The 72,089-nt window shown below is 45.1% G+C and overlaps 3 protein-coding genes across 6 annotated transcripts; all 3 read right to left on the bottom strand.

The window, feature by feature from the left end:
* Window positions 1-18,430: 18,430 nt before the first annotated feature.
* LOC123048992 (uncharacterized) lies at window positions 18,431-19,219 on the bottom strand. Its single transcript, XM_044472004.1, has one exon. The coding sequence runs from the start codon at window positions 19,181-19,183 to the stop codon at window positions 18,557-18,559; it is 627 nt and encodes a 208-aa protein (XP_044327939.1). The 5' UTR covers window positions 19,184-19,219; the 3' UTR covers window positions 18,431-18,556.
* Window positions 19,220-19,957: 738 nt separating this feature from the next.
* LOC123052026 (UDP-glycosyltransferase 85A2) lies at window positions 19,958-29,876 on the bottom strand. Of its 2 annotated transcripts, none has more exons than XM_044475066.1 (2): window positions 29,248-29,876; window positions 19,958-21,065 (listed from the first exon to the last, which is right to left on the bottom strand). In XM_044475066.1, exons 1-2 carry the CDS (start codon window positions 29,771-29,773, stop codon window positions 20,113-20,115), a joined length of 1,479 nt encoding a protein of 492 aa, XP_044331001.1. In that variant the 5' UTR covers window positions 29,774-29,876; the 3' UTR covers window positions 19,958-20,112. The 2 variants fall into 2 exon arrangements, with proteins under 2 accessions (XP_044331001.1, XP_044331000.1); XM_044475065.1 differs by lacking the exon at window positions 29,248-29,876 and adding an exon at window positions 26,499-27,427.
* Window positions 29,877-31,836: 1,960 nt separating this feature from the next.
* LOC123048991 (uncharacterized) lies at window positions 31,837-36,786 on the bottom strand. 3 transcript variants are annotated; one of them, XR_006423419.1, is made up of 7 exons: window positions 36,347-36,786; window positions 36,015-36,210; window positions 35,764-35,881; window positions 34,922-35,062; window positions 34,022-34,127; window positions 33,610-33,731; window positions 31,837-32,568 (listed from the first exon to the last, which is right to left on the bottom strand). XR_006423419.1 is itself a non-coding variant. In XM_044472003.1 (3 exons), the coding sequence occupies exons 1-3, from the start codon at window positions 36,707-36,709 to the stop codon at window positions 35,744-35,746; spliced, it is 612 nt and encodes a 203-aa protein (XP_044327938.1). In that variant the 5' UTR covers window positions 36,710-36,786; the 3' UTR covers window positions 35,675-35,743. The 3 variants fall into 3 exon arrangements, 1 of the variants encoding a protein (XP_044327938.1); XR_006423418.1 differs by having other exon boundaries at window positions 36,015-36,125; XM_044472003.1 differs by lacking the exons at window positions 31,837-32,568; window positions 33,610-33,731; window positions 34,022-34,127; window positions 34,922-35,062 and having other exon boundaries at window positions 35,675-35,881; window positions 36,015-36,125.
* Window positions 36,787-72,089: the final 35,303 nt, after the last annotated feature.

Below are 72,089 nucleotides of genomic sequence, written 5' to 3'. Positions count from 1 at the left end.
CCAGTAGAGCTCGAGGGAGAGTTTCGTCAACACGACGGCGCGGTGACGATGTTGATGAAGCTACCATCGCAGGGCTTCGCCTAAGCACCGCTACGATATGACCGAGGTGGATTATGGTGGAGGGGGGCACCACACACGTCTGGAAGAGATCAATGATCAACTTGTGTGTTCTATGGTGCCCCCTGCCCCCGTATATAAAGGAGCAAGGGGGGAGGCCGGCCGACCCTCTAGGGCGTGCCGGGAGGAGGAGTCCTCCTCCTAGTAGGAGTAGGACTCCCCTCTTTCCTACTCCTACTAGGAGGGGGAAAGGAAGGGGGAGAAGGAGAAGGAAAGGGGGGCCCCCCTCCTAGTCCAATTCAGACCAGAGGGGGAGGGGGCGCGCGGCCTGCCCTGGCCGGCCCCTCTCTCTCTCTCCACTAGGGCCCAACAAGGCCCATTAACCCCTGGGGGGTTCCGGTAACCCCTCCTGCACTCCGGTAAAATCCCGATTTCACCCGGAACTCTTCTGATGTCCAAATGTAGGCTTCCAATATATCAATCTTTATGTCTCGACCATTTCTAGACTCCTCGTCATGTCTGTGATCATATCCGGGACTCCGAACTACCTTCGGTACATCAAAACATATAAACTCATAATACCGATCGTCATAGAACTTTAAGCGTGCGGACCCTACGGGTTCGAGAACTATGTAGACATGACCGAGACACGTTACCGGTCAATAACCAACAACGGAACCTGGATGCTCATATTGGTTCCTACATATTCTACGAAGATCTTTATCGTTCAAACCGCATAACAACATACGTTGTTACCTTTGTCATCGGTGTGTTACTTGCCTGAGATTCGATCGTCGGTATCTCAATACCTAGCTCAATCTCGTTACCGGCAAGTCTCTTTACTCGTTCCGTAATGCATCATCTCGCAACTAACTTATTAGTCACATTGCTTGCAAGGCTTATTGTGATGTGCATTACCGAGAGGGCCTAGAGATACCTCTCCGACAATCGGAGTGACAAATCCTAATCTCGATCTATGCCAACTCAACATGTACCATCAGAGACACCTGTAGAGCACCTTTATAATCACCCAGTTCCATTGTGGCGTTTGGTAGCACACAAAGTGTTCCTTCGGTAATCGGGAGTTGCATAATCTCATAGTCATAGGAACATGTATAAGTCATGAAGAAACTAATAGCAGTAAACTAAACGATCAAGTGCTAAGCTAACGGAATGGGTCAAGTCAATCACATCATTCTCCTAATGATGTGATCCCGTTAATCAAATGACAACTCATGTCTATGGCTAGGAAACTCAACCATCTTTGATTAACGAGCTAGTCAAGTAGAGGCATACTAGTGACACTATGTTTGTCTATGTATTCACACATGTATTATGTTTCCGGTTAATACAATTCTAGCATGAACAATAAACATTTATCATGATATGAGGAAATAAATAATAACTTTATTATTTCCTCTAGGGCATATTTCCTTCAGTAGCATGGGGCAACACGTGCTACTGATACATGTTAGCTGTAGCACCGTATCAGTAGCGCGGGACCCCGCGCTACTGATACACCAAATACCCGCGCTACTGCTAGGCTTTTCCTTAGTAGTGATGCTTCCGTAGGGCCGTGAAATAGTGGGATTCTAGGAGTCAAATCATGACTCTGACTACCATCCAGAGTGATCAGCTCGGAAGCTATGACGTGAATAAAAGATGCAACTTTCAAACGAATCAGAAGGTCCAACCAAGGATTACTCGGAGGCTCTGAAGGGGACACTTTAGTAGGAGGCAACAGAAGGCTTACCAAGAGCATCATTGTTTTGGAATGAAAAGATTGACAACTCCAAATGGAAAGGTGCTTTGCAATGGCTATATCTGGTGTACTGCTCGGCGGTTCCGTCTGGAAAAGTTTGGCAACTCCGAAGTATGAAAGTTGGATAGATATGGTGGAGGAACTTTGAAGGATTTTGAGGGCTTTGGAGTTTAATCTTTATAAGTACATGGATAAAGAAACTAATCACAACATCCTCATCCCATTTTGATAGTATCAACATGCCTATGGACTCATTGTGACCTTGTATCACTAAAATGAAAATGGAGAATCCTTTTGCTTGATCATTGTGATCTTGTATCACTAAAATGAAAATGGAGAATCCTTTGGCTTGACAACGTTTGTCTTCATGTAATTTTGTGGGCGTAACCTTCCATTCATTTGTCGCACCCATAAGGATCTTTCCTAAAATAAACTTGCAGTATGCATTAGTTCCTTGAGATATATTGACATTAATTGCCAACATCCACCAAATGGATTAGATGCACTTTCAACCTATAAAGACAAGACCGAATAAGAATGAAGACTAGATTCAAATAGTTCCACCGAAGACCAACGCCGACTGAATCTTGCGAGATTTGACGGAGACACATCTCCACATGCCCTCTGATGATATAATTTTTTATGACATGCATTAACATTTAGAAGGCACTAAAGGATTTTTTTTAAATCCTAGAAACTTGTACTACCTTTTATGTATAGGTGTAGAACATGTATATATGCATTCCCTATACTCATGCATGGTGACCAACTCACATACTACTACTACCTCCATCTTGGTGTATTGGTCCTCTTCGTATTTTGTGCCAAAATTTAACCATTGATTTAACTGACAAAATGTTAATGCATGTCATAAAAAATTATATCATTGTATTAGTATTTAAACATAGTTTCCAATGATACTATTTTTTTTGTGATACTCCCTCCATCCATATATATAGGGCCTAATGTGTTTTGAAGACATCCTTTGACTATTGATAACATTAGTAATATATGAGATGTATAATGTGAAAATCATGTCACTGGAAGCTCCTTCCACGTATGGATTTGATGGTATGCTTTGTGTAATTTGCATGTCATATATTATTGCTCTAGCATGTGGTCAAAGTTAGCCACGAAAAATGCATTAGGCCCTATATATATGGATGGAGGGAGTATGCATTAACATTTTTTTAATTAAATTCATGATCAAAATTTGGCACAAAATACTAAGGGGACCAATAAACCAGGACGGAGGTAGTAGAGAAGCAATTATCTGTTGCAGATTAATGTATCATTAATATTTCATTGAGGCAGGGTGGTGAGGACTTTCCTTGGTGACCGTGTCCAGGCATCACTGGTCCACTTATTGCGGAGGCTCCTGCTCTTCGGAAGGTGTGGTTTTTGCTAAGCTACGAGGCTTTGCACGAGTGGAGATGGAAATTGACCAATTCGATCAAAATTGGACCAGGGAGGTTTGTATCGTGAGAGGTCAATTCAACCGAAATGGAGCTACGGAGGTTTATATTGCGTAGGGCTGCGCTTGTGAGAGCAACTTCGCTCTTGTATTGGACCCATCTTAGCATAGATGATTCGGTGCGCATCCAAACTGCCAAATTGGTACCTAGCGAATCCCAAATCTAATTCGGGCCACCAGAATCACTGGCAATACTATGCCTAGGTGTCACTCCTTGCCCCGATGGGAAAAATTGTATACTGTTTTGCCTTCGGCGCTGTCACTTGGGTGATATGGTTATCGCGTAATCGTGCGACCTTTGAGAAAAAGTTGATTAAAACTTCGTTTGAGATTGTGTTTACGGCTTGTTCTCTTCTTCTTCTATATTGGGCAGGTCTGCAAAAAGAAGACGATGTTGAAGAAACTTCACGCGCGGAGCAGAGATGACCCGCGTCGGAACAATGGCATTGATGAGGATCTGTGATGCGTTTTCGAAGATTGGATGACAGTAAGAAGCTGCGTTACTGTGCTGTGGCGTAGCGCGTAGAGTTTCTTTTGGTCACCCTAGCCTGACCTTGGTGCCGGCCTGCCTTGCGTTGACTTGTTTCGGGGTCTTCAAACTTTGGCTGATTTCAGTCTGTAATAAGGGGTAGTTTATTTTGGTGCTGCTAGGTTTTCATCCCATAGCATTCGTTTCGGCGAATGCAGTGGGTCTTCCAGCAGTGTGTTGAACTCGCTTTCCCTCCTTTTCCCGTTTCCTGAATTCTCTATAAGACTGTTGTATTTTCGTTCTATGCAATGGAAAGGGGGTTAGCCTGGTTCATATAAAAAAATACGGGCCGCCAATATAGCTAATTTTTTTTTAATAATACATTTTTTTATTAAATTACAGAAATATTACGCTGAAAAAATAATTTTCAAAAATAATACACCGTCGGCCCGCTGCAGGCCGACTGAGCCTAGTCAGCCCACAGCAGGCCGACTGGTGGCCCATCTGCTTGCTGCTGGCCGATTGGGCTGTCGGCCACTAGATCAAGCCCAGTCGGCCTGTAGTTGGCCGACAGGGTCCAGTCGGCCTGCAGTTGGCCGATAGGCCTGCAGTGGGCCGACAAGGACTAATTGGCCTGCTGTGGGCCGACTGGTGCATGCCACCATTTTTTTTCCGAACGATCCCTGGTTTTTTTTAAACTATGACGTATTCCGCACAACCCTTTCCCGCCATATGTTCGCGCCAACTATTTCCCACCACCCGTTTCCCGCCATCCGTTTCCCGCCACCCGTTTCCCACCAACCCTTTCCCGCCATACCGCAGTCGTTCTTTCCCGCCATTTTCTCCTCTCTACCTATAAAACCCCCTTCAGACGGAGGTGGATAAGCATTCAAGTGTAGTTTAGTTGAGATGTCCCATTATCCTTTCGATCGTAGTTTTCACCCTGGGATGAGCAGGACTCTTCTAAGGCTAGCTACCGATTTTAGGATGGATAATAGGATAGTTCCATGGGACGAACTCACCGGTAGTGACACCATAATGAATGAGTTGGCTCACCAATTATGTAAGTCTGGGTGGCCTGAAAGGACCTATGAGGAGGTCGTAAAGAACTTCTTAGGTTGCATGACAGGTGGAAGAAGGTAGTGGTGCCGAAGAGTGAAACTTTCAGAAGGATTGCAGCAAATAATCCATGTTTATGGACTGAGGAGAGCGAGGACGAAGATGATATCTTCATGCCGCCGCTTCCGGGTTCTGCATCGTCGAAGGGCAAGAGTTCTTCATCATCGAAGGGCAAGGTTTCTGCATCGTCGAAGGGCAAGAGTTCTTCATCGTCGAAGGGCAAGAGTTCTGCATCGATCGAGGATGACGATGATGACTTCATGTAGTTTTTATGCTGTATGTTGTGAGTTCAGTTACGTACCATTTAATTTAGATGTAGTTCTATCTAGTTGTTTGTAATGTCTCGTTGTATGAGTATTATGTTCTATCTAAATATGATCTTGTAGTTCGGATAACAGAGTACTAAAATAGAGTAGGCATATGTCTCATACATAGTACATAGTCATTTGTCTCATACATAGAATAGACATAAGTCTCACACAGAAATAGATGGTAATGTCTCTACTGATAGATAGAAGCGTCAGTGACGACGTCTGGCCTGGCGGGGAGGCGGATCTGGAAGCGGCGACCATCCCAACCTGTCGGGTGCCCTAATGTGACGAGTAGGAATCTCAGACTCTCCCTGGTCATGTTGTGTATCCTGTGTGGGGCCTGGTGGAGGAGTCGAAAACATGTTCATCCACTGGGTGTGCTGCGACATCTGAGCCTGTATGTTCTCCTCGGGATGTTGATCACTCCCCCACGTATCATGTGATGCCGACATAGACGCCTGATATCCGTAGGCTCCTACGCGATGGAACGTTTCATCATCAAGAATGAGGTCGCGTCAATTAATATTGAAAACAATAAATATGAAGACACATACCTGCTGGCTGTGACGGCTGCTCTGGCTCAAACACGAAACTGGACGAGGGACCGTGCTGCTGTGGCTGTGGAGAAAACACGAAGCTCGACGTGGGACCATAGTGCTGCGGGTGCCACGTAGAACTGCCAGGTTGGTCAGGACGGGGTGGCCTGGTTGTCGGCTGATGTGCTAGACGTGGACGTGGTTGATGTCGGTGCATGGAGTGACGCGGCTGCTCCTGCTGGTGCTGAACAACATCGGTTCTCCGGGTGCACGTGATAGCCTCGTACACAGTCGTTATCTTATTCTGAATTCTTTCGAAGAAGGGATGTAGCACTGGACGATGCTGAAGAAGAGGTCTAGACGATAGTGATCGTCCAAAGGTGGTCACGTCGTCGTAGAGTTCGCGTGTCAAGGTAGCCTGCAAATTTCCATGACGATTAATAATGTCTGTCTCTTGCACGTCAAAGTATGTGACAACATTACGTAAAGAAAATATATCTTACCGCGTACTGCCTAGAGCCCGAAGTATCATAGCTCGGGTACATATCCGACGGAGTAGGATCCGGTATCTCCTCTGGGTGGGAGTACTCAACGATGCATAACCGTGTTCCGGTCATGTAGCGTCGCAAATAGAGATTGAATTCATCGAGATCAAAATTGTGATTCTCGTGCCATAGATTTGTGTTTGCTGTCTCCCATTCTATAACATACGACTCTAGTCTAACTAGCCAGTCAGCAGTTGTCCTGGTCATGCCCTTCCTTGACGTCCTAAAATTGTGGTGTGTGTTCAACAATTACCTAAAGCTTCGAATGGAGTACTATGAAAGATAATGCAACATTGAAAAATTGGTTAATACCTGTGGATGTGTGCTGGCACCGGGTTCTCTATAGGGGGAGGTAGCTCCAACTGCAGAAGACCAAATTGCCTCATAACCCTCTGTTGTGCCATCTCCTCGACGAAGACATCAAAGATGATCTTAGATTTTGTCATCCAGTAATCTCGGTCCCTTGTGCATAGCACAGACATACCACCAGGGTATCTCGCTTGTATGGCTGCTTCCGTGTAGGGCTGCCAGATGACCCCGGTGTACGCATCGGACTGCTTGTTCAATGCTGTGTATGCCTTCCTGGTCTGATCACTAGCAAAGCGTCTCTGCAGAGAAGAAAAGTTAGTAGGCACTAGCATCGAACTATCTCTTGTGCAGAAAAAAGTTGCATTAAACTACAACACGGTGCATACCTCGCGACGTGTCCAACACAGACCGAAAGTAGGCATGTCGATGCCGTCAACATCAAACCTGGCGTCTATAGGCTCATGAACACGTACATCTGGTCGCCCTATAGAGAACCTCTCCCACGACCACAGCTGTAGGAATAGAGGGCATCCAAGAAGGGCTGGCTTTCTCGATGTAAGCTGGCAACCGTTGCACATACCTCGGTATGTAGCCGCTAAGACCGCCGAACCCCAACTCCTCTGTCTGATCTGATCCGCCGTCTGAGCGCTCGCTATCTCGAGTGCCATAGGGATGTAGAGCGCGCTAATAGTGGTGACATGGTTCTCCGTGAACATCACCTTGCCGAAAAGCCACATTAAGTATGCCTCCAGGCTCCGAGTGATCTGTTCCGCAGTCAACGGCGCCCGGAAGTTCTGGATATGCATTAAGCGAAGAGAAAGTTTTTGTAAGCCGCAATTATTTTCTGTAAAACTGTATGCATGATAACTTGAAGATAATAGGTAGGGGAAATTACCCGGAAATTTAGCAACCACTCATACTTAGGTCCGTGATGCTCCCATACCGTATCCGGAGCATCCGGAAAAACACCATGAAAACGTTGTGTAAGAGCTCGCTCCCAACCAGCCGGTGCGTCCAACGGTCCTACGGCATGACCTGCCAACGGTAGTCCGAGCAAAAGTGACATCCTCCAGAGTAGGAGCCATCTCTCCCCATCTGAAGTGAAACGTGTGGGTCTCTGGCCTCCAACGGTCCACTAAGCAGCTCAGCAAGGACCCATCGATGGCGAGGCGTTTCTCACCCGGGATAGACTCAACCAGACGCGCGAAAGGTAAAAGGCCGGCCCATTTCAACCTTCATCAGAGAACATTTCAGTTAGTGTCTCCCATTAATATGCATGTCAGTGTGCAAATTAATAAAGCACGTACCGCTGAAGCCATCCTGAGTGTATCATCCAGTTTTCCTTAGGAGTGCGAGTGACCAGAGGCTCAAGCTTGCGCTCATACCATATCGCAGCACGATGACCCCTATCAATGTCCCCATTCAGCAACCACAATCCCGACATTCCTGCACATACAAAATTCAGAACATAGTGCCACACTTAATACAAATCTCCTCTCAAGCGCCGCATGCATACAAATTCAGAACATAGTGTCACACTTAATAAAAATTCAGAACATAGTGCCACACTTAATACAAATTCAAAACATAGTGCCACACTTAATAAAAATTCAGAACATAGTGCCACACTTAATAAAAATTCAGAACATAGTGCCACACTTAATACAAATTCAGAACATAGTGCCACACCACACTTAATACAAATTTAGAACATACTACTGCTAGCTTAGCTTCTTCCTCTCACCCTTACTCCTCTACTGCCTCTACCTCCTCTTCTTCCCCGGGTGCCTCGTCCACGCCCAGTGACGAAAGTGGGACAATTAGTGTCCCTATGGCCAAATTCATTGCATAGAATGCATTGCCTAGTCGGACCTCTTGCTTCAGATTCATCCATATCATTCCAGATCCGCTGACACTGCCGTCTGCCTCTACTTGTACGCATATGCTCTGGGTTTGGAATGTAACGCCTTTCGGCGGGGTTGATGCTGTTGAAATTACCCATTGATCGAAAACCCATCAGCTCACCTGTCCAGGTATTGACGACAGACTCTTTCAGAAAAAATGGAGACACAAACGATATTGCGTCCATTCCAAGCTGCCCGCAAGCAGCAAGTACATGTGAGCAAGGTAGGTGAAGCAATTTCGGTTTATTGCATGTGCACTCACACGTTGGCCAGGCTTCATTGCCAATTTTCACCTCATGCGTCCTCAACTCATTTGCACATCCGAATTTGTTGTTGGCTAAGCGGACCTCAAACCTTCTTTCTTGATTACCGATGGCGACTACAGTGTGTGACCTAGCTTTTTGCATCTTGTTGTCCATGTACTTCGTGACTCTTTCACAGTACCGTGTATTTGGGTTGTTCAAGATATGCTGCTCTGCTTTTTGACGTCTATCTCTGAAATACTTGACGGTGCCATAGAAAATACCCTCAACGATGGCTGTAAGTGGCAATGCCCGGTTTCCTCTAAGGACAAAGTTGTATGTTTCCGCGAGGTTCGTTGTCATGACACCGTACCTTGCTCCATGTGTGTCATGTAGCAAAGACCACCTCTCCAGAGGCTCATGCTCTATCCACTGCTCGAAGGTTTTAATCGACCTCCCGAGCCTTCTCCTAGTACCAGGTGGGTCAAAGCCTGGCAGATCACATAGCCCAACAGGCTCATCCTCCACGGCCGCTGTTCCTGTTGCCAACTGTGCAGCTACTGCTTCAACATGTGCCCTCACCGCTGCATCTCTTGCAGCTTTCCTGTCCCTCACGTGTCTCTGCGTGCACACATTAAGTCTGTCGCGTATCAAATTGTACTTCCATAACTGGTTCTGCTTGCAGAGTTTTTTGAACAGATTCATCAGGTTCTTATTTCTAAACTGCGAGAAGAAATTAGCCCCCATATGGCGCATGCACCAACGGCTCTGCAAGTTCTGCCATGGAACTTGTTCCTCAGGGCCTGGGTTTGTCAGTGTCCTTATCGCACTGAGTATACCTACATGCCTGTCATGAAGGATGCACACATTGGGCTTCTCCTTCACAACTGATATTTTCAACTGCCTGAAGAACCATGTCCAACTTTCAATGTTCTCACACTCCACAAAAGCAAATGCCAGCGGGACGACTTGATTTTGGCCGTCTTGACCTATGGCTATCAGGATCTGACCCTTGTACTTGCCTGTGAGAAAAGTACCGTCAACACATATCACCGGTCGGCAATGCTTGAAAGCTTCGATGCATACACCGAAAGAGAAGAAGAGACGATGCAACACCCTCACAGTTGGGAACTCTGGCATGAACATGTCTTGGATATCGATATAGGTGCCTGGATTCCGCTGTTGCAGGGTGTGTAGGAGGCGGACAACAGAGTCATATGCATCAAAATAAGAACCAAATCTCCTCTCAAGCGCCGCATGCTTAGCCCTCCAAGCCTTGCCATAAGAAATTCTGTACTTGAACCTGGCGAAGACTTTTGTTTGGATTGCCTTCACTTCCATAGCTTTGCACTGCACTATCTCATCGTAAAACAATCGAGCAATAAGCGTGGATGAAAGGTTGGCATGATCTTGAGGGATGCACGGAATAAGACAAGTGTGATTAACTAAGTCACTTATCACCCAACTTGTGCCATACTTAGGGAGAAAGCCGTGCACCCTGGCGGGACAATCTGCGTTCTTGCATACCATTGTCAAGAATTTCTGACTGGACACCTGAGCTGTGAAAACCCTTTGCGTGGACATTGCCCAATTAATTATTGCATCCTTCAGGGCTTGCTTGTTCGGATACATAGCACCCGTCGCAATATTGTTCTGGTGATATTGCCAGGCTGAATCATGTCCATCATTCACGGTCATTGCAGATGTGAAGTCATGATTCCACCATGCAGGATTCGGGACCTCCTCTGCATTTTCTTCTTCATCTGACTCGTCAGAATCATCGGCATGACCCCTTTCAACATCGGTGTCTTCTTCTTCCATCTGGTTCTGCATGTGCCCATCTACCTCGTCAGCGTCCACCTCACCATTGTAATCACCATCGGCATTTCCTCCTTCTACCTGACTACTCTGCCCTGGTTCATAACCATAAGCATTTCCTCCTTCTACCTGACTGCTTTGTCCTTGTTCATAACCATAAGCATTTCCTCCTTCTACCTGACTGCTCTGTCCTTCGTAGCCACCCTCGCCTTCATGTGCAGTGACCTCCTTCACGACGGGAAGCACTAAAGCAACAGGATTGCATCCCCTTCGTTCACAACCTTGTAACCACCGCACCCAATCGGAGTCTCCCTCTATTGGCCTCAAATAAAAGTAAATTATTGAACTTGACCGTGTCCACAATGCATGAACACCGACGGTGTGTGTTTCAGTATCAAGACCTAAACTTGCCGCAATCCATTCTTTCAACTGACTGACGGACCATGTTTGTGGTGCGCTCATTGGCACCTCTATGTGACTAAATTCACTCAGATCTGCTCCCATCTCGGTTGTTTGGACAGTACCAGGACCGTAGTAAAATCTGAACTTCACTACATCAGACATCTCGACTCACCTTTTTTTTTCAACAACGAAATACAAGTATTAAGCAACAACTTAATATCCCCACTAACAAATATTAGACATGTCTATATATTACCTAGCTATATATTACAGAATATTAACGGAGCAACTAATACAATTCACACACCTACAAGTATATTACGAATATTTGCCGTAGCAACTACAAATATTGATAGATTAATATATTTGACTGGACTGCCTATATTACGGACCTTTTTTCCGAACTACTACAAATACTGACACTCCTAAATACTTGACATCCACATATAGTACGGAATATTACCGGAGCAACTACACATTTTTACACAACTAATTAGTTGACATCTAAATATATTTACGTATACTACCGGGGCAAATAACAATAATCGCACACCTAATTTATTTCACATCGAAACATATTAACTAATACTACCGGAGCACCTACGAAAAATAAAATGTTTGCTGAAATATATATACCCTTGAAGCGTGCGTGCGAACGAAGAACGACGAACGGCGGCCACCGAACTGCCGGTGCTCCGCCTCCAACGAAGAACGACGAACAACAGCTTCACCTCCACCACACTGCCCCAACTTCACCACCACCACACTGCCCCAACTTCACCACCACTACCTCCACCAAAATGCTCACCACGACCACCACGAGCTACCCCATCAGTAGATCGAGACCTCTTTTGGCTGCCCTAACTGAGTTGAATCCATTCACGGTGCCAAAATCGCGAAAAACTTGCTCATTTAGGTGTATAAATTGGTGGCATTTTTGTGTAGAGAGAGGAGAAGGTAAGAACAGAAAAGAACAGAAGAAGAAGGGAGGAAGGGGAGAAGAAGAAGGGAGGAAGGGGAGGATAAGGACGCATGGAGTAGCCGGCCAGCCGCGCGCGAGGTGGCAGCACCCTGTCGGCCAGCAGCTGGCCGATCGGCCCGCGGTAGGCCGACAGCTCCCTCCCTCCCCCTCGCGACGTGGCCAGCCCAATCAAAGGCCGACGCGTGCCAGGCGGGCCAGCAGTCGGCCAGCAGCAAGCCGATCGGCCTGCTGTGGGCCGATTAGGTCCAGTCGGCCTGCAGCGGGCCGACGGTGTATTATTTTTGAAAATTATTTTTTCGGCGTAATATTTGTGTAATTTAATAAAAAATGTATTATTTAAAAAAATTAGCCCGATCGGAATCGGTGCGGGGAGATGAGCGAACGGAGCAAGAGAGGAGAGTGAGTGAGCTAGGGTTTCGAGGCATCCATAGGGTCGGTTGTGGGCCAGCCTTGTCAGGCGGAGGCGCCCGAACATGCCCGGACCACTACATATCCGTCCTATATTTGAGCTACATATAAAAAATGCCGGTCAGCCCGAACGTTTGAGGTCTGAGTCGAAAAAACGTGACCGAGCGGCCGGCCCAAACATTTGAGCAAGGTTTGAGTCGCCCGGCCGTAGATGCTCTGACTCCGTTCATGCAAACCGACCGAGTTTTCGTAATCTGGAGTGGAAAAAGACCCGCCAGTAGTCTGAAGTGCAATGAACTCAATGGAAATTCGGCACCATGCATGAGTGAAACGTCATTTTCCTCACTTTTGCATGTCAGGAAAAGAAAAGCTGCGGGTGTTCCTGAGGTGTCAGGCTTAGCCATATCTCCACTCTTAACTTGCCACTGGAGCATAGTATAATAAAAATGAATTAGGCTGTCATTATTATTATACAAGCGATCGATTATTCTGCAGGTAAACCGGGCCCGAATAGGAATCGACCAACTTCCATGTCAACAGGTGGATACATGCATGTAGCTTTAACTTTACGTAGACGCATCCTTGTGGTCGTATAGTACTTAATTACATGATGCATCAACGTCGCTGTCCGGGAGAAAATTTCCTCTTAACGTTCATTAAGGTTGGTAGATCAGGGCCTGATTAACTCCCTTTACTTTGTTCCTTTCTGAGGGGACACTGGTCGATACATGCATCTTCCATACCATCCATCATCCATCCACGTATCTTTCCTTTGCCGCCCGTGCATATGAATGCATGCATGGTGCGTTGCCGCCATTGGTGCTCAACAACAGACAGCAACAACGTAGTACGGGGTGCAACTGAATGATCATTATAATTTCGTGAACAAGTACACTAATGACGTGCATATTCAAAGTTATCTTAATTTCTCTTCATGCATGCATGTGGAGTAGGTAAAAGGTTGGCATGCCGTACATCGCAAGTGCGCATTCATGGTTATCTAGACATTTCAGAAGAGATCAAGTGCAAATTGATTGTCCTCAACTCAATTGTTCCTTGAGTGGGTAGAACCGTACGACGCATGGATTTTACACCAAGTACGTACCAACAAACACCCTTGGATTTCAACATGGGCATGTGCACGCCCGCCTCATTACTAGCCTTCCTCGTAATGATTGCAAACTAGAATTGTTCTCGGTCACCAGTACAACATGTCTCGTCGTGCAAGGTTTAACCAAGGTCGCCATTGTTTGCCGTTGTATGTGTCTCTGATTCGATCATGTCCATGCATGCGGCAACAGAAGGAAAACCAACCCTTACATAACACCCTGCCTGTCATGAGTAGCATATGAATGGGTCGGTCGTGAAAAGATAACCAACCAGCTGATACTGGCTCCGGTGATCGACACGCAGGCAGACCTTAACGTACCGACTAAACATGGAAAGATCCGCATGCATGCATGGCCATGTTTTGGCGCCCACTTTCGCGCAAAGCCTCCTCCTTCTTCCTTGGCGTTCAAGCAGGATCGTGGCTTTGCTTGGATCCCCTGCAATGTCAGTGCACACACACCTCACACACACGCGCTGGACCGCAGAAGGACCTCTTCGTAAATAAGCCACGAGTAGCAGAAGGCTCTAGAAGAGGGTATTGTTGAGAATAAAAGAAAAGAACGGGGGGCTAAGTGAACAGAACGGTGCCCTCCTTTTGGGGTGGCGCTGCACGTGCCCACCGAGCTTTTTATTTGCTTTCGAGCCCACCTGGGAGACGGGGAAAAGGTCAAGATGGAGTTTAATGGGATGGACGGCCCGGATCGACGGAGCAGCGGCCTGTGGCGCGCACATGGGGGCTCGGGACTTTGGATGCGGTGAGCTGGTCTGAGCGGCCGGCCAGCCTGCCCGCATGCGGCAGCGAGCCAGGTCGGTTTGAAGGACTTTGGACTCGGGCCTGACCTGTCTGGTCCGGGCTTTATGTGCTACACGTACCTGTAAGTCTGTTACCTGTCACACATGATGATTTTTTTTTCTGCTGCTAGTAAATTATGGCTGGGATGATGTCTTGGGATGCTTTGTCGGCGAGCATATCGACTTATCTAGTTCCGGATCGATGAGTAGAGCTGTAGAGGATAATTGGTTCCAGCTTTTTTAGTTTTGTACTAGGATATAAGTGGTTCCAGCTTGAGGGCACTGCAAATCCGGGAAATGGCAGGAAATCGCGAACGCGCCTACAGCCTACTCAGGTTGTAAACTCAGGTGCTTATTTTCTAGACAAGTGTCACGTTGCATGACAAAATCGTGAGCCCCCTCGGGCTGGCCGGCTGGCCCATCGATCGCCTAGTGTTTCTTCACTCTTCCCCCCAATCAGGGCCACTTACGTAAACAGGCTGCGGCAACAATGTGGGCTAACTGGGTTAGTAATATGCGGCATATATGGGCTGCTAATGATGAAGTGATAATGTCAAACAATTGTCTCCCATTTTTGGCTTACAAACAACTTTTTCTGTCCCCTCAAAAAAAGACAACCTTTTGTGTGCGGCTATCCTCCTATTTGCGGAATCCCATTACCCCTAAAAAAATATCGAGAGCAACTAGTTGAATAGCGCTCCTTAGGGGGCCTTCCAACAATCATTTGGGGTGGGCTGAGAGTGCGCCACTTGACGCCCTATCAGCCGCCGCCGCCACGTGTCAACCTCTGGACGCTTTCTCTGAATTTTTTCGCACGCGTTTTCGGCTTTTAAATTTTTTTTTTTGCTTTTTGTTTTTTCATCGGTCTTTCAGCTTTGAAAAATTACAAAAAAAATTGCGCGAAAAAACACGTTTTTTTGCTTCCGTGAAAGGCATGATTTTGCTTCTACGCGAGCTTGTAAACGAAAAAATTGCATTTTGTTTTTCCTTTTTTTCTTTCATGAGAGGCATGGTTTTCATTCCATGAAAGGCACGGTTTTGCATCCATGAGAGGCACGGCCGTGCTTCTCAAAAACAAAAAAAACACGTTTTCTATTTTTTTCCTTCCGTGAGAGGCAAAATTTTGCATTCGTGAGAGGCACGGCCGTGTCTCTTGAAAACGGAAAAAATACATGTTTCCTTTTTTTTCCTTCCGTGAGAGGCACTCTTTTTACTTCCGTGAGAGGCACGGCCATGCGTCTCGGAAACTGCTATTGGAAAGGAAAAAACATGCTCCCCGGTTCAGTTTTTTCATTTGTTTTTTTCGTGAAATAAAGTCCATCAAAATTTATCAATATGTGATCTAGTTTGGATCTCGATGCGAGAAATCCAACGGTGAAAACGATTCGAGATTTAGACACACGGTTTAAGAGATAAAACGTTTTTAATAAATGGATCTACGAAAAAAAGGGAAAACTCCCACGTTGCGACAAGTATGGCACATGCAGTGCGCCACTTGTCACAACCTGGGAAAGTGGGACTGATCTTTGCAAAGGGTACTCCGTAATTAGTGATATCGCTGAGAATCCTATTTGATACTTTTTGCGCCAAATACAGGCAATCCCAAAACACTGGCGCGCACATCATAGTGAATGAGCCGGCCCATGTAAGCTGTCATTGTATGAGCGCCGTCTCCGGATTTGGGAATCTTTCAGAAGCTTCCGCCCCTTTTTCAGTGTTTTCTTCTTCTTCTTTTTATTATTTATTTTCCATTTTTTCCTTTTTCTTTTTAATTCATGTATTTTTTTTACTTTCATGAAGGTTTTCACAATAACAATCATTTTTCAAATTCAAGATTTTTTTTGAATTCGGGAACATTTTTAATGCACATTTGTTTGCAAAGTCGTTTTTGAATTTCTTCATATTCTTGAATTTTTTATGTGAGATTTGTTCAATTCGTAAACTTTTTTGTATTGGAAAAAGGTATTCTTGAAGTTTTTTCAATTCACTAATATTTTTTTAATTTTGGCAAGATAAATTCAATATTTTGATTTTTTTTCCAATTCTTTGAATATTTTAAAAAAAATTAAACCGAACGATCAGGTCAACTGGGTGAACCGGCCAACGGGTAACCACGTCAACCACCTGAACTGAAGAAACAAAAAACCATGTAGGAGGAGTGTGTGAGTGCTGGCTTGATGGGCCGGCCCATGCGTGACGAGGGTGCGAGTGCCAGCTCACTAACCGGTGCTCGAATGCACCAAATAGACGCTCTCATCCTATTTCCCACCCATTGTGAAAAATAATTCGCAAATGGCACGATCCGAACACCCTCACTGGTGTTCTTTTTCGTAATAATAATGGGCTGGCATCTATTCTGTGCATTGTTTCTCGCTTTGGGAAACTTCCACCCAACACTAGGAGGATTCCAAAAGGTTCTGCACCTTTCTTCTCTTTTTTTGTACCTTTACTTTATTGTTTTTAGTTATTATTATTTTTTTGTTTTCATTGTTCTCATCATTTTTCTTTGCTTTTTTACCTTTCGTGAATATTTTTAAAATTTGGAAAATATATAAATATTTTGTAACCATTTTATCAAATTTGTGAAAAAAATTATATGTACTTTTTAAATTCATGCACAGTTTTCGAAATTCAGAAATATTTCTTAAATTCACCAAAAAATAAATATCAGAATCTTTCCAAATTTGCAAATATTTTTAAAATCTTTCAGAACATCTTTACAAATTTCATGAACATTTTTTAGTTCATGGACATGTTTTTAGAATTGATGGAAATATAAGTAAATTCTCAAAAAATAAATAAATTCATGAACATTTTATTAAAGTAGGAAACATTTTTCATATTCATGAGTATTTTTAAATTCTACTAACATGGTTTTAAATCCATGAGCTTTTTTGAATTCATGAACGTTTATTCTTAATTCGTGATCGTTTTTACTTAAAAACATTAAAGAATTGTGAAAATAAAAAATAAATTATTGATATAATACACCAGAGAAATGTATAAAATCCAATTCAAAATCAGATGATAAAAAAATAAAAATAAAAATGATGTAAATCAAACAGAACACAAGTTCGACCTCTACAACTTAAGACATCAGCCATCTATAGTTGATGTATATGGGCTGCTAATGATGAAATGATAATGGTAAGCAATGATCTCACATTTTTTGTTCAAAAAAGTTCCCACCAAACAATGTAAGGCATGCTGAAATTCAAAAGTTCCTACCAAATGGTGCAATCTACTCCCTCCATTCCAAAATATAAGAACGTTTTTATACTATGCTAGTGTCAAAAACGTTCTTATATTTTGGGATGGGGGGAGTATCTATCTATCTATAAATACACTATGCTCCCTGTTTGAAGGCTTTACAGTAAATTGAGGTCTTCAATATAAAATTGAATCACCCGATTTTGACCGAGTCAACAATTTCTAAAACACCTAGGAAAAATCCAAAAAATAGAAAGAATTGGATCTCATTTTCTTAGCAATAGTGTTTTTGGTGGGAGGGATGACAATTAAGAACATTTTGATGGCAACTTTACCTGTCGTGAGGATGCAATTTTAATTTGCAAGCATGGTGATTCTGGCTAAAAACAGAACTACAACGGAGTTGCATGCTCACTAACTAAAATTGCCATGCTCGGCCAACAAAAATCGCCATCAAATCATTCGCAAATGTCAACCCTCCCAGCAAACGTTCGTTGGATATTGGGGTCCTTTTTGCTAGGTTTTTGGTTCAGTAAATAGATAAATTCTTCAAGGCAATCACAAAATGGACACCACAAACATTTAATGATGCTACTTTTTTTAAGAACTATAGCATTGATGTTATTATGCATACATACCAAAGTATGTATGATCACAAAAAGTTGATAGCATAAATTTGTTTTGCAATAAAGTATGGATTTTTTTTCGTTCATGCTTAATTTGTATGTAAAGCTTGATATAACAAGGTTTTCCTAGCACTGCCGCCACCGCTTCACGGTGATGGCCTGCTGAATGTTGCAGGTATGTCCTCCATCCCTCCGGTTGGTTCTTCACCCCCATATTTTAAGTGTAGTTTTTTGTTGTAGAAACTTGTGAAATTTCTTATAACTTGATCAGGAATTTGGGAACGGGCATCTCTAGCTTGCTTACGCAATGTAAAAACTTGTGATTGTGGACTATATGCGTGTGCATTGTAGATGTTCGATAAATTGCGTGAAACAAATACTATACATTATGGGGTATTACGTCATTTCCCTGAAGGTATCTTGAAGAAAATATGATAGGGATAAACTTCTGGAATTTTAGGATTACTCCCGAACACCGAACTACTCGCCCGCGTCATCTGCGATGCCGCACGCAGCCACTCCGTACACATCGTCGCTCCCGCCGGCGCTCCACTCGCACCCACAAGTCTCCCGCTGCGAGTCCACGTTCCGGCGGACGGGCGCAGTCGTCTCCAACACGCGCACGCTCATCCTCACCGACATCACCGGCGCGGGATCGTTCCGGGCTGCCCCGCCTTTGCTCCGGCCGGACACGGCAAGCGCGACTCGCCGCTCCACCGCCGGGACACCGACGTCCCTCCATGCAACCTCGGCGCGGCCAAGCAGCTCCGACGACCCGGCGCGCCCCATGATCTTCTTCTGCCTCCTCCGCACCTCGAACACCACGCTCCTCGTGTCCGCGAGCTCCCGCACGCACGCCGGCGAGCCGTCGCACGCCAGCGACGCCACGTCGCGCCACGAGACCACGTCGGTCGATGTGGATCGGTCGCCGGCGCGGCGCTCGGCCTCGGCGCTTTGGCTGTCGATCTGGATCGTCCTGCCGCCGCCCGCGGGGACGTGGCACCGGAGGAAGAGCGCACCGGTGCAGCCGAGTCCCGTGACCTCGACGGAGCTGATCTCGCACTGGAGATGGCAAACGACGCCACCGACACCCCAGCTGCTTTCCATGGTAGTTGCACTCACACTTACTAGTACATGGTAGGAGGACACTAATTTGGGTGCATGCATATATATACACGCATGCGGGTAACTTTAACGAGTGCACGCATGATCCATCCGTAGCCGGCTAGCTAATGGAATGCGTGTGTGTAAATGGTGTTTGGTGCAGTAAACTTTAGCTCTTGGAAACAGCAGGGGCCAGATGGCCTTGCATATGCTTCTTGGTCGCTCGGCCCAACTTGGCCTATCAGCTGACCAAAGGTGAACGTCAACACTGAAGCTTGAAAATGGGAGCATGCATGATCTTCGAAAAGTTTTCCACCATCGTCTTGAGGTGCAGTGTGACTCAAGATGGATAGTGAATGATTGGTTTTAGATAAGTTTTGGTTGAGGGGGAATGTATCAGACTTCAAACTTCAGCTGCACTTCCATATTGAACCAGGTCAACAGAGAAATGGACCTCACAAGGCGAAAGTCTCTTTCTACACGCGAGCTCAAATGAGCTCGGGATGAACAGTATCTCGAAACACATTCTCAAAATGTTCAAAAAAATCTGAATTTTTTTTATCGGTTGACAAATGTTCTAAGAGTTTGCAAAATTTCATCACAAAATCACATTTGTGGAAGTCATGAAAAAAAAAAATCAGTGCTCCAAAATACTTTTGAAAGTAGCATTCTCAGAGTATTGATTTTATTTGCCACGACTTCCACAAACGTGATTTCATGAAACTTTGCAAGCTCGTCCTAAAATAGACTAACATCGAAGAACCTGAACCAACTTTCTATGCCGAACAAAACTTATATATTGCCCCAAGTTCAATGTGAATCCAAAAGTTTATTTGCAGTTTACAAGACAAGTTGAAACAATATCTTCACATAAACCATTCACCAAAGGTCAAATCGAAGCAAGAACACACCAGATGCATGACATGAGTCCTCTAGCCCTTGACGTGCGCAATTTCGTCGACGAACCTTTCAAGGTCCCGTTGCGAGGACCCACCCGCCGCGACCGCCCTCACGGCCTTCTCCTTCCACTCCGCTGCCTTCCTCCTCATTGCCACCGCCTTATCCCCATCGCCCATTAGCTCCCTCACGGCAGCCTCAACCTTTCCCCGCCCGGCCTCGCGCGGCATCTGGACGCCCACACCCCACTCCTCGCACGCGTACCGGCAGTTGGTCACCTGCTCTGAGAAGAAGGGCCAACACAACATCGGCACGCCAGCGCACAGGCTCTCCAACGTCGAGTTCCAACCGCAGTGGCTCAGGAAACCCCCGGTCGCGCGGTGGCCCAGCACCGCCTCCTGGTCGCACCACCCCACCATCAGCCCTCGTCCCGCGACCTCCTCCGCGAACCCATCCGGCACCGGCACCTTGCCATCATCATCGCCGCCGTCGCGCACCATGTCGGGCCGGACAACCCACAGGAACGGGCTGCCGGCGTCGGCCAGCCCCCGAGCGAACTCCACCATCTGGTCCCTCGTCATGACCGTGATGCTCCCGAAGTTGACGTACATCACGGAGCCGTCCGCCGCCTGCGCGTCTAGCCACGCGATGCACCGGCCGTCCTCCTTCCACAAGCTCGAGGTGAGGAAGGGGAGGTACGATGGCGGCGAGACCTCTGGGCCGAGGGGCCCGACGACGAAGGTGTTGGGCAGGCGCTCGCGGATGGCGTCCAGCGCGGCGCGCTCGAGGTCGTCGTAGGTGTTGAGGAGGATACCGTCAGCGGCGGGGGCGTCGAGCTCGCATTGCTTGATGTTGATGGTCAGCATCACATCGTCAGCGTCAGTGGTGCGGATGAACGTCGGGAAGTCACGTAGGCGGAGGTTACTGATCATGCCAGTGATCCAGTCCACGGGGGTGTCCAGGTACCCATTGGTGAAGCAGCTCTCATCTGTGCGAATGTATGTTAATTAGAAGAAAGTTCCAATGTATATCCCCTGAAATCAATATTCCAGTGTACATAATTCTTTTTCAGTTTAAGATGGATGACACTATTGCCTTAACTTCGGCGACATTTTGAACGAAATTATGAATATAATTCCTTTTTTCTGTTACAAAATACCCCGTTGGGGATGAAAATATAATTTTGCAGTCCAAACTCACAATATTTCACTCACTTAAGTAAGCTAATCCCTAGATTGTGTGTGTGTGTGTGTGTGTGTGTGTGCGCGCGCGCGCGTGTGCGTGTGCGTGTGCGTGTGCGTGTGTGGAATATCCTCTTTAGAAATGACATAACAAATTTATGTGCAAGTAAACTTCTAGAACAATATATGTGTAATTAGGTTCAAACCCTAAAGGATGGTACTCTCGAGCGGGTCACTTTGCAATTCATAAATCAACCCACCCATGGTTCAATAAGCGATCAAAATGTCAACAAGAGTGAATTGCTCCTCACATGATCACACCTCTCTAAGCGAGACATCCCCCAATATTGCACGTATGCACTATACTCCATAAACTAGAACCACGGTTTGATATTTACCCCACATGCACCATTATTGTCGCCAAAATTTTGCCGTTTCTATTTGCACTGTCGGGCTCTTTGTGATGAGATCTTTGTATGTTTGAAGACATTTTGGTTTCCAGTTCTGATAGTTACCAGATCTTACCATGTCGGTTCCATTATTATAGATGTATAGCTGAAGTTCTATCCGATACAATAAAAGGACAAATACTAATCATCTTTCAATTTTCTCTTGATGTTTCTAATGGCTGACCATCTACCACTTATTTGCTAAATTATCTAGTTGCCTAACTTTATTTTCATTACGTTCGTGTCTACTTATCAATATCCTAGCTCAATGCAAGGATCAATAGATAGTTTGAATATCTTTACTAATAAAGGGGATGATAATAATGGTGTTATGTTGAGTCACTCAACGACTATAGAATATTCCATCACGACCGGAGCAACAAAGGGAGTAAATGAAATCCGACTGTGTAAGCTCTAATAGTAGCTCGTTCTTTGTAAAAGCAAGTGGGTTGCAGGGAAGAGACAGCAACGAAATTGTTTGAAATTTTATTCTCTACCACTTGGCAGTCAAGTATGAATATTGACCATCTCTATCCCTAACTATTTTATATCGGTATTAAGATTTATCGGGTTATCAATTTGAAATTTTGGAACTTTTGGCGGCGCAAGGTGAAAGTGCATCTAGTGCCACTAGTGTACACATGACAAATGATAAAGGGACTAATGGCTTACTAAGTGTACACATGTTCATACTACAAAAGTTTATTGGTTTAACCAATGATTGTGGGCCCTTAAAAATTTAAGGATCGAAAAAAGCTTAGAGCTAGAAGACTAGTGGTGTTTTCCTAGTAGTTATAGTGGTATATAGAAGCACACCGAATATAGGACAAACCACATTATGGAGAGGGATAAGATACTTTCGATGGTGGACGAATCTTGTAGTTGTTCTATTAAAGAACTAAGAAATTAGTGATCATTGGTGATATACATCTTTCAAGCAAGTGGTATCGGGAATAGACTATGCGTCAAAGTATAACGGAACCGTATTTGTATTCGTGCTCCAGCCAGTTCATCCAAAAGTACGATTTGATGTGAGATGCGGTCAACATATTTCAACATTCCCGCTCACGTCTAGCCTTTTTTAGACCTTAGACATGGGATCAATGTAGTGGTATGGTCTTGAACGCGAGACCTCTTGGCTTTGTACAATACCGAATTCATGGGTCTACGAGCTCTTCCAAAAGTCTGAATTGATGGAGAGAGGTGTGAAACATATATCAGCAAACTGTGTCATTGAGGGCATGCCCTAGGGTGTCACACCTCTGAAGCCGGTGCTTCTAGGATCCTCTATTGTTGTTGGCCAAGTCATGTGTCTTTGTTCTCGATCCTACTGTCTTTTTTGTGGTCATCGGTATTTTATTCTGGACTTGTGCACTCTTTGAGTGTGCGAGTTGCAGGTTTGATTCTGATGTGTCTAGTTTGAGACTCTATTAGACTGGGTGAATTATACTTTGAATTCTTTGTTGTGTCGAGTCTTAGGTTAACATTACTAGGATATGGTTTTGTAAATGGTTGTGTTCTTTTTCGGTAAAAAAATGGCTTGTGATGTGTGCATATAAGAGCCTCAGATGTCATTACTAAGATTTGAATCTCAGTTATTCTAGTTTTAATCACGCTGTTTCAGTAATCTTGAAGCATAACGATTCATTTTTTGTTGTGTGGTAGCTATAAATAGGACCCAACCACTTTGGTCTTTGGGGCGTGTTAATAAAACTCCCACTGTTTTATTAACTCTGCATATTAGCTTTGTTTTTGGTCAACCTGAATAAAGTTTGAGCAAGTTTATAATAAAACAATATAAACATCTAGTCATTTACAATAACAAATATATGTGAATATTTTCAATTATGAATCTAATGGTATTAATATGATTTTTAGAAATATAACTTGATCAAAGTTTTGACTCAATATGTGAACTGAATAAAAATGGAGGGATTGTTGGTCTCGTCGAGTAACCAATCAGCTACCTAGGACGTTCAAACGAGTTACCTTTCGGCCCACTTAAGGTTATTTTACACATGAGTACATGACTAGATTCGGTGCGAAATATAAAAAGCTATAGCCTTATATTTATACATTATCTTTTTGAAGTAGCTGACCACAGAGTTTGATTCTCCTGTTGTTGTCACTATCGTATAGGTGACTGAAACGTCGGAAGTCTGTGACGAAATACATTAATTAGCTAGGTACCAATGAAAGCCGAGTAAAATGGTTCGTCTTTGAAACATGACCTTTCCTTTGTCTTTTTGCTCGATGACCACCGGCGAAGATTGAACTGAGCACGGATGAAAAACCATATCTGATCTAGGAGTAGCCAGTAGGCTTTTCAGTTTCTTATATGTCCTTTAATTTCTTATGTCCTTTGTAATTAAGTACTCCTTCCGTCTCATAATATAAGAGTATTTTTAATACTAATAGATGTGATAGCTAGGCTTAGAACAGGTGATTTACTATAGGGCAACGATCTGCGCCGGTGCGCCGGCCCAACTGCTGCCGATCGCACCGCAACCATTGGATCCGCGCGCGTGGGCCGTTAGATCCTGCCGAAGAAAATGGTTCCCCCTTACCTTCTTCTTCCCCGCGTCGCGCCGCGCCTCCTGCCGCGCCCACCGCTCCAAGCGTTGCGCCGCCCCCCCCCCCCCCTCCTCCCCTCCCCCTCCCCGTCGTGCTTGTCAACGCCCTCCGCGCAAGTCGCTGCCGTCGTGGATCGAGCCCCACCACGCCGCCTCCGCCTCCGCACCCAATTGAAGCTTTTTCATGGCTGGTCGAAGCAAAACGGAGACATGCTTGTAGCAAAAAACATTGTGGCCGATAGCTGCCGGTTGTAGCTCACCGTGCAGGTCCCAAAAACACGGCTACCGTCATGGGAACAATTTTCAATTTTGGTCGTAGCAAAACGTGGTCACGATTGTAGCAAAAAACTTCATGGCCGCTGCTATGCTCGCATCCAGTTGAAGCTTTTTTCCATGCTGATTGAAGCTTTTATTCACGCCGACTGAAGCTTTTTTCCACCCGTGGGCGCTCGTGCACGGGTTGTACGAACGACGACGACTGCCAATGAACGCCATCTAAACGGATGTAGCAAAAATTCTCGCAGGTTGTAGCAAAAAACAGGTACGGTTGGAGCAAAAACGTCGCTCGCACAACGACCACCGGCGTAGCATGCAGCACGCGACGAAGCCGGTTGTAGCTGAGCGGTGTGCCGGTGGTAGCAAAATGTGACACCGGTTGTAGCATGCAACAAAAAACACGACATTTACAATGTTCTTTCAGGACAGCGCCGCCATCCTCGCAGCTCGCGGTCACCTTGCTCACCGTCCGTGGATGACAAATGAAAAGCTGCAACCGGTGGTTACGAAAGCTACAACCGGCATTGAAAAAAGCTTCGAACTTCTTGTCTAGTTGCGACCTCCGCGCCGATGATGATGCAGTTTTGCTGCAACCATAGTCGATGTTTGCTACAACCGGTGATGGAATTTTCTACATCCATTTCATAGCTGGTGCTACTGCTCCGCTGAGCTCCGACGCCCGCCCATGGCCATCACCGTTGTGGCGCCGTTCCGAGAGGTGCCTGACGACGCAGTGGCCGAGATACCTGCGCAATGCCCATCCTCGCTCGTGCGCGCCGCCATGGCCTGCGCCTCCTCGTATCCTCCCCGCGATTCCTCCGCGGCCATCAGTCGACGGCGCGGCCATGGCGATGAGCGCAGCCATGGAAACGGCACAGCAGCGTTGTCCCCGGAGGGGCGCACGAACAACACAGGAGGCAGGAGCTGATGGCCGGCCTGGATCCATGGAGTTTCCTGCCTAGGCGATTGCGAGGAAGAAGGGAGAGCGGTTTTTCCTAGCTGGGGCTACACGGTACCCATTATCACAGCCATCCACTGGTACCCATGTTTCAAGTGGATGTGTGCACACTGCTGTTGGCGCTAGCCGCTTAAGCTTAATTATCTGTCGCGAAGCCTACCAAATTCGGCTACTGTGGGTGACATGATGTGACATGCATGTGTCCTGACTTCTTAGACCAGACATGGTGGAGGATTTTGTCCACAAACTCTCTCACATGTTCTCTCTTTGACAAAACACGTTATTTTCTCTCTCTCATTCTCCTCTCTCAGTCTCTCTCCTACTAAGATTTTCCCCGTTCGTTATCTCTCATGATACACCGTAGCTGGTTTTTCTCCAATGGAAGACAGTAGTTCTTTTCTCTCTTTTATCTCCCAACCTCTTTCACAAATGAGAATAATCTTCTCTCTCGTCCTCAAATTTCTTTTCTTCTCTCTGTGCCTTTTCTCTTCTCTCTTCTTACACATGCTCACAAAAAGAAATACTCTATCTCTCTCCTCACCTTTCCCCTCTCTCACCCACGTGCGTGAAGAAACAAGAGAGGAGACAGCATGCGGTCCATGTCACATGGCTACAGTGACAGAACCAGCAAACAATGACAGGATCGACAGGTGCAGGACCTACAAGGGAATCTTGTTACTGTTCATGTAGCTATGCCTTTTCAGCCAAATCACTGTGGCTACAGGGAATACTGCTGCTGATAGTAGTTGTAGCATAGATCTCCACGGCGTGCCCAACGTTACGGATAATGGGTACCGTGTAGGCTGAGCTAGGAAAGAACTTTGCGGGAATGAGTGGACGGGGCGTTGGGGAGAGAATAAGGTACACGTGTTGCCTTCTTGGTGGCTAGCGCCAGTGAGGCGAAAGTGACCGGCCCGAGCGTTCCGCCGGCGCACCGCGCGTAAACACTTCCCTTTACTATATGATTTTAACACAGTTTATTACCTTTGAATGGCACGTATCCCCGCTTGACAAGCTGATCGAAGTTGAGGTAGCACAAGAAGCCGCAGGCGCTGGGGGTGAAGAAGAGGTATGCCGGCAGCCCCATCTCCTTGGCCGCGTGCACCGCGAATCCCATGGCGCCGTCGGTGACGACGCAGGTGACCGGCGGGACTCCCTCCGTCCTCCCGAGCCTCTCAACGAGCTCCCTGAGGTGGCCAGGACACGCCCGGCGCGTGGCCTCACAGAGCGCCCAGATGTCCTGCGTGGCGTCGTGGTCGGAGCGGGGGAGCCCGTCGGGGATCGTCTCAAACCGGAAGCCGTCGGCGGCGCCCGTGACGGCGCCGAGACCGCGAGAGCGGAGGAGGCGGCCGTGGTTGTGCTCCGTGTGGACGAAGGTGACGTGGAGCCCCCGCGCGTGCAGGGCCTTGGCCAGACGAAGAAACGGGTTGACGTGGCCCTGCGCCGGGTAGGGGAGCAGCAGGATGTGCGGCGTCGTCTTGGCCGGCTTCGAGGACGGCGCCATCGCCATGCTCAGCTGGCTCTTGTATGTTTGAGTACGTTGGAAACATACAGTATGAGAAGGAGAATAGATCCGATTGCTTCGGTCAGGTGTACTATAGTGTATGTGTGGGTCGATGGCGTTGCTACCCTGCCGATAAGACTGGCTATGAGCTTCTGAATGGTGAGTTGCGACTTATTTTTTTAGGGCGTGGCGAGATCTCACTCGACTGAGATTTAATCAAGTCTCAGTCAAACGATAGACATAGAAAAGAAAGAAGAAAATATCCAAATTTGTTTCTTGCACGAATCTTCATGTAGCATCAACCGAGTCTTCACTAAGTCGTCTTAGACTTAACCAAGTCTCAGTCGATGCTACATTCGTGAGATCTTACATGAAGATTTGAAATTCTTTTTAATCTTCTTTTTTATATGTTGTGCCACTTAATTGAGACTTGTTTAAGTCTCAATCGACTGAGATATGATCACACCCTTTAACTTTTAGTCCAAACTAGCAAAGTGGTCCAGGCTTCATCTTAGTAGCGGGCGGCCGTGGGGCGGGGCGCGCGGCTCCTCTGGCTACTGCGCGGGGCGGGAGGCGGCGGGGAACGGCGGATCCGGCGGCGAGGACTGCGGCGCAGCTACAGCGGCCTCGCGCGTTGAGGGGAGGCGGGGGGCGGCCGGCGGCTCGGGTGGGCGCGGGCGGGAGGTTGGGGACGGGGAAAACTCCCTCCCGCGCTCAGCCGGAACACGGGTGCGGGTTGGGGTAGTTTTCGCTCCCCAACCCTCACTTCTACAGGTTAGGAGGGGGTTGAGGGTTGGACCCTTAATTTTTTTTAGGGTTTGAGGGTTTGAGGGTTAAGGGATTCTAGTCTACGCGTTTTTTCGCTCGCAAACTGTAAAAAAGCAGTTATTTATAAGGGTTTGAGGGTACTACTAGTGATGCTCTAATAGTAGCCCGTTCTTTGTAAAAGCAAGTGGGTTCCACGGAAGAGACAACAACGGAATTGTATGAAATTTTATTCTCTACCACTTGGCATTCAAGTATGAATATTGGCCATCTCTACCGCTAACTATTTTTTATATATGTATTAAGATTTATTGTGTTATCAATTTGAAATATTGGAACTTTTGGTGGCGCAAGGTGAAAGTGCATGTACTGCCACCAGTGTACACATGACAAATGATAAAGGGACTAATGGCTTGCTAAGTGTACATTTTTCATACTACAAAAGTTTATTGATTTAACCAGTGATTGTGGACCCTTAAAATTTAAGGATAAAAAAAAGCTTAGAGCTAGAAGACTAGTGGTGTTTTCCTAGTAGTTATAGTGGCGATAATTCAACCCAGAGCCCGGGTTCAGATGAGCCCGGTGAACAGTATCTCAATTTGAAATTAAAAAAAAAGTTCAAAAAAAATCTTTTTTTTGGTGGTGCAAGATGCTCCTGTGCGTGAACTCTGTGCAAATTTTGTGAAGTTTAGACATTCAAGGAGCTCGTGGAAAAAATGACAAAATCAGGCGTAAATAGTGCAATTTTTAAAAGTTTCTCAGACATCCGAAGTTTTAGATATAAATAAAAAATAGCATATAACTTGATCGAAGTTTTGACTCATATGTGAACTGAATAGAAATGGAGGGATTGTTGGTCTCCTCGAGTAACCAATCAGCTATAGCGTTACCTTTCGGCCCACTTAAGGTTATTTTACACATAACTTGATTCGGTGTGAAATATAAAAGGCTATAGCGTTATATTTATACATTATCTTTCTGAAGTAGCTGACCAAAGAGTTTCATTCTCCTGTTGTTGTCACTATCGTATACTAGGTGACTGAAACGTCGGAAGTCTATGACAAAATACATTAATTAGCTACTAGGTACCAATATCCAATGAAAGCCGAGTTAAATGGTTCATCTTTGAAACATGACCTTTTCTTTGTCTTTTTGCTCGATGACCAACAGCGAAGATTGAAGTGGGCACGGGTGAAAAACCATCTCTGATCTAGAGTAGCTAGTAGGCTTTTCAATTAAGATGGCTGCATGCATTATTATGATGCAGAAGTCGGGGATACGCCTCCATTAAAAAAAAAAGAGTAGGCTTTCTCAATTTCTTATGTTGTACTCCCTCTATAAACCATCTCTGATCTAGCTAGTAGGCTTTTCAATTTCAGAGAGAGTACTACTAAGTAGACGTGATACTATGCTCCATGATGATGGCTACAGATTAGAACAGGTGATATGATTAATAGAGTTTACCTTTGAATGGCACGTATCCTCGCTTGACAAGCTGATCGAAGTTGAGGTAGCACAAGAAGCCGCAGGCGCTGGGGGTGAAGAAGAGGTAGGCCGGCAGCCCCATGTCCTTGGCCGCGTGCACCGCGAACCCCATGGCGCCGTCGGCGATGACGCAGGTGACCGGCGGGACCCCCTCCGTCCTCCCGAGCCGCTCGACGAGCTCCCTGAGGTGGGCAGGACACGCCCGGCGCGTGGCCTCGCAGAGCGCCCAGATGTCCTGCGTAGCGTCGTGCTCGGAACGGGGGAGCCCGTCGGGGATCGTCTCGAACCGGAAGCCGTCGGCGGCGCCCGTGACGGCGCCGAGGCCGCGGGAGCGGAGGAGGCGGCCTTGGTTGTGCTCCGTGTGGACGAAGGTGACGTGGAATCCCCGCGCGTGCTGGGCCTTGGCCAGACGAAGGAACGGGTTCACGTGGCCCTGCGCCGGGTAGGGGAGCAGCAGGATGTGCGGCGTCGTCTTGGCCGGCTTCGAGGACGGCGCCATGGCCATGCTCTTGCTAGCTCTTGTATGTCTCGGCAGGTAGGAAACAGACGGTATGAGAAGGAGAATAGATCCGATTGCTTTTGGTTGGATTGGTGCATGTTGCTTCGGTCAGGTTTATTATAGGCTTTGTGTGTATGTGTGGGTCGAGGGCGTTGCTGCCCTGCCGATAAGACTGGCTATGAGCCCGTGAACGGTGAGTTGCGACTTATTTGTGTTTTTTGACCGCAAATAGATTTTATTTCCCAAATAATAGACATGTCATTTACAAGCAGCTGAAAAATAAAATCAGGAATCTCATCATCCCAAGAACTAGAGGATCTAGTAGTAAAAGAGTTTTTTGCTAATTCATCTGCCACCTGATTGGCCTCTCTATAGCAATGTTTGAAGGATATGGAAGCAAAGTCCATCATAAGCTGTTTACACTCTATGATGATAGCTACCTCCGGGCCTAAATAATCATCAACTTGTATGAGCTCTGAACGATGCGTAGCGACTTAGAGGGTGTTTGTTTCCAGGGACTTATTGGTTTAGGGACTTAAAAAAGTCCCTATAAGTCCCATCTAAACCAAACAGGAGGGACTTATAGGGACTTAAAGTGGGCATTTGGGAAATAAGACTCTCAAGGAGAGTCTTATAGGGACTTGTAGTTGTAATATGGTCTTATGAAGGCTTATAAGTCCCAGGAACCAAACAGGTAGAGACTTGGGACTTATAAGTTGGGACTAAAAAAAGTCCTAGGAAGTATGAACCAAACAGGGCCTTATTTTCTTTTAGGGAAACGCTTCTACCCGGCGCACCGGCCGAAACTTTGGCCGGTCGCGCGGGACGCGTTGGATCGGGCAGGATCTTATGGCTAGCAGCGCGCATGACCCCACCTTATCCTTCGCTATTTCTTCGCCCACTTTGTCTCTTTCCTTGTATTCCCTTCGGTGGCCGCCCAATCAACGAAACTTGTACGCCGTCCTTCTCCTCCTCTGGCGTCTCTAGCTTTTGCTCCCGCTGTTTTCTTCTTCTTGTTTTTTGCTGCAAGCGGGGCTGGGAGGACGAGTGGCGAGCCATTGCTGGGAGTTGGAGTAGCAGCCGACGATTCCCAGTTTGCTACAACCGTCCTCTTTTATTTTGCTAGAGCTAGCAACGGTAGATGCTGGAACCGTCAGGGAGAATTGCTACTAACACGGGGCGACAATGCAAACCGGCCATGGAGTTTTGTTGGAACCGGCTGCTTGGCATGCTGGAAACGACTACGCGGCGAGCTGCAACCAGCAATCACAAAAACTACAAACGGTGATCGACTTTGCTACAAGTGAAGAGGTGACGGCACCGACGAGCTATTTTTGCTGGAACCGGCAGTCTTGGAAGCTGGAACCGGCATTGAGAAAAGCTGCAAGGCCGTGCGACGGCTAGTGGTGGTGCTGCACATGGCCTTGCTACAACCGCTGCCCACGGCTGCTACCACGAGCGGTGGTGGTGATGCGCACTAGCCAAGGCATGACGAGTTTTGCTGGAACCGGCGTCCATGTGTGCTACAAACGGCCACGAAATTTGCTACGATCAGCCACGGCATCTTCCAGAGCTGCAACCGAGGGGCGGCGGACGGGCACCGGTGCGCCGAGCGTTGACAGCGAGGGGCAGCGAGGGCGGCGCAACCCGGTGCTGCAACCATGGGAGCCGCGAGCTGCACCCCTTTTGCCAGCCGGTGCTAGGAACGGCGCTGCCGGAGCAGCGAGGCGTCCACGACCAGGAGCTGCAAGGCGAAGTAGCCATGGTGAGTGATTTGAACGGCGACCAGAAGGCTGCAACCGCACCGTCATCAGCATAGGCGTGCGTGTGGCTGGGAGCAGGGTGGCCGGCGGCGCTCTCCGTCGCTCCAACAGCACTAGATCGGCAACGTGCCTTGGCGCGAGGGTGCCGGTCCCAACGATGTGCCCAAGCAAGTAATGGTAAAGTTAGTAGCAAGTTAGGCTTAGCGTACGTATTCAATTAGGATAACAAAATAAAAGAAAGAAGAAACATTCATATGTAATCGAAGCAAGACATCATCCATGGATACCAAAATATAGTACACCACATTTGAAGGATGTAATGTTCATATACAGGGTAAATTAAAGGATGCAATATTCATACACGTAAATATTGAGTGCAAAAGTATGAATAGACGTGCCGAAGGGGACGTGTTCACAAAAGGAGAGGGAGATCACACAGTAGTTTACACGGTACATCACAGGAGCTGGTGGCATCATATATCATCTCGTACTTGCGAGAGTTAGAATAGATGATTTGTGATGTCCATAGATGATCAACGCCATGGCCTTGGTGTGAAGAAATCAATTGGTGCAAACATCTCATGCTGTTGCGCCTAAAGACGGTCTTTTTATGGCATGCAGCCTCTTCTACAGACGATTGCTTCTGCTCTCAAGGTTATGTGCCACCACTTCAATATTCATAAGGGTCACGTTTGTCAATATATCCACGGCACGGGTAGGAGGAAAGCCATGTGCTATCACATTATGAAGCTGATCTGAGAAGGAGCTCATGTATCTCAGATCATACAAGTAACCTTTGACACTTGTTTATCATGTCAAATGCCTCATCGATCCTGAGTCTTAGATAAGCAAAAGTCTTTCTGCATTCTGCTCAGCCTGCCATAGTTTAGATCCTTCACTATAGTGTTTCTGGAGTTCTCCATGTACCTCATCGTGTTCTCATTGAGCCCGAGTCTCAGATGGCCTTGTGAAGCCCAAGATGCTTTAACAAGATATCAGTCATCATTCTAACTGGATCCTTACGATGCTTGTCTCGGCCTGTGTCATAGGAAATTTCAAAATAGTTATATGATTTTCCAGAGTACTAAAGTTGACAGCAGTTGGTTTTATACCACGAAAACAAAGGTCTGGGTAACTAAAGGATGGCAATCTTTGTTGTGCAAGAGTTTTATTAGACTCTTACTGTTCTGTTCTACAACTGAGACATGGTAATTGATAAAAAAAATCAAATGCTACAATGAATTATAAGATAAACCAGCAGAAAATTTAAAGCCTAACAATCAGACTAAGTCACACACATGAGCAGATCGCTTCATGTGTTGTACAAAGAACAATAGCCTAGGAAACCGTATCAACAATCAATCGAGTTTGCAAAGAAGAAAATCCCAAGGACAGCCTGTACACACTCATGCGCAAGCGTCAATTCTGGTGTTTCCAACTTTAATGATAGGCTAATCAGAACAAGAGGGCAAGCAGTCCTGGATAATCATAGTGAGAAGTCTAATTAAACAATGTTAAGTGCAAGAGAGGCAAGGTGACTAATTAAACAGTGCGCCAGGAACAGCCAGAAAAAGACGATTGCACCGATGTAGTTCCTGTAGTGCTTGTATTTTGCATCAAGCAGACCAACGTTACCAAGAACGACACTAAGCACAACCTTTGGCCTGACCATCTCGTCATTTAATGAGATGCCAAACTATTAATATAATATATTTGGAAACAGAATGTTCCAGGCCAGCCTCAAAATAAGAATGACACAATAATTAAAAATCAACGGTGGCACAAGTTAATCTATGAATAGGTGGCATTTAGATCGTTTAATAAATTCATTAGGTGAATATTCATACTAAATAAAAATTAATATCACAAGTAAATCATAGTCAATAGATCTGGAGTATTATCTCTGAGAAGGGTGTTATACTAGACCAGGAGACTCGCAACAATAGACCTGCAGCTACTACTGATAACCGAGCAGCATTTTTATACACGACCCGAAGAACAGTAAGATTCACTAAGATAAACCCTAGATTGATACTACAGAAGTACGGAATTTATAAGCGACCGACAGCTCGTGTGTACCTTGTTCATTGGTGGCACCGTGGACAGGCGTTTCCCTGTTCCTGTCGCCGACACGGTCGAGAAGAGTTCCCTCTGTGAACTGATTGATATTGAGTCACCAGTTGCTTTCAAATCACAAAGAACTACAGTAAACAAAAATGAATTTAGTTAAGGTTGCCTGTCCTGCATACAGTAAAATGCATTGCTGCAAAATAATGTCCTGAAAGCTTTAATTCATGCACAGGTAGCCAATTGATCTGTACGACATAGTAAGGAGTAAACACATAAACAGAGCAAGCATTTAAGCACACTTATTCACACCTTGCCTGATTCAGTGCTATACCAGTTCTCACGAAAGCAAATTCACCCTATACATTGCGTCTATCATTAAGTAGAGAAGAAGATCATAAAGAAACAAAATAAAGGCACGCACCTGCATCATATCCCGCCTTGTATTGATATATGAATATGAAAGCCTCCAATAATTAAAGAATACACATGCTTGCCCTATCCAACCTCGTGGTCCAGCGCTAAGGCCACTGCACAGCAAAGACAACAAGATATTGATTTGTATCACCTAAATAATAGTAGTAGAAAACATTACCTAAATACATATCCTTCTTATTATCAATCAAAAGTACTTGAAACTAAAATTACAGAAGAACATTTATCTCCTAAGAGTGTAACCTAACCACATGCTGAAGCAAACTGTCATAATTTTTGGAAGTTTCATCATTTTCCAAACTTATCATTTTCTCCTCTCATCTCGAAACTATCATAAATCCATATCTTCAGTCTAAAATGGTCAACTTTCTTCATAAAGCAATCAACCAAAACAAGTACTACCTTTGTAACTAAATACAATACGTTTTTGCTGTTCAAATTGAACTACAAAGACGTTTTATATTTGGTTACGGAGGGAGTATCTTTTAAGCATGAGTATAGATACGACATCAGAAGCTCTGTAACAGAACAAACATGGGAATGTTTCAAGAACTATCAAGACTAAACAGCAAACACGAGTTGTGTGCAGATTGTAGATCTTGTAAAGTATAACATCCAGATGAAAAATCAAAATTACTATGTGGTAAGTCATGAGTTGTTAAGAAAATAAAGATGTGGTCCAAAAATCCAGAAGATTTCTCTCTGAACCTACAAAACTCACTTTGTTGCAATTACAAACGTAAAGAATAATAAAGTATCTTAGAAGAAAAATACTAAACATGATCCAGACGATACAGAAGTAAATCATCCCACCCTAATTGCCAAAGCAAATGTCGATTTACTAACCACACGCTAAAGAACAAACATAAGCGTCTGTGAAACCGTTGACCTGAGCGGTGGTGCTTCCATGGGCCAGCCTAGTGAACAATCGACCGTGGAGGAGAAGCATATGATGTACCGTTGGGCAGTACAGAGACAACATGGGGAGGTCCAGGATGAAGGCGACGAACGCCGATGGTGTTGCTTTCACCTGGTGGAGGGAAGTAGAGGACATGAACAATGGTAAATATTTAGACTCAAAGCATGAAAAAAACATCACATGCTCCAGAAATGCATAGAAAATAATGTCTGAAGCCTTCACAAAACAACTTTTGTAAAATCATATGCATTGGCTTGATAAATCCAATATTGGATGCAGAATGTTAAACTCAATTTGATCATTAGTGTAATCAGACAGAATTGTATGGCATGCACTGCAGGCATCACATTAAGATCACTTAATAAATTTGTATCTGGAAGTAACTTAAAAGTCCAGCACAGTGCAGGCTTTTTTTGTACAAAATGATTATAGGTTGAGACTGAAAGATTTTATTTTTCTATAATACACACAAGCATGTATATAATTATAGAAGCGTCCGTCCACGTCATTACGATACAACAAGCGACGACAGTCCACCACTAAGTGCCGCTACGGTGGCTGCTCAGGCACACTCCACCTAAACAACCACCCAAAATGATCACTGAAATCCCAATTCAGCAGCCCAGCCAATGGCATGCTTTGGCTCAACTACTCAAAGGGTTCACCAGATTAGATATGTTTAATTCAATGTCGAAGTAGAATATCTTAGCTAAGCGACACAAAAAATTACATAACACGATATGTTTAGTTCTGCAAACTCAGTCCATCAACACATCACTGATAGCAGCAGTCCTAAAGGCAAGAACAAATACCAATGTTTTCAACTTGATGCTGCATACGGAAAATGGCTTGATTTGCTAGTGTTCGGACATCAATAACTCGATAGTCCAAGCGTGTGTCCTGACCAACATGGACAAGTGGCACTCCCTTCTGCAAAACAACAAGATACCATTAGCTGAACCCAGATATCATCATCGGAGATTGGAGCAACAATCTGTATCCTCCTCCTTTATGCATTCAAAGAGGAGGCAAGCAAATACGCAGATTGTGTGGACTGACATACTGATTCAGCTATTGCAAACTCCTCAGCACTCCGTCCGGCATCCTCCATGCTGATTGGTAGCTTCGGGTCAGCCCTGTTGTTGCAGTAGAGCTTCCTGACCTGAATATCCACCTGCCAGCCATCAAATGGAATTACAAATAACTACTGTGGTGTGTATGTCAGCCCACAATTCGAACAGTCAACAGACAGAGGGGACCTGCAACGAAACGAGATCTCAAATTATAAAAGACGGGTAAACAAACGGAACCATCTCCCTCTCTGCCTCCTCCTCATCTTCCTGGCACTCACAGGCTGCGACGTACAAGCAAGAGAACGCGAGGGAGTGGGCTCACCTCAGATCCTCTCATCCATCCCTGTAGCGGGCCTCGTCGGCGAGGACGGCTCGTCGAGGAACTCGGGCTCCTTGTCGCCGGTGGCCATGTTCCCGGCCTTCTTGGTCGGCTGCGCCATGCGCCTCTTGGTCGCCGCCGCCGCGTGCCCCTCCTCCTTCTGCTGCTCCATGGAGGCGGCCGTCTCCTCATCCTCCCCGAGCGCGAGCTCCTCCTCGGTGACGGGGACGGGGCAGGGAGGTGGTCTAGGGTTTGGAAGGAGAGAGAGAGGTGAGGCGGGAGGAAGAGGAGAGGGGCGGTGTGAGGTCGTGGCTGGGTGCCCGAGTGAGCGGCGGCGGCGGCCGGTGGCGGCCGGCGGGGGGGCATGGAGGCGGCGCGGGTTAGGGTTTCGAGGGAGAGAGGGAGGCAGCGTGGGAGGAAGAGAAGGAGCGGCACGAGTGAGAGAGGAGCGACAGCTAGGGCATCTCCACAGGAGCGGGCCACTTTTATACCGCAGGACGTGAAATGACAAAACTGCCCTTCGGGGGGCGTTGGAATTACCCGCGGTGGCACGATTGTTGTTGCACTATTCATTGTAGCAGTGTTCCGGTCGGATCCAACGGCCGAGGTGATCCGGTGGCAAGATCAGACGGCCCAAAACGCATCAAAAATCCGATACGACGACCGAGACTCGCTGAGCTCTGAGAACGCTCATGTTCTCCCAACTAACATAGTACGAAGATCCGACGGCCGAGACTCGCTGAGCTCTGAGAACGCCCATGTTCTCCCAACTAACATAGTACGAAGATAGGCGTGTATTTTGGGGAAGAAGACAACACGGGGATGAGAAAGAACAAAGGCTCAATCTGAACGGTCAAAAGAGAGTGGATCGGACACTCAGCGTACGACCGGCCCAAATTTGGGCCGGTGCACCGGCGCCTATTATCTCCCTTTTAGTCAAGTGATACAACATATACAAAGAAAAAAATCCAATTATTTTTGCGCAAATCTTCATGTAGTCTCGATTAAGTCTCAGTCGACTGGTAGCAATCCTATTTCTTTTAACGGGTTGCTAAAACTCAGTCGACTGAGACTTAACAAAGTCTTAGTTGATGCTATACCGTAGGATCTCACATGGAGAACCGTGCAATTTTTTTTAATCTTTTCTTTCTTCCTTTTTATGTGTTGTGTCATTTGACTAAGACTTGATTAAGTCTCAACATAGTCCCACCTTTCTTTTAATCCAAACTACCAAAGTGACCTTCACAAATGCGAGGCTTCATCTTGTTGCCTATAAAAATGTAAAGTTATTATTTTTATCTCATGCATGTCTATTTACCCCAACGCTAGGCGGTGCGCTTACACTTTTCCTCGGCAGGCACACGCACAAACAGGCCATCTCTCTGCATGAAACAAGTAGTACTATGTAGCACCGTATACAAACAAGAATAGATGGCATCAGCAACATACATGAGACCAAGTGTCCAAATTAAATTATGTTTTTGAAATTAGATCTCACATTAGCATACTTGATTAATATTTTTGAAAAGCAAGTTTGTGTCGCCTTCACACCCGCCATCGTGCCTCTCATTAGAGTCGACTCCCTGGCCGAGGAGACGGAGCACCGCAAGGCTGAGTCACAGCTCAAGATCGAGCGCCCCAATGCCGCCTTCATCGCCGAGCTTCTCACGGACCTGCAACTCATCGCAGAGAACTGCACATTCTTCCAATCTGTGATGGACGCTTGCACGATCAAGCGCGAGCAAAGCAAGCTCGCCCTCCTCCAGGCCGAGCATAAGGAGATGTTCGATGAGCTCCCGATGGCGAGGATGAGGAGAACGAGATGCCCTAGAGTTGGCCCACCGACAACGACCATGAGGTTGGCCCCTCCGGACGCGGGGGGGGGGGGGGGTGATCCCCTGTCTACTCCAAATCGGACTTTTTCGAACATGACGACTAGTGTCGATGTACTGTCAAGTAGTATGTAGCTCTATTTAGTTTTTCTCGATGTTTTAACTAATTTGATGTCCATGCAATGTCAATGTAGAAGGTAACAGACCATTTAATTATGCTATGTATGATGTGGAACCATTGTTTAGTTACGAAATAAAGTAGGTTAATTTTGTGTGCTAAATTTTCTTTAGGGAGTTAAGTTTAAGTGTTCATTACGTCATCATTTTTGTAACTTTAAATATGAGGAGTTCGGTTTTAAGTAGGTGTTCGTAGTTACAATTTAGGGGTTTGGTTAGAGATGCCTTTATTTATTTGGGTTAGGAATGTCCTTGTTTTGTACCTTGTTCGGATGCCCTTCAGCTCGCTTCAGTGTGTTTGTAGTCGTCGCTAGGTGATCTACGGATCTAGATGTAATTTTTATTATTTTTTATGTTTGTTGTACTGTCATGATTGATGATGAATAGATTATAAATTTTCCCTCAAAGAAAAATGCAGGGGTCTTTGGTTGTCAAAACTAAGTCTTTTAACTATGAGATATAAAGAAGGATGTGCACGAGTAGTGTAAACCATGGTGAGCAAGTCTTTTCTAACTGTGAGGTTGAAAGTAGAAATGTTTCTTAGGGCGTGTGCGCCGTACGAAAAAACCAGGTGACTGAGTGTTGTACTCAGTCAGTGGCGGACCTAGGAAAAAAATGGAGGGTGTGCACACTTCAAAAAAAATCTGCCTAGTCTAAGTGTCATATCATGTATGGCAAAAGAATAACACAAATAGCTCAATCAAGTCTCACAATATTATGTTTTAGAAAATAATTTCAAATTTGCGAAATTACAATACAAATAGTATTACATGAAAGATACACAAGAATAACTTCGGTTTGCCCTTCAGCTGCAACCTTCTTTATTTGACCTCATGTTTTCAACAAAATGGAGATAATACTACCAATCGGACGTGGTGTTTCTGCGCTCGAGCGCGAATGCACTCTATATATGGGCGGTTGAGTACCGTCTCGGGATTTGATGCATTAAATAGGCATGGAAGATTCACGAGCGTCTGTAAATATTGAAAAGAAGAAATACACTTGAGCTAGGACCAGTACGGAGATGCAGGAACGGCGGACGTGGACGGCAGGAAGTATCAAATCTCGTTATACCTAGTTTTTTTTCCCTCTCGCAGGGCAATTAGGGAAAGCCTTCCCCCCCTCGATTCACCAGCGAGTACGTGGATTCGCCTTCTCTCCGCCTGCCGCTCCGGCGGCCGGTGGCAGGGAGGGGATTTCTGATGTGTCGAATCCGGCTAGTAGATAGGTAGGATTTTAGTCCTCGCAGGGGCGGCGTTCAGACGAATGATGGCGTTTCTTCTTCGAGTCAGTCTTCCGGGCTCCAATCCTCCTCAACTTCGTTCGTTGGGACGGATTAGACGGAGCTCCGGCGTAGATTCCTGCCAGCTCCTCGGGGAGACTTCCTGGCACGTGCACGAAGACTTCCCGGCTGTCATCGACAAGATCAGGCCGTCTCCGGTAGGGGAGCGACGACAGCGGCGCGTCGGCGGCACTGGTCGTTCGGTGGTCCATGGATCTCGATGTAATTTTTATTATGCTTGAGGTGTTTTGTACTTCCAGTGAACCTTTATAGTTGATTTGATCCTTTTCACAAAAAGAAAAACGTTGAAAATAGCACATGATAGGTCGAAGTTGTCTCAAGAAATAACGGGGCAGACCGAAGAGTCCTAATTTTTTTCGTTTTTTCTGTTTGCAATCTACACGAGTCGCTGCTAGGGTTGATTTTTTTGCCAACATTGATCGATGGAATTGATCTAGCTAGCTTCTACCGGGCTCATGTATGTGTACAGGAGTCTTTAGCTGGACACACACATAGTGCTGCTAGTAGAAAAAAAGTCGAGCTGCTTCTACGGTTTGCTAGGTTCGCATGTACGTATACAGCTTCAGATGAATTAGTTCTAGTACTGTAAAATCAATAAAATCAGAAAAAGATGACATATAGTGAAAAAATCTGTAAAATGCTGGGTGTACCACGGCACACCCTCTGGGTCCGCCAATGTACTGAGTACTTAGTCACACTGAAGCGCTCCTTGATGTCACAATCAGACATGCTCAATCAATGTAAAACACTTCCCGTGATATCACACGGTTTCAAATAGGAGGTTAACAAAGAACATACTGTCATGAGTGCAGGCTATAGGAACAATGAATATGCAATGGACCAATGTTACCGTGATGAAGGAACATTCCAAGATCATTTTCCCTTGGCTATCTTTCTCTTCTTGGATGCCTCTTTCCTCTTCTTCTCCATCTCCTTCTCTTTGGCCTCTCTTTCTCGTTTCTTCTTGGCCTCCTCCTCGCGCTTCTTCCTCTCCTTCTCAACCTTCGCCTTGAGCCTTTCCTCCTCTTTCTTCTCCTTCCTCATCTTCTCCTTCTCCATCCTCACCTCCTGTGGTGACACGTTCTTCCCCTTCCCTTGTACCTTGCCGGCCGCTTGGGCGTTCTCCATCGCCTTGGCCCTCTCGGCAGCCCTTCTTATCCTCCTTCCCTCCTCCATCTCGTAGGCGGCCAGGTTCCTTCTCAAGCGGAAGCAGGGCGTCTTCTCGGCCTCTTCTCTTCGCTTCTCCGCCTCTTCTCTTTGCCTCATCACCTGTCTCCAGCGCTCCTCCTCGGCTTGACGTCGTCGTCTAGCTGTGAGCCAGCACATGGGGATGCGATGAATTAGCTCTTTGAGGACTAATGCTCAGTTGCACTGCTAATGGTGGCTAATCTAACATCGATCTGCTGTACAAGCAAGTTTCTTGCTTATATATATATATGGGCCGTGCCGGTCTTTGTGATGAGTCTCAAAGTTGTTGTCAGCGACGGGGATTACGAGGTTAATTGTCGTCCCATCGATATTCATACTCCCCCTTTCAAAATATAGTGCATCCTCGGTTTCTGTGCTTCAACTTCGACTATAAATTTAACCAACGAGACCAACTGCGGCGGAAACAAAAGTTATACCAATGAATTCGCATTTAAAAGAAGTTTTCAATTATATAATTTTTGCTTCCGCCAAAGTCAGTCTTGTTGGTTAAATTTATGATCAAAACTGAACCTCGAAAAACACGGGCGTATTATATTTTAGAAAGAGGGAGTAGTATCTAGCTAGACTGCCGGCCGTAGACTCGTTCAGGGTTTCATGCACGTACAATGCGTACTCCTAGAGTTGCCAAACGGCGACAATATGCAGTTTTATGTTGTGTGATGATTCTTCCTTTTCTATTTTCTCACTGCAACGGGGTATGAGGTGTAACCGGTGATTTGGTCTAAAAAAACTGAACTGTGAATACAAACGTTGAGTTGGGCTAGGATGGGCCAGTCTGAACCTTCGAGTAACTTTCTACCAGTGTTCTGCAAACATTATTACCGTTGTCTAATGGAGAAAATATTTGCTCCATAAGAGCATCTACAGCTGACTTGGCAAATTCGGTCCCCTATACGCCCACGAGCGCGTCCATCATATGTTGGCCTGCACATCCATATACCTCAAATGCTAATCCTCAAATTCATGCACTTAGATCATACGATACAAATTGTCCGAATTCAACATTTCGAAACAAAGCAAAGCAAATCATAGTTCAACAAACCGGACATGCCAAAATGAAATTCATGTCCGAACGTGACGATGGCTCTCTTGTCGGATCACTGGCCGGACGACATCCATGATGCCTGCTCCGAGCCCATGCTTGCGTCCTGCTCCGCCTGCATCCTTGTTGCATGCTCCGCTGCCGCTGTCGCAGCCGCCCTTGCCGCCTCGTACTCCCTACGGTCGTTGATCTCCTTCTTCTTATCCGTAAGCCCATATCCGCACCTCCCTGCGACGCCGCCGCCTCCCTCTCTCGCTGCTGGTGTTGCCGCATCTTCCGGGTGACAATATCTGCCTTGCACGACAGAGCTGAGGAAGGGACGCCGATGGACGAGGCAGACCGCGTCTCCGTCGCGGCGGTTGGGGACGGGCTGGACGACATCTACGGCGGCGGATCGGGGCCGGTGGGCAGGATGAGAAGCAAGGGTGGCGGACGGCGAGGGATCGGGCGCGGGAAAGGTTGGAGGGCGGCGAGAGGAGGAATGGTTTGGTGGATTTGATGCAATTTGCGGTGGGGTCAGGCTGTTGGGTTTGACGTGGCGGGCGCGCCCCGGTGCCCCCATATCCGCTCCATATTTGGGGTGGCTATGAGGGGTGCCGGTCAGCCCGGGCATTTGAGGTCTGCTTAAGGAGCCTGTTTGGGTCAAAATTTCATGACTGGTCAGTGACTACTACCTCTTGAGCACTGCGTTGGTTTTTCCCTTAAAGATGATAGGGTGATGCAGTAAAGTAGCGTAAGTATTTCCCTCAGTTTTTGAGAACCAAGGTATCAATCCAGTAGGAGACCACGCTCAAGTCCCTCGCACCTACACAAACAAATAAGAACCTCGCAATCAACGCGATAAAGGGGTTGTCAATCCCTTCACGGTCACTTACGAGAGTGAGATATGATAGATATGATAAGATAATATTTTTGGTATTTTTATGATAAAGAGAAATAAAGGATGCAAAGTAAAATAAAAAGGCAATAAAAATAGCTAAGTGTTGGAAGATTAATATGATGGAAAATGGACCCGGGGGCCATAGGTTTCACTAGTGGCTTCTCTCAAGAGCGTAAGTATTACGGTGGATGAACAAATTACTGTCGAGCAATTGATAGAATTGAGCATAGTTATGAGAATATCTAGGTATGATCATGTATATAGGCATCACGTCCGCGACAAGTAGACCGACTTTTGCCTGCATCTACTACTATTACTCCACACATCGACCGCTATCCAGCATGCATCTAGAGTATTAAGTTCATAAGAACAGAGTAACGCTTTAAGCAAGATGACATGATGTAGAGGGATAAACTCATGCAATATGATATAAACCCCATCTTGTTATCCTCGATGGCAACAATATGATACGTGCCTTGCTGCCCCTGCTATCACTGGGAACGGACACCACAAGATTGAACCCAAAGCTAAGCACTTCTTCCATTGCAAGAAAGATCAATCTAGTAGGCCAAACCAAACTGATAATTCGAAGAGACTTGCAAAGATAACCAATCATACATAAAAGAATTTAGAGAAGATTCAAATATTGTTCATAGATAAACTTGATCATAAACCCACAATTCATCGGTCCCGACAAACACACCGCAAAAGAAGATTACATCGAATAGATCTCCACGAGAATCATGGAGAACTTTGTATTGAGATCCAAAGAGAGAGAAGAAGCCATCTAGCTAATAACTATGGACCCGAAGGTCTGAGGTAAACTACTCACACATCATCGGAGAGGCTATGGTGTTGATGTAGAAGCCCTCCGTGATCAATGCCCCCTCTGGCAGGACGTCGGAAAAGGCCCCAAGATGGGATCTCACGGGTACAGAAGGTTGCGGTGGTGGAATTAGGTTTTCGTGGATGCTTCTGTTGGTTTGGGGGTACATAGGTGTATATAGGAGGAAGAAGTACGTCGGTGGAGCAACGTGGGCCCCACGAGGGTGGAGGGCGCGCCTGGGGGGGGGGTAGGCGCACCCCCTGCCTCGTGCTCTCCTCGTTGATTTCTTGACGTGGACTCCAAGTCCTCTGGATCACGTTTGTTCCGAAAATCACGTTCCCGAAGGTTTCATTCCATTTGGACTCCGTTTGATATTCTTTTTCTGCGAAACACTGAAATAGGCAAAAAACAACAATTTGGGCTGGGCCTCCGGTTAATAGGTTAGTCCCAAAAATAATATAAAAGTGTATAAATAAGCCCATTAAACATCCAAAATAGAATATAATATAGCATGGAACAATCAAAAAGTATAGATACGTTGGAGACGTATCAAGCATCCCCAAGCTTAATTCCTGCTCGTCCTCGAGTAGGTAAATGATAAAAACAGAATTTTTGATGTGGAATGCTACTTGGCATAATTTTCAATGTAATTCTCTTAATTGTGGTATGAATGTTCAGATCCAAAATATTCAAGACAAAAGTTTAATATTGACATAAAAATAATAATACTTCAAGCATACTAACTAAGCAATTATGTCTTCTCAAAATAACATGGCCAAAGAAAGTTATCCCTACAAAATCATATAGTCTGGCTATGCTCTATCTTCATCACACAAAATATTTAAATTATGCACAACCCCGATGACAAGCCAACCAATTGTTTCATACTTTTGGTGTTCTCAAACTTTTTCAATCTTCACGCAATACATGAGCATGAGCCATGGACATAGCACTATATGTGGAATAGAATGGTGGTTGTGGAGAAGACAAAAAGGGAGAAGATAGTCTCACATCAACTAGGCGTATCAACGGGCTATGGAGATGCCCATCAATAGATATCAATGCGAGTGAGTAGGGATTGCCATGCAACGGATGCACTAGAGCTATAAGTATATGAAAGCTCAACAAAAGAAACTAAGTGGGTGTGCATCCAAATCGCTTGCTCACGAAGACCTAGGGCATTTTGAGGAAGCCCATCATTGGAATATACAAGCCAAGTTCTATAATGAAAATTTCCCACTAGTATATGAAAGTGACAACATAAGAGACTCTCTATCATGAAGATCATTGTGCTACTTTGAAGCACAAGTGTGGTAAAAGGATAGTAGCATTGTCCCTTCTCTCTTTTTCTCTCATTTTTTATGGCCTTTCTCTTTTTTTATGTCCTTTCTCTTTTTTTATGGCCTTTGTCTTTTTTTTTTTAGTCCGGAGTCTCATCCCGACTTATGGGGGAATCATAGTCTCCATCATCCTTTCCTCACTTGGGACAATGCTCTAATAATGATGATCATCACACTTTTATTTTCTTACAACTCAATACTTAGAACAACAATATGACTATGTGAATGCCTCCGGCGGAATACCGGGATATGCAACTGAAGGAAATATGCCCTAGAGGCAATAATAAAGTTATTATTTATTTCCTTATATCATGATAAATGTTTATTATTCATGCTAGAATTGTATTAACCGGAAACATGATACATGTGTGAATACGTAGACAAACAGAGTGTCACTAGTATGCCTCTACTTGACTAGCTCGTTAATCAAAGATGGTTATGTTTTCTAGCCATAGACAAAGAGTTGTCATTTGATTAATGGGATCACATCATTAGGAGAATGATGTGATTGACTTGACCCATTCCGTTAGCTTAGCACTTGATCGTTTAGTATGTTGCTATTGCTTTCTTCATGACTTATACATGTTCCTATGACTATGAGATTATGCAACTCCCGTTTACCGGAGGAACACTTTGTGTGCTACCAAACGTAACAACGTAAATGGGTGATTATAAAGGTGCTCTACAGGTGTCTCCGAAGGTACTTGTTGGGTTGGCGTATTTCGAGATTAGGATTTGTCACTCCGATTGTGGGAGAGGTATCTCTGGGCCCACTCGGTAATGCACATCACTTAAGCCTTGCAAGCATTGCAACTAATGAGTTAGTTGCGGGATGATGTATTACGGAACGAGTAAAGAGACTTGCCGGTAACGAGATTGAACTAGATATTGAGATACTGACGATCAAATCTCGGGCAAGTAACATACCGATGGCAAAGGGAACAACGTATGTTGTTATGCGGTTTGACCGATAAAGATCTTCGTAGAATATGTGGGAGCCAATATGAGCATCCAGGTTCCGCTATTGGTTATTGACCGGAGACGTGTCTCGGTCATGTCTACATAGTTCTCGAACCCGTAGGGTCCGCACGCTTAAAGTTCGATGACGGTTATATCATGAGTTTATGTGTTTTGATGTGCCGAAGGTAGTTCGGACTCCCGGATGTGATCACGGACATGACGAGGAGTCTCGAAATGGTTCCGGGGGTTATCGGATATATACCGGAGTACCGGGGGGTTACCGGAACCCCCCCTGGAGGTTATTGGGCCTCATGGGCCCAAGTGGTGGAAGAGGAGAGGCGGCCAAGGGGCAGTCGCGCGCCCCTCCCCCCCCCCAAGTCCGAATTGGACAAGGAGGGGGGCGGCACCCCCCTTTCCTTTCCCCCTCTCTCTCCTTCCCTCTCCTCTCCTACTCCAACGTGGAAGGGGGGAGGACTACTCCCGGTGGGAGTAGGACTCCTCATGGGGCGCGCCAAGGGTGACCGGCCCCCTCCGCCTCCTCCACTCCTTTATATACGGGGAGGGAGGCACCTCCTAGAGACACAACAATTGATCCCTTGGATCTCTTAGCCGTGTGCGGTGCCCCCCTCCACCATAATCCACCTCGGTCATATCGTAGCGGTGCTTAGGCGAAGCCCTGTGTCGGTAGAACATCATCATCGTCACCACGCCGTCGTGTTGACGGAACTCTCCCTCAAAGCTCGGCTGGATCGGAGTTCGAGGGACGTCATCGAGTTGAACGTGTGCCGAACTTGGAGGTGCCGTGCGTTCAGTACTTGATCGGTCGGATCGTGAAGACGTATGACTACATCAACCGTGTTGTGCTAACGCTTCCGCTTTCGGTCTACGAGGGTACGTGGACACACTCTCCCCTCTCGTTGCTATGCATCACCATGATCTTGCGTGTGCGTAGGAAATTTTCTGAAATTACTACGTTCCCCAACAGTGGTATCATAGCCTGGTTTTATGCGTTGATGTTATATGCACGAGTAGAACACAAGTGAGTTGTGGGCGATACAAGTCATACTGCTTACCAGCATGTCATACTTTGGTTCGGCGGTATTGTTGGATGAAGCGGCCCAGACCGACATTACACGTACGCTTACGCGAGACTGGTTCTACCGACGTGCTTTGCACACAGGTGGCTGGCGGGTGTCAGTTTCTCCAACTTTAGTTGAACCGAGTATGGCTACGCCCGGTCCTTGAGAAGGTTAAAACAGCACTAACTTGACAAACTATCGTTATGGTTTTGATGCGTAGGTAAGAACGGTTCTTGCTCAGCCCATAGCAGCCACGTAAAACTTGCAACAACAAAGTAGAGGACGTCTAACTTGTTTTTGCAGGGCATGTTGTGATGTGATATGGTCAAGGCATGATGCTATATTCTATTGTATGAGATGATCATGTTTTGTAACCGAGTTATTGGCAACTGGCAGGAGCCATATGGTTGTCGCTTTATTATATGCAATGCAATCGCCCTGTAATTGCTTTACTTTATCACTAAGCTGCAGCGATAGTCGTAGAAGCAATAGTTGGCGAGACGACAATGATGCTACGATGGAGATCAAGGTGTCGCGCCGGTGGCGATGGTGATCATGATGGTGCTTCGGAGATGGAGATCACAAGCACAAGATGATGATGGCCATATCATATCACTTATATTGATTGCATGTGATGTTTATCTTTTATGCATTTTATCTTGCTTTGATTGACGGTAGCATTATAAGATGATCTCTCACTAAATTTCAAGATAAAAGTGTTCTCCCTGAGTATGCACCATTGCCAAAGTTCGTCGTGCCCAGACACCACGTGATGATCGGGTGTGATAAGCTCTACGTCCATCTACAACGGGTGCAAGCCAGTTTTGCACACGCAGAATACTCAGGTTAAACTTGACGAGCCTAGCATATGCAGATATGGCCTCGGAACACTGAGACCGAAAGGTCGAGCGTGAATCATATAGTAGATATGATCAACATAGTGATGTTCACCATTGAAAACTAATCCATTTCACGTGATGATCGGTTATGGTTTAGTTGATTTGGATCACGTGATCACTTAGATGATTAGAGGGATGTCTATCCAAGTGGGAGTTCTTAAGTAATATGATTAATTGAACTTAAATTTATCATGAACTTAGTACCTGATAGTATTTTGCATGTCTATGTTTGTTGCAGATAGATGGCTCGTGCTGTTGTTCCGTTGAATTTTAATGCGTTCCTTGAGAAAGCAAAGTTGAAAGATGATGATAGCAATTACACGGACTGGGTCCGTAACTTGAGGATTATCCTCATTGTTGCACAGAAGAATTACGTCCTGGAAGCACCGCTAGGTGCCAAACCTACTGCAGGAGCAACACCAGATGTTATGAACGTCTGGCAGAGCAAAGCTGATGACTACTCGATAGTTCAGTGTGCCATGCTTTACGGCTTAGAACCGGGACTTCAACAACGTTTTGAACGTCATGGAGCATATGAGATGTTCCAGGAGTTGAAGTTAATATTTCAAGCAAATGCCCGGATTGAGAGATATGAAGTCTCCAATAAGTTCTACAGCTGCAAGATGGAGGAGAATAGTTATGTCAGTGAGCATATACTCAGAATGTTTGGGTATAACAATCACTTGATTCAACTGGGAGTTAATCTTCCGGATGATAGCGTCATTGACAGAATTCTTCAATCACTGCCACCAAGCTACAAGAGCTTCATGATGAACTATAACATGCAAGGGATGGATAAGACGATTCCCGAGCTCTTCGCAATGCTAAAGGCTGCGGAGGTAGAAATCAAGAAAGAGCATCAAGTGTTGATGGTCAATAAGACCACCAGTTTCAAGAAAAAAGGCAAAGGGAACAAGGGGAACTTCAAGAAGAACGGCAAGCAAGTTGCTGCTCAAGTGAAGAAGCCCAAGTCTGGACCTAAGCCTGAGACTGAGTGCTTCTACTGCAAAGGGACTGGTCACTGGAAGCGGAACTGCCCCAAGTATTTGGCGGATAAGAAGGATGGCAAGGTGAACAAAGGTATATGTGATATACATGTTATTGATGTGTACCTTACCAGAGCTCGCAGTAGCACCTGGGTATTTGATACTGGTTCTGTTGCTAATATTTGCAACTCGAAACAGGGACTACGGATTAAGCGGACACTGGCTAAGGACGAGGTGACGATGCGCGTGGGAAACGGTTCCAAAGTCGATGTGATCGCCGTCGGCACGCTACCTCTACATCTACCTTCGGGATTAGTATTAGACCTAAATAATTGTTATTTGGTGCCAGCGTTGAGCATGAACATTATATCTGGATCTTGTTTGATGCGAGACGGTTATTCATTTAAATCAGAGAATAATGGTTGTTTTATTTATATGAGTAATATCTTTTATGGTCATGCACCCTTGAAGAGTGGTCTATTTTTGATGAATCTCGATAGTAGTGATACACATATTCATAATGTTGAAGCCAAAAGATGCAGAGTTGATAATGATAGTGCAACTTATTTGTGGCACTGCCGTTTGGGTCATATTGGTGTAAAGCGCATGAAGAAACTCCATACGGATGGACTTTTGAAATCACTTGGTACTTGCGAACCATGCCTCATGGGCAAGATGACTAAAACGCCGTTCTACGGAACTATGGAGCGAGCAACTGATTTATTGGAGATCATACATACTAATGTATGTGGTCCAATGAATGTTGAGGCTCGCGCCAGGTATCGTTATTTTCTCACCTTCACAGATGATTTAAGCAGATATGGGTATATCTACTTAATGAAACATAAGTCTGAAACATTTGAAAAGTTCAAAGAATTTCAGAGTGAAGTTGAAAATCATCGTAACAAGAAAATAAAGTTTCTACGATCTGATCGTGGGGGAGAATATTTGAGTTACGAGTTTGGTCTACATTTGAAACAATGCGGAATAGTTTCGCAACTCACGCCACCCGGAACACCACAGCGTAATGGTGTGTCCGAACGTCGTAATCGTACTTTACTAGATATGGTGCGATCTATGATGTCTCTTACTGATTTACCGCTATCATTTTGGGGTTATGCTTTAGAGACGGCCGCATTCACGTTAAATAGGGCAGCATCAAAATCTGTTGAGACGACGCCTTATGAAATGTGGTTTGGCAAGAAACCAAAGTTGTCGTTTCTTAAAGTTTGGGGCTGCGATGCTTATGCGAAAAAGCTTCAACCTGATAAGCTCGAACCCAAGTCGGAGAAATGTGTCTTCATAGGATACCCAAAGGAAACTGTTGGGTACACCTTCTATCACAGATCCGAAGGCAAGACGTTCATTGCCAAGAATGGATCCTTTCTAGAGAAGGAGTTTCTCTCGAAAGAAGTGAGTGGGAGGAAAGGAGAACTTGATGAGGTAATTGTACCTGCTCCCTTATTGGAAAGTAGTTTATCACAGAAACCGGTTCATGTGATGTCTATACCAATTAATGAGGAAGTTAATGATGATGATCATGAAACTTCAGATCAAGTTGTTACTGAACCTCATAGGTCAACTAGAGTAAGATCCGCACCAGAGTGGTACGGTAATCCTGTTCTGGAGGTTATGTTACTGGACCATGACGAACCTACGAACTATGAAGAAGCGATGCTGAGCCCAGATTCCGAAAAATGGCTTGAGGCCATGAAATCTGAGATGGGATCCATGTATGAGAACAAAGTGTGGACTTTGGTTGACTTGCTCGATGATCAGCAGGCCATCGAGAATAAATGGATCTTCAAGAAGAAGACTGACGCTGATGGTAATGTTACTGTCTATAAAGCTCGACTTGTTGCAAAAGGTTTTCGACAAGTTCAAGGGGTTGACTACGATGAGACTTTCTCACCCGTAGCGATGCTTAAGTCTGTCCGAATCATGTTAGCAATTGCCGCATTTTATGATTATGAAATTTGGCAAATGGATGTCAAAACTGCATTCCTGAACGGATTTCTGGAAGAAGAGTTGTATATGATGCAACCGGAAGGTTTTGTCGATCCAAAGGGAGCTAACAAAGTGTGCAAGCTCCAGCGATCCATTTATGGACTGGTGCAAGCCTCTCGGAGTTGGAATAAACGTTTTGATAGTGTGATCAAAGCATATGGTTTTATACAGACTTTTGGAGAAGCCTGTATTTACAAGAAAGTGAGTGGGAGCTCTGTAGCATTTCTGATATTATATGTGGATGACATATTATTGATCGGAAATGATATAGAATTTCTGGATAGCATAAAGGGATATTTGAATAAGAGTTTTTCAATGAAGGACCTCGGTGAAGCTGCTTATATATTGGGCATCAAGATCTATAGAGATAGATCAAGACGCTTAATAGGACTTTCACAAAGCACATACCTTGACAAAGTTTTGAAGAAGTTCAAAATGGATCAAGCAAAGAAAGGGTTCTTGCCTGTGTTACAAGGTGTGAAGTTGAGTAAGACTCAATGCCCGACCACTACAGAAGATAGAGAGAAAATGAAAGATGTTCCCTATGCTTCAGTCATAGGCTCTATCATGTATGCAATGCTGTGTACCAGACCTGATGTGTGCCTTGCTATTAGTTTAGCAGGGAGGTACCAAAGTAATCCAGGAGTGGATCACTGGACAGCGGTCAAGAACATCCTGAAATACTTGAGAAGGACTAAGGATATGTTTCTCATTTATGGAGGTGACAAAGAGCTCGTCGTAAATGGTTACGTCGATGCAAGCTTTGACACTGATCCGGACGATTCTAAATCGCAAACCGGATACGTGTTTATATTAAACGGTGTAGCTGTCAGTTGGTGCAGTTCTAAACAAAGCGTCGTAGCGGGATCTACATGTGAAGCGGAGTACATAGCTGCTTCGGAAGCAGCAAATGAAGGAGTCTGGATGAAGGAGTTCATATCCGATCTAGGTGTCATACCTAGTGCATCGGGTCCAATGAAAATCTTTTGTGACAATACTGGTGCAATTGCTTTGGCAAAGGAATCCAGATTTCACAAGAGAACCAAGCACATCAAGAGACGCTTCAACTCCATCCGGGATCAAGTCCAGGTGGGAGACATAGAGATTTGCAAGATACATACGGATCTGAATGTTGCAGACCCGTTGACTAAGCCTCTTCCACGAGCAAAACATGATCAGCACCAAGACTCCATGGGTGTTAGAATCATTACTGTGTAATCTAGATTATTGACTCTAGTGCAAGTGGGAGACTGAAGGAAATATGCCCTAGAGGCAATAATAAAGTTATTATTTATTTCCTTATATCATGATAAATGTTTATTATTCATGCTAGAATTGTATTAACCGGAAACATGATACATGTGTGAATACATAGACAAACAGAGTGTCACTAGTATGCCTCTACTTGACTAGCTCGTTAATCAAAGATGGTTATGTTTCCTAGCCATAGACAAAGAGTTGTCATTTGATTAACGGGATCACATCATTAGGAGAATGATGTGATTGACTTGACCCATTCCGTTAGCTTAGCACTTGATCGTTTAGTATGTTGCTATTGCTTTCTTCATGACTTATACATGTTCCTATGACTATGAGATTATGCAACTCCCGTTTACCGGAGGAACACTTTGTGTGCTACCAAACGTCACAACGTAACTGGGTGATTATAAAGGTGCTCTACAGGTGTCTCCGAAGGTACTTGTTGGGTTGGCGTATTTCGAGATTAGGATTTGTCACTCCGATTGTCGGAGAGGTATCTCTGGGCCCACTCGGTAATGCACATCACTTAAGCCTTGCAAGCATTGCAACTAATGAGTTAGTTGCGGGATGATGTATTACGGAACGAGTAAAGAGACTTGCCGGTAACGAGATTGAACTAGGTATTGAGATACCGACGATCGAATCTCGGGCAAGTAACATACCGATGACAAAGGGAACAACGTATGTTGTTATGCGGTTTGACCGATAAAGATCTTCGTAGAATATGTGGGAGCCAATATGAGCATCCAGGTTCCGCTATTGGTTATTGACCGGAGACGTGTCTCGGTCATGTCTACATAGTTCTCGAACCCGTAGGGTCCGCACGCTTAAAGTTCGATGACGGTTATATTATGAGTTTATGTGTTTTGATGTGCCGAAGGTAGTTCGGACTCCCGGATGTGATCACGGACATGACGAGGAGTCTCGAAATGGTCGAGACATGAAAGATTGATATATTGGACGACTATATTCGGACACCGGAATGGTTCCGGGGGTTATCGGATATATACCGGAGTACCGGGGGGTTACCGGAACCCCCCTCCCCGGAGGTTATTTGCCCTCATGGGCCCAAGTGGTGGAAGAGGAGAGGCGGCAAAGGGGCAGCCGCGCGCCCCTCCCCCCCCCCCAAGTCCGAATTGGACAAGGAGGGGGGCGGCACCCCCCCCCCTTCCCTTTCCCCCTCTCTCTCCTTCCCTCTCCTCTCCTACTCCAACATGGAAGGGGGGTGTCCTACTCCCGGTGGGAGTAGGACTCCTCATGGGGTGCACCAAGGGTGGCCGGCCCCCTCCCCCTCCTCCACTCCTTTATATACGGGGAGGGAGGCACCCCTAGAGACACAACAATTGATCCCTTGGATCTCTTAGCCGTGTGCGGTGCCCCCCTCCACCATAATCCACCTCGGTCATATCGTAGCGGTGCTTAGGCGAAGCCCTGCGTCGGTAGAACATCATCATCGTCACCACGCCGTCGTGCTGACGGAACTCTCCCTCAAAGCTCGGCTGGATCGGAGTTTGAGGGACGTCATCGAGTTGAATGTGTGCTGAACTCGGAGGTGCCGTGCGTTCGGTACTTGATCGGTCGGATCATGAAGACGTACGACTACATCAACCGCGTTGTTCTAACGCTTCCGCTTTCGGTCTACGAGGGTACGTGGACACACTCTCCCCTCTTCGTTGCTATGCATCACCATGATCTTGCGTGTGCGTAGGATTTTTTTTGAAATTACTACGTTCCCCAACAACAATGAATCAAGAGTGACATGTATGAAAGAATTATGAACGGTGGCTTTGCCACAAATACAATGTAAACTACATGATCATGCAAAGCAATATGACAATGATGGAGCGCGTCGTAATAAATGCAACGGTGGTAAGTTGCATGGCAATATATCTCGGAATAGCTATGGAAATGCCATGATAGGTAGGTATGGTGGCTGTTTTGAGGAAGGTATATGGTGGGTGTATGATACCGGCAAAAAGTGCGCGGTATTAGAGAGGCTAGGAATGGTGAAAGGATGAGAGTGCGTATAATCCATGGACTCAACATTAGTCATAAAGAACTCATATACTTGTTGCAAAAATCTATTAGTTATCGAAACAAAGTATTACGCGCATGCTCCTAGGGGATAGATTGGTAGGAAAAGACCATCGCTCGTCCCCGACCGCCACTCATAAAGAAGACAATCAATAAATAAATCATGCTCCGACTTCATCACATAACGGTTCTCCATACGTGCATGCTACGGGAATCACAAACTTTAACGCAAGTATTTCTCAAATTCAAAACAACTCAACTAGCATGACTCTAATATTACCATCTTCATATCTCAAAACAATTATCAAGCATCAAACTTCTCATAGTATTCAACACACTCATAAGATTTTTTTTACTAATCTTGAATGCCTATCATAATTAAAGCAAATTACCACGCTGTTTTGTAGGACTCTCAAAATAATCTAAGTGAAGCATGAGAGAACAATAGTTTCTATAAAACAAATCCACCGCCGTGCTCTAAAAGATATAAGTGAAGCACTAGAGCAAAAACTATATAGCTTAAAAGATATAAGTGAAGCACATAGAGTATTCTAACAATTTCCAAATCAAGTGTGTCTCTCTCAAACGGTGTGTACAGCAAGGATGATTGTGGCAAACTAAAAAATAAAGACTCAAATAATACAAGACGCTCCAAGAAAAACACATATCATGTGGTGAATAAAAATATAGCTCCAAATAAATTTACCGATAAATGAGGACGAAAGAGGGGATGCCTTCCGGGGCATCCCCAAGATTTGGCTTTTAGGTGTCCTTAGATTATCTTGGGGTGCCATGGGCATTCCCAAGCTTAGGCTCTTTCCACTCCTTGTTCCATACTCCATCAAATCTTTACCCAAAACTTGAAAACTTCACAACACAAAACTTAACAGAAAATCTCGTGAGCTCCGTTAGCGAAAGAAAACAAAACACCACTTCAAGGTACTGTAATGAACTCATTATTTATTTATATTGGTGTTAAAACTACTGTATTCCAACTTCCCTATGGTTTATAAACTATTTTACTAGCCATAGATTCATCAAAATAAGCAAACAACACACGAAAAACAGAATCTGTCAAAAACAGAACAGTCTGTAGTAATCTGTAACTAACGCAAACTTCTGGAACTCAAAAAATTCTACCAAAATAGGAAAACCTAGACAATTTGTTTATTGATCTGCTTCAATTGGAATCAATATTTTATCACGTTCTGGTAATTGTTAACAATTGTTTTCGTGAACAGAAAGTTTCTAGAATTTTCAGCAAGATCAAATAACTATCATGCAAGAAGATCCTATAGGTTTAACTTGGCACAAACACTAATTAAAACATAAAAAAATCTAACCAGAGGCTAGATCAAATATTTATTCCTAAACAGAAGAAAAAAGCAAAAAACTAAAAATAAAATTGGGTTGCTTCCCAACAAGCGCTATCGTTTAACGCCCCTAGCTAGGCAGAAAAGCAAGGATAGATCTAGGTATTGCCATCTTTGGTAGGCAATCCATAAGTGGCTCTCATAATAGATTCATAAGGTAGTTTAATTTTCTTTCTATGGAAGTGTTCCATGCCTTTCCTTAACGGAAATTGGAATCTAATATTCCCTTCTTTCATATCAATAATTACACCAATTGTTCTAAGGAAAGGTCTACCAAGAATAATAGGACATGAAGGATTGCAATCTATATCAAGAACAATAAAATCTACGGGCACATAATTCCTATTTGCAACAATAATAACATCATTAATTCTTCCCATAGGTTTTTTTGATAGTGGAATCCGCAAGGTGTAAGTTTAAAGAGCAATCATCAAATTCACGGAATCCTAGCAAATCACACAAAGTTTTTGGAATCGTGGAAACACTAGCACCCAAATCACACAAAGCATAGCATTCATGATCTTTAATTCTAAATTTAATAGTAGGTTCCCACTCATCATAAAGTTTTCTAGGGATAGAAACTTCCAACTCAAGTTTTTCTTCATAAGATTGCATTAAAGCATCAACGATATGTTTGGTAAAAGCTTTATGTTGACTATAAGCATGCGGAGAATTTAGCACGGATTGCAACAAGGAAATACAATCTATCAAAGAGCAATTATCATAATTAAATTCCTTGAAATCCAAAATAGTGGGTTCATTGCTATCTAAAGTTTTAACTTCTTCAATCCCACTTTTATCAATTTTTGCATCAAGATCTAAAAACTCCGAATTTTTGGAACGCCTTCTAGGTAAAGGTGGATCTTATTCAGTCCCATCATTATTAAGATTCATATTGCAAAACAAATATTTAATAGGGGACACATCAATAACTTTTAGATCTTCGTCTTTATTCTCGTAAAAATTAGAAGAACACGCTTTCACAAAGCAATCTTTCATAGCACGCATCCTAGCGGTTCTTTCTTTGCACTCATCAATGGAAATTCTCATAGCTTTGAGAGACTCATTGATATCATGCTTAGGTGGAATAGACCTAAGTTTCAAAGAATCAACATCAAAATAAATTCTATCAACGTTCCTAGCCAATTCATCAACTTTAAGCAATTTTTCTTCAAGCAAAGCATTGAAATTCTTTTGCGAATTCATAAACTCCTTAACACTAGTCTCAAATTCAGAGGGCATCCTATTAAAATTTCCATAGGAGTTGTTGTAGGAATTACCATAATTATTAGAGGAATTACTAGGATACGGCCTAGGATTAAAGTTTCCTCTATACGCGTTGTTACCAAAATTATTCCTACCAACAAAATTCACATCCATAGATTCATTATTATTCTCAATCAAAGTGTACAAAGGCATATCATTAGGATAAGAAGAAACACTCTTAGTAGCAAATAATTTCATAAGTTAATCCATCTTTCCACTCAAAACATTAATTTCTTCTATCGCATGCACTTTTTTATTAGTAGATCTTTCGGTGTGCCATTGAGAATAATTAACCATAATATTATCTAGGAGTTTAGTAGCTTCTCCTAAAGTGATTTCCATAAAAGTGCCTCCCGCAGCCGAATCTAAAAGATTTCTAGAAGCAGAATTCAATCCGGCATAAAATTTTTGTATAATCATCCACAAGTTCAAATCATGAGTAGGGCAATTACGTATCATTAATTTCATTCTCTCCCAAGATTGTGCAACATGTTTATGATCAAGTTGCTTAAAATTCATAATATCGTTTCTAAGAGAGTGATCTTAGCGGGAGGAAAATACTTAGAGATAAAAGCATCTTTGCACTTATTCCATGAATCAATACTATTTTTAGGCAAAGACGAAAACCAAACTTTAGCACGATCTCTAAGTGAAAAAGGAAATAGCTTCAATTTAACAATATCGTTGTCCACATCTTTCTTCTTTTGCATATCACACAAATCAACGAAGCTATTTAGATGGGTAGCGGCATCTTCACTAGGAAGGCCGGCGAATTGATCTTTCATGACAAGATTCAACAAAGCAGCATTAATTTCACAAGATTCAGTATCGGTAAGAGGAGCAATCGGAGTGCTAAGAAAATCATTGTTATTGGTATTGGTAAAGTCACACAATTTAGTATTGTCTTGAGCCATCGTGACAAACAAGCAATCCAACACACGAGCAAACAAGAAGCGAGCGAAAAAGAGGCGAACGGAAAAGAGAGGGCGAATAAAACGGCAAGGGTGAAGTGGGGGAGAGGAAAACGAGAGGCAAATGGCAAAGAATGTAATGCGAGGGATAAGGGTTTGTGATGGGTACTTGGTATGTTGACTTTTGCGTAGACTCCCCGGCAACGGCGCCAGAAATGGCTCGTTGTCGGGAGTCAAATCTTGACTTGACTTGGCGCGAATCTCCCTGGCAACGGTGCCATAAATCCTTCTTGCTACCTCTTGAGCACTATGTTGGTTTTTCCCTTGAAGAGGAAAGGGTGATGCAGTAAAGTAGCGTAAGTATTTCCCTCGGTTTTTGAGAACCAGGGTATCAATCCAGTAGGAGACCACGCTCAAGTCCCTCGCACCTACACAAACAAATAAGAACCTTGCAACCAACGCGATAAAGGGGTTGTCAATCCCTTCAAGGTCACTTACGAGAGTGAGATCTGATAGATATGAGAAGATAATATTTTTGGTATTTTTATGATAAAGAGAAATAAAGATGCAAAGAAAAATAAAAAGGGCAATAAAAATAGCTAAGTGTTGGAAGATTAATATGATGGAAAATAGACCCGGGGGCCATAGGTTTCACTAGTGGCTTCTCTCAAGAGCGTAAGTATTACAGTGGGTGGACAAATTACTGTCGAGCAATTGATAGAATTGAGCATAGTTATAAGAATATCTAGGTATGATCATGTACATAGGCATCACATCCGCGACAAGTAGACCGACTCCTGCCTGCATGTAACACCCACGATGCGGCTATATCTCCCACGTGTCGAGGCACGACTTAGAGGCATAACAGCATTGTGGTTTAGTCGCAAGAAGGCTCATCTTCACACAATCCCATGTAATGAACAAGAATGGGATAAAGAGTTGGCTTACAATCGCCACTTCACACAATACATAAATAAATCATACATCATTCAGAGTACACACATAGACCGGCTACAGTCAAATCCAAATGAAAAGAAGACAACCCAACTGCTAGATCCCCGATCGTCCCAACTGGGCTCCACTACTGATCAACATGATAAGAAACAACACAACGAACAAGATCTTCATCGAGCTCCCACTTGAGCTCGGTTGCGTCACCTGCACTGGCATCGTCGGCACCTGCAACTGTTTTGGAAGTATCTGTGAGTCACGAGGACTCGGCAATCTCACACCCGCGAGATCAAGACTATTTAAGCTTAAGGGTAGGAAAGGGGAAGGTGGTGAGGTTGCAGCAGCGACTAAGCATATATGGTGGCTAACATACGCAAATAAGAGCGAGAAGAGGAGCAAAGGAACGGTCGTCAACTAGCAATGATCAAGAAGTGATCCTGAACTCCTACTTACGTCAACCATAACTCAAAAACCGTGTTCACTTCCCGGACTCCGCCGAGAAGAGACCATCACGGCTACACACGCGGTTGATGCGTTTTAATTAAGGTCAAGTGTCAAGTTCTCTACAACCGGATATTAACAAATTCCCATCTGCCACATAACCGCGGGCACGACTTTCGAAAGATAATACCCTGCAGGGGTGTCCCAACTTAGCCCATCATAAGCTCTCACGGTCAACGAAGGATAAACCTTCTCCCGGAAAGACCCGATCAGTCTCGGAATCCCGGTTTACAAGACATTTCGACAATGGTAAAACAAGACCAGCAAAGCCGCCCGAATGTGCCGACAAATCCCGATAGGAGCTGCACATATCTCGTTCTCAGGGCACACCGGATGAACACTACGTATAACTAAAACCAATCCTCGAGTTTCCCCAAGGTGGCGCTGCAAGTGGCTCTAGTTTGGACCAGCACTCAGAGGAACACTGGCCCGGGGGTTTAAAATAAAGATGACCCTTGAGTCTGCAGAACCCAAGGGAAAAAGGCTTAGGTAGGCAAATGGTAAAACCAAGGTTGGGCCTTGCTGGAGGAGTTTTATTCAAAGCGAACTGTCAAGGGGGTCCCATAAATCACCCAACCGCGTAAGGAACGCAAAATCAAGGAACATAACACCGGTATGACGGAAACTAGGGGCGGCAAGAGTGGAACAAAACACCAGGCATAAGGCCGAGCCTTCCACCCTTTACCAAATATATATAGATGCATTGATTAAAATAAGAGATATTGTGATATCCCAACATATCCATGTTCCAACATGGAACCAACTTCAACTTCACCTGCAACTAGCAACGCTATAAGAAGGGGCTGAGCAAAGCGGTAACATAGCCAAACAACGGTTTGCTAGGAAGGGTGACAAAGGTTAGAGGTGGTTTCATGGCAATTTGGGAGGCATGATATAGCAAGTGGTAGGTAGCGCAGCATAGCAATAGAGCGAACAACTAGCAAGCAAAGATAGAAGTGATTTCGAGGGTATGGTCATCTTGCCTGAAATCCCGCAAGGAAGAAGAACGAGTCCATGAAGAAGACAAACGGATGTAGTCGAACGAATCCTCACAACCCCAGAACGAAACCGAAGCTAACGAGAGAAGCAACCCGGAAAGAAACAAACAACATAGTAAACAACCACCACATACACATGGCATGATGCAAAAACAAATATGATGCATGCCCGGTTTAATGAGGCATGGCATGGCAAAGTGCAACAAACAACACTACAAATTAAGTGGAGCTCAATATGCAACGAGTTGCATATTGACGAAACACCACATCAATTATTTAGTTCTCTCTCATTTATGTACCCAACAATATTAAATGTTGATTAACATGGCAAGAGGTGAGACATAAGTAAACTACACATTTTAGGCAATTTAAATGAGGCCGGAACAACAAACAACAATTCCGGAAAATCCTCATGTCCATAATTTAGATTTGGTACTGTTCTGCCCTAAACACAATTTTAATGTTGTTAAACAGCAAAATAAAGTGTACCATGTTAAACTAGGCATTTTTCTACCCCATTTACATATAAAGTTTATTAAAATCCGAGCTACGGTTATTTAGTTATGAAATAAATCATTTTAACATGGCATTTGAGCAAATTTAAACAAACAGCATTTTAAACATTTTTAACATGGTTGAAAGTGGCATATTATGAAACTAGACAAAATTCTAAGCATTTTACATATATAAATTATTTTAATCCGATGCACGGTTGATGAGTTATTATAAGCATGAAGACTAGGGACTTTTCTGCAAAACAGTAAATCCTTGGGTAATAGCTAAATTCGCAGATCCTGAAAAAAACATCACATGGGCCGAATGTGAATAGGAAGCCCAACAGAGGAAAAAAACAAGAGGAGGGGCGCTGGGGTGTGGCCTCACCCAGTGGGCCTTGGCCCGCTCGGCTTGGAGAGGGAGGCTGGAAGGGGGCGCTGGGCCTGCTTGCTGGTGAAGGGCGACGAAGCCCACGCGGCGGCACGGGCGTGCGCTCGATGCAGCGCTGCTGCATCGAACTGCAGAAGAACTGCAGCGGCGCCATGGCGACAGGAAGCAGGGGTCGCGGGCACGGCGGCGGCTACCGACGAGCAGGCGACGGCGGATCCGGCCATGGGCACCGGACTTGGTCGGAGAAGGGGCGAGGGCGTGCCGGGAAGAAGCAGAGGAGGAGCTTGGGGTCGAGGCTCCTGCTCAACAGGAAGCAGCGGCAGCAGCGAGAACTGGGCGCGTCGGCGAGGGACTTGCGCGGAAGGCGAGGCGGAGGAGGCCCGGACGGTGAGGTCGCCGGGGCCCTGGGAGGTGGAGGTCGTTCCCGGCGGTCGGCTTGACGGATCGAGGCAAGAGAAAGCCCTGGGCGGCCATGGCAGAGCTCCTGTTGACAAGCAGAGAGAGTGAGTTGAGAGAGCGAGGAAGGCGGAGGAAGAAGGAAGGGAAGGGGCGGCGTTGTACTCATCTGCGGCGTTCGGAGCTGCTGGTGGACGAGGTTGGAGCGGGAGACAGACGCGGCAAGGCAGGGATCGAGGGGATCCACAGGAGGATGAGCTCGGGAGGTAGCTCGCGTCCCTGGGCCAGGAGGCTTGGCGCGGGATGCTGGTTCGGTCAGCCGGCGGCGGGGCTGCAATTGTTGTTCGCCGGAGACGAGGCGAGGTGGACAGAGACGAGGCGAGGTGGAGGAGCACGGGGAGGCTCGGGCCTCCGAGGATACTGGCGCGGCGAGCTTCGGCTCGAGGAGGCGAACGGGGTCGCGACAACGGGAGGGTGCAGGAGACTGCGGGGATGGTGGGCATCAGACAGAGGAGGAAGAGGCGAGGCCTTGGCACGGGCGCGCTGGACAGCGGCCACAAGGAAGCTTCAGAACGGGAGCTCCTCTCCCGTTCGGATTTGGAGGAGGAGGCACCGGCGAGGTGGATCGAGAGGGGATTTCGCAGGTAGGATCTGGATCGATCCCGAGGAAGGAGGAGACTTGTTCGAGCGCTCCGGTTGGGCTGGTGGGGAGATCGAGGAGAAGGTGGGTTGAAGGATCAGACAGATCCCGAGGAAGAGTGGCGGCGGCGCTAGGGTAGGATCCCTAGAAATTAGGGTTTGGTCTAAAAATGGACACGGAGGTCTATATATATAACAAGTGAATTTTTGATAGGGGCATCTGGTCCCTCTGATTAAAATCGGATGATCGAGAAAATAATAGGTAGGGAGTCCATATAACAAAACGGAGATATTTTATAGATGTTTGGGGATGATCCGGACCCAATGGTGATGACTGAGTGGGTCGGGTTTGGGTAAGGTTTCGAACGCGCACGCGAGGGGGTCTGAGAGAGGTTAGGTGGTTTGACAAGAGGGAACCGAATACACGGTTGGTCTCGGAAGGTCAACGAACGCAACGGAGAGAAGCGACGAGTGGTAACTACAAGCGGATGCAAGTTTGAAAACAATGACGGCAACAGAGTGCCGATGCAATGCGAATGATGCGATGATGAATGCAACCAACAAATAAATAATACAACTGACACGCAAAACAAGGAAGGCTTCTGGAGCGTCGGTCTCGGGGCGTTACACTGCATCTACTACTATTACTCCACACATCGACCGCTATCCAACATGTATCTAGAGTATTAAGTTCATAAGAACAGAGTAACGCTTTAAGCAAGATGATATGATGTAGAGGGATAAACTCATGCAATATGTTATAAACCCCATCTTGTTATCCTCGATGGCAACAATACAATACGTGCCTTGCTGCCCCTGCTGTCACTGGGAAAGGACACCGCAAGATTGAACCCAAAGCTAAGCACTTCTCCCATTGCAAGAAAGATCAATCTAGTAGGCCAAACCAAACTGATAATTCGAAGATACTTGCAAAGATAACCAATTATACATGAAAGAATTCAGAGAAGATTCAAATATTGTTCATAGATAAACTTGATCATAAACCCACAATTCATCGGTCCCGACAAACACACCGCAAAAGAAGATTACATCGAATAGATCTCCACGAGAATCGTGGAGAACTTTGTATTGAGATCCAAAGAGAGAGAAGAAGCCATCTAGCTAATAACTATGGACCCGAAGGTCTGAGGTAAACTACTCACACATCATCGGAGAGGCTATGGTGTTGATGTAGAAGCCCACCGTGATCAATGCCCCCTCCGGCAGGATGCCGGAAAATGCCCCAAGATGGGATCTCACGGGTACAGAAGGTTGCAGCGGTGGAATTAGGTTTTCGTGGATGCTTCTGTTGGTTTGGGGTACGTAGGTATATATAGGAGGAAGAAGTACGTCGGTGGAGCAACGTGGGCCCCATGAGGGTGGAGGGCGCGCCTGGGGGGTGGGGGGTAGGCGCGCCCCCTGCCTCGTGGTCTCCTCGTTGATTTCTTGACGTGGACTCCAAGTCCTCCGGATCACGTTTGTTCCGAAAATCACATTTCCGAAGGTTTCATTCCGTTTGGACTCCGTTTGATATTCTTTTTCTGCGAAACACTGAAATAGGCAAAAAAAACAGCAATTTGGGCTGGACCTCCGGTTAATAGGTTAGTCCCAAAAATAATATAAAAGTGTATAAATAAGCCCATTAAACATCCAAAACAGAATATAATATAGCATGGAACAATCAAAAATTATAGATACGTTGGAGACGTATCAGTGACTGAGCGGCCCGCCCGGGCGTTGAGGTGGCTTTGGGGCGCCCGATTGTAGATGCTCTAAGTTTTTCGACTCAGTCGGTGATTTTCTTTACGTTCATCCGAATCCCCTCCTCATCGTCCATGCTATATGAATAGCTTAGTGGTGATGATCGAGATCCGGTCGACCGGGTTGGGGTGACTGCAGACTGTCCTGCAATGACCTCCTATGGCTCCTTGACGGTGGTTATTGTGCCTCTCGAGGAAGCAAATCTACGTCTCTATGAGAAGAAAATTTGTGCTTCTTGTAGAAGAAGAAAAAGAACGTGTTTGTTTTCTTTCACAGAGGCACAGATGTGCGCCACACATGTGCCTCTCACGGAAGCAAATATGTGCCTTTCATGAAAGAAAAAATATGTTTTTTTTCAAGAGGCATAGTTGTCCCTCTCGTGTGTGCATCTTGTGGAAGCAAAATAAAAAAAGAAAAATACATTTTGTTTTCCTCTTCATGCCTATCGCAGAAGTAAATATGTGCCTCCACCAGAAGTGAATTTGTGCCTCTCGTGGAAGCAAAAATACGCATTTTTTTCGAGAGGCACAACTATGCCTCTCGCGGAAGCAAATTTGTGCCTGTTGTGGTAGCAAAAAAACGCGTTTTTTGTTCTTTTCCGAGTTGTGTCTTTTGCGGAAGCAAATCTATGACTCCACGAGAAACAAACCTGTGCCTCCCAAGGAAGCAAAAACAACACCTTTTTCCCTTTTCTTGTGCCTCTTGCGGAAGCAAAACTGTGCCTTCATGAGAAGCAAATTTGTGCCTCCTGTGAAAGAAAAAAAATATTTTTTCTAAAAAAATAAATCTTTTCTCCCAACCCTGCACTTCGTGATTCCAGAACTGCTAGCCAATACGCCATTGTCAAGTTTGTGTTAGTTATGTAGGGAGCGGCGTACTTGACCTAACATAGCCGGATTTCTCCACCGATTTTTGTTTTGACACTGGGTTTCTTCGTTTTTCTCCTTTTTATTGGTTTTTTTATTTTCTCTACTTTTCTTCTTTTTTTGTTTTCTTTGTTTCTTTCTTGGTTTTCACTGCCTTTTTTGTTTTCTTTCTTTTTTTCTTTGTTCTTTTTCTTTGTTGTTTTTCGTCGGTTTTTTGCTTTCTCTCGGTTTTCAATTTTTTCTATATACATTTTTGGTATATATCTAATACATTTTTTAATAAATGTTCAACATTCTTCAAATACAAAATTATCATCTTATTTAGTACATGGTCAACATTTTTTGAATACATGGTCAACACTTTTCTATACACGTTTAACATTTTGCAATGCTTAATTAACAATTTTCAAATAAAAGTTTAATAGTTTTAGATACATGGTCAACATTTTCCCTGTACACATTTAACCTTTTCAAATACAATTTTAACATTTTTTAATACATACTCAACATTTTTTCTAAACACATTTAAGATTTTTCATATACAAGTTCACCATTTTTTTAATACATGGTCAAAAAAATTGTATACACATCCATCATTTTTCAAATCCAAGTTTAACATTTTTTGTATACACATCTAACATTTTTCATAGACAAGTTTAACATTTTTTTAATACATGGTCAACATTTTTTAGACACATTTATGATTTTTCAAATACAAGTTTAACATTTGTTGAATACATGATCAAAAAATTATATACACATTTAACATTTTTAAAAATACAAGTTTAACATTTTCCCAAAAATTGTTGAACATTTTTTGTAAAAATATTGGATTAACATTTTTTAAATACATGGTCAACATTTTTTCTATACACATTTCATGTTGTATATTTTTTTGTATACATTTTTGTGTACGTGATAAACATTTTCACTATACACATTTAACATTTTTCAAATGCTTGGGCAACATTTTCAAATGTTTTTTTCGAGTAGTTTTTGTAATATATATAATATTTATAGTATAAAAAAGTAAGAAAACAAAGCAAAAAAGAACACAGAGAATGTAAAAACACACGAGGATGTGGCCTTTCGCATGCCTGTGCCGGCCCAATTCGCCCTCGCCTTCAGCGAGAGGCCCCTAGCTCTCGCAGAATGCGAGATATAGGGGCGCCCCACAGGGATGCCCCTTGACTAGTTCCTCCCGTATACATCTTGCAGTAAGCAAGAGCAATTACTCCAGCGTATGGTAACGATGATCCACGATGGTATCTTTCAAAGCCCAAAAGGTACCCATTGTTTCATCAAAAAAGATTTATTGATGAGCTTGCGATGGTCAAAGGGAGTGCCGACATCAGTGACGAAGGGGTGGTCATCCATCCCAGTGGCTACAGCGCAACACCCAAAGCCCCCCCCCCCCCCAGCGGGCTATGCAAAGATACACGTTGATGTTGGTGTCTGAAAGGGAGTGGGAGGAACGGCAGCAGCGGTGTGTAGAGATACAGATGGAACGTTCCTGGGAAGTAGCGCTCTTGTCATTGGAGGAGTGGACGACCCATCGATATTGGAGTCCATTGCGTGCACCTCCATCGTTTGGCCATTGCTTCTGACGCTAAACAAGTGATTGGGGACATCCAGAAAGGTGGGCGAGGAAACAATGGAGCAATTATTAGCGAGATCAAGCTACACGCGTTGTCTTTTAACTATATTTTTAGTTTTGAAGGTCGTAATGTCAATGTTGAGGCACATAATTTAGCTAAGTTTTCACTTTCATTAGGTCTGGGACGTCACGTCTGGCTTGACCAATCCCATGACCAAAATTGTATCCCACATTCTGTGGTGTTTGATGAATAAAACTTGGTTCACCCCTCAAAAGAAATCCCGAAGATGCTCGGCTATGAGTGGTGAGCTATCTCAAAAATAAAGAACAGAAGATGCCCATCTATGGCTAGTGGAGTACAGCGAATGAAGAACAATTCATCAAGGCTGTGGTCACACTGTGGTCCATATAGTGGGTATGCAGGAAGGCCATACATGAAGACACTATCAATCACCCCATTCGACGCTTTGCTTTATAGATACATTCAGGATCTGTGTATTATCCCTCATAAGAAGCATTTGTGCAACAAGTTTGTGTATCAATTTTGAAAAAAAAACATAAAAATATGGAAATAAAAGTTCATCAATTTTAAAAAAAAGTTCACAATCTGAAAAACAAATCATCAAATTTGGAGAAAACTTCATGCATTTTTTAAAGTATGTAAATTTAAGAAAAGGAAAAGGAAACAAAATACGAAAAAAAGAGAAAAAGAAAATCAAACAGTTGTGCTTTTTCAACGTTGCATTTTAAGAATAAAAAACTCGAACTTGGCACATCAGGTCAGATGACCCACTTGGTTAGTGCGTTTGGTAGTACACCTGGAGGAGCACGCTTTGAATCACAGGTTGAACATATCTTTTGGGGGGGGTTTAAAACGAAAAAACAAGAGTAATTGGGTCGGCCCAGAGCTGGGGGCGGAGATTGTGCACCAAGTTGAGAAATGTTGTGTAACAGGCGCCCTAAGCGCCAAGTATAGTTCCCTCCTCAAATCTCCCCTGATGGATCAATATCCCCCTAAACTCTAAAACTAGATTATTTCCCCCCTGAGCTCTATCAAACCGGATAAATATGCCCCTTGGTGGTTTTGGACAGGATTGAAGCTGGTTTTGGTCGTGATCATGTTGACTTGGCAAAAAATCGGGGAGGGAGTTCTTGTTCCACGTGTCAGGGTAGCCATCGCCGCTGGTGTCGCCACCGAGGAGCTCCTCCTCAACGGCGGCAGGGGTAGGGGCGCGTGGCTCGGCGGACTCATGGTGAGCACCGCCAGGACGACGTCGTGCGAGCGGTCCCGTGGCGTCTCACTGGCAAACTCGCATTTTTGTCAGTGGGGCGCTCAACGTGGAGGAGTTCTTCTCGGAGTGCGCGACCGGCATGGCTCTGGCAGACGACGACGCGGCTGCGGCTGCGAGAAGAAGACATGGTCCAGGAACTCTGGCTCGTCAGGCAACTCAACCTCGGCCGATAGCTCAAGGCCTTCAAAGCATACCTCAAGACGTTGTTCGCCGGGAAGCAAGAAGGAAAAGCATACGACAAGAACGTTTTGGGCAGAGACGGCGTCCAAAATGAAGGTCGCTCGTGACAAAGAACCTCGGTGTGGCTGCCGCCGAGCGAGACGGCGTCCGGGTCGACCCGCACGTTCGGGCGGCCACCGGAAACCTCCCGAGAGCGGATGATGATCTGGGTGACATTTCAGGAGGCTAGAACGATGAGCTTCTACGTGATGACCGGCTGCAAAAGGAAGAGGCCCATCCCTGCGTTCGCTCCCAGGCGCACGAGCACGAACAGTACCTTAACATGCGTATGCAAGGCAGCACTCCCAGCCAGGAAAGCAGCGCTCGCCGCGGAACAGCCGACGCGTCCGGCCAGGGAAGGGCGAGCGTGTGAGCGAGGCTGCCGGGCCGCTGCCGAGGGCACTTGTAGACTGGGTGCGTGCACAACCGATCTCGGCCATGGCCATGGCGGCGGAGTTCGAGCTGAAGCAAGGCGACGCTACAGGTGGACAAAAAAGAAGGACAAAGGTGCGCTCGCTCACCGGGAGCTCGTAGGCGACGTTAGTGCGGCCGGGAAGCGGCGGTGATGACGAATTTAACGCCGCCGACCAGCAAAGGGAGACAAAAAGACGATGGAGAAAATGGGGAAATTTCACCTGAAACCGTTCCTTGCCACTGCCTAGTCAGCGTCATTAACAACCCAGTCAACATCATTAACAACCTAGTCAACATCCTTAGTACGAAAACCACCTTCAATTCGATTCAAAACCACCCAAGGGTGACATTTATCCGGTTTTACAAGTTCAGGGGGTGATTTATCCGGATTTGGAGTTCAGGGGGGATTTGATCCATTAGGGGAGATTTTTTTTTTTTGAAATTGGAACACTGTGGTTCCATTACTCAAACAGGCACAGCTCGATGGCTGGCCACCAGCACACTTACATCATCCGGCACTGCCTCCAACCACAGCCGTTGGGGCTCTTGGCCATTGCTACCCAACGCAGCAAGGGCGTGGGCGACTTTATTACAGTCTCGAGAAACAAATGAGAAAGCAAATGTGCTGAAATTAAGCCGGATAAACTGGTGGATATCTCTGAAAAGAACACCTTCCGGGGCCCGATCATACTCGGAACTCTGTACCGCATGCAGAAGGGTTTGGCAATCCGATTCCAGCACTATGTTGGAGATCCCCCATACTGCAGCCGCTGACAGCGCCTGAAGGCAAGCCTCCGCTTCAGTATGAATAGCACTGACTGCATGTTTAATCTTTCCTGCCCCCGCCCCGACTGCATCTCCAGTGTTATCGCGGATTACAAATCCCCATCCTCCGGACCCTGCAGTACTATGGAACGCCCCATCAACATTGATTTTCAATTGATCCCCATCAGGCTTTGTCCATCTGCATGCCGGTCTGGCGCTCTGTTCCTTTACTGATTTCATTTTGAGCTGCAGGTGTTCCAAAGCCCGGGATCTCGCATCAGCAGCCGTGTTCTCCACTCGGCACATCTTCTCCCCTTTGTTTAATTTATTCCTTTGATTCCACCATTTCCATAGCATGCATGCCACTAGCACTTGGTCATGTTCACGTAATGTGATGATCTGCTGCACCACTTCCCTGGCATTTGCACAGGCACAAAGCCGTAGTCGAACCTCTTCTAACTGCATTTCTCTCCAGAGTTTCTTCACCTCCTTGCATCTTACGAATAAATGGCACCCGTCTTCATCCAGTCTTCGGCGGCACAAACAGAGAGTATCACATTCAATCCCCTTACGCCTGATGTTCGATTTGACTGGCAGGCTATTGTGAGCCACACTAGTAGGAAAAGGGGCTTTTACCCCGGTTCATAAGGGCCTTTAGTCCCGGTTCAGGAACCGGGACTAAAGGGTCGTTACTAATGCCCTAGCCCTTTAGTCCCGGTTCTTACACGAACCGGGACTAAAGGCCGTCCACGTGGCCGGTGCGGGGAGCCCAGGCAGGAGGGCCTTTGGTCCCGGTTGGTGCCACCAACCGGGACCAATAGGCATCCACGCGTCAGCACCTGGCAGGAGCTGAGGTTTTTGTTTTTTTTGAAAGGGGGGGGGGTTTGGGGGTTTTGGGGGGTTAATTTAGGTTGTTATTAGGTAGCTATTAGAGAGAAGTGTCCTCTCTTATATCTCCGTGCTTGGTTTACCAACGCTACGTACTGCTATGCCTAAACATGGCTTAGATTGAAGTGAAGGCAACATGTGGTGCATGTCGAAAGTAATACTAATCCGGACTTGATCAAGTTTGGATTGTACTACTTTCGACACGCACCACATGCATGTTGCCTTCACTTCAATCCAATCCATGTTCATTTCACCCGCTGATATATAATAACTCTTCATGCACGCATCATGCATCATCATATATAATAACAAGTCCTACTAATCATCATCATACAACTTCTACTCGTTATTAATAACAAGTCATACGATCATCATCCTCACAGTCATCGAACCAACCCTACTTAATTGTTCTTAGCACATGATCATCAGTATTAGGTAGGACCGAAATACCCTCTTTAAGGTAAAATAGCATAAAACAATATAGACCCTGACTCTCCATTATGGAGAATGGAGATCATCCTGTCTCCAATTCTTGCGCCTCGCTTCCTTTTGCTTCCAAGAAGCTCCTTGCGACTGTCCATACATTTTTTCCATTCTTTGATTTGCATGTCTCCACTTCTTTTAGAAATCCGGTATGGACAGTTGAGATTCGTAGGATGACCTGGTTGTATATTCAAAACATCAAGCCTACCATTCTGATACATCAAATGAGGCACACAATCCTCTGGGATTATCTGTTGAAAAACATAGTAATAACTTCATAGTTAGCAATGATAATGCACTAGTTTTAGAACTATGCAAAATATGCACGGATGTCGTAATAGTAAGAAATCTTACCAGGGTATCTCCATAGTAGTTACCGTAGTTCAACACGTGCACTAGTGGCACGTATGGAGGACCATAATGATGAGGAGTTTGATTGTAGATATTGTAATTCTCAATATCAGTACAAAATCCGACCAGATGAGTTTTCTCCTTATAAGTTAACTCAGAGCCATCGGTGTAGTAGGTTCTGTCTACCATGTTCCGCACATTGTTTGAACAATCAAAATAAGCTGTCAATGAAAATAAGCTGTCAACTATTTTGAAATGAACAATATAAATTAGCTAATAACTATGTTTGAGAAACTCACATAGCGGTAGAATTGGAGGCGTATCAACAAGGACCCAAATGTCCATATTGTCTTGCTCGATGTCAGGATCACCAAGATCCATGGTGACAAGCATACCCTCATCAAAACCATACATCTTGCAAAATGCTTCCCAATTTTTGCAACCAAAATGGGTTACGCTCTCAGAATTATACAGCTTTACTTCAAAATCTATATCATGATGGGTCCTTAGGTGAATTTTCTTTGTTTCCATACTTTCATGGTCTTCAAAACCCATCCTCTCCAAGACGTAGCGTCTTGCATGGCATGGGATAAGCTAGCCGAATTGTAAAAGATGAAAAGTACACGTTGAAATAGTTGAAGTCGTGCTTAATTACGAAAAAATAACACTTGTCGTCGTTGCGTACCGTTTCAACATCGAACGTCTCCTCCAGCTTAATACTGAAGCGCCGATCTTCGTCCAGGTGAGGCCTGTCGCACTGACCTCGGTCGTCGTGGCACCAGTCGCACTCCCCCGGGAGACTTTCGTCGTCCGAGTACGACATTTCCTATGTTCATATATAATTCAAATATTAAACATCTACAATTAAATATATGTACTAAAAAACCTAAGTTAGATCATTATTATTCATCACGGGTTGACTATCGGTTTGTCGAGTCTTTTCTTGAAAACTCTCAGCTCACGTGGTGTATACATTCGACCGTTGGTGATGGTCGCTCCTCCCTTTGTCCCCGTGTGCATTACACCAAAATGTCTAGCTAGCACACGGGAACAAAGGAGAAGCGACCCCCACGACAACAGTCGGGATTCTTCGTCCTCTCATATATATATGGTGGAACTCTCCCTCACTGATTCCTCTCTGACATTTGCGACCGTCGGTGATGGTAGCTCCTCCTTTCGTTCTCGAGTGCATTACACCAAATTGTCTAGCACACGGGAACGAAGGAGAAGCTACCCCCACGACAACAGTCGGGATTCTTCGTCCTCTCATATATGGTGGAGACTCGACAGACTTACAGTCAACCCGAAATATCGTTTAATTATCTTTCTAAAAGAGGATTTGGCTGGTCTCACCTC

This window comes from Triticum aestivum, chromosome 2D (assembly GCF_018294505.1).
Source record: "Triticum aestivum cultivar Chinese Spring chromosome 2D, IWGSC CS RefSeq v2.1, whole genome shotgun sequence".
Lineage (NCBI taxonomy): Eukaryota > Viridiplantae > Streptophyta > Magnoliopsida > Poales > Poaceae > Triticum > Triticum aestivum.
The sequence above is the reverse complement of the archived record's forward strand: the minus strand, read 5'-3'. Positions and strand labels throughout refer to the sequence as shown.

Excerpts from the sequence above, each read along its gene's own strand:
- LOC123048991 (XM_044472003.1), bottom strand. The coding sequence starts at position 36,709 with ATGCCCCCCCGCCGGCCGCCACCGGCCGCCGCCGCCGCTCACTCGGGC. Across the intron at positions 36,126-36,346 it reads GATGGATGAGAGGATCTGAG|GTGGATATTCAGGTCAGGAA; the intron begins GTGAGCCCACTC and ends GATGGCTGGCAG. Across the intron at positions 35,882-36,014 it reads AGTTTGCAATAGCTGAATCA|AAGGGAGTGCCACTTGTCCA; the intron begins GTATGTCAGTCC and ends GTTGTTTTGCAG.
- LOC123052026 (XM_044475066.1), bottom strand. The coding sequence starts at position 29,773 with ATGGCCATGGCGCCGTCCTCGAAGCCGGCCAAGACGACGCCGCACATC. Across the intron at positions 21,066-29,247 it reads AGGATACGTGCCATTCAAAG|ATGAGAGCTGCTTCACCAAT; the intron begins GTAAACTCTATT and ends ACATTCGCACAG.
- LOC123048992 (XM_044472004.1), bottom strand. The coding sequence starts at position 19,183 with ATGGAAAGCAGCTGGGGTGTCGGTGGCGTCGTTTGCCATCTCCAGTGC.